The following is a 72,089-nucleotide window of genomic DNA, read 5'->3' on the forward strand; positions in this document are numbered from 1 at the left end:
GATAGATGGGAATGAGTCTTTTACATCGATGTGGAGGAATTCTTCTGCACAGAATTGTCTTAATTTGGCTACATTGGGGGGTTTTAGAGCATGAACTGCATTTTTTTGAGGTCACTCCACAGCATCTCAATCAGATTCAAGTCAGGCCTTTGACTAGGCCACCCCAAAACATTTATTTTGTTCCTTTTGAGCCATTCAGAGGTGGACTTGCCTGTGTGTTTGGATCATGGTCCCACTAAATAACCCAACTGCATTTGAGCTTTACGTTACAAACTGATGCCCGGACATTTTCTGGTAGAGGGCACAATTCATGGTACCGTCAATTATGAGGAGTCACCCAGGTCCTGAAGCAGCAATGCAGCCCCAAACCATTACACTACCACCAGCATGTTTGCCTGTTGGTATGATGTTATTTGCAATGCTGTGTTAGCTTTATGCCAGATGTAACTTTTGACTCCTCAGTTTTTTGGCCAGCAGTGGTTTTCACCTTGCAGCTCTCCCATAGAAGCCATTGTTGTGGAATTGTGAACCGTGACCTTAAGGCTAGGTTTCCACTTGGTTTTTTTTGCTAAAAACGCCCATAAAAACGCCAATTCAGCCACACGGCGATTTTTTTGTGAAAAAATGCTGCAGCCAGCTGTTAGCTGTTCTTCAATAGGAAATCGCACAATGCCATATCCACTTGGCGTTTTTCTGTTTGGCGTTTTTTCAGTCCTCTTTGGCGTTTTTCTGCTTTTTTGGGCTCTGTGGCAGTTTTTCAAAATCGCAGCATGTTGACACTCTGGCGTATTTTGCAAGGAAATCTTGGCGTTTTTCTCCAATAGAAGTCTATGGGAGAGAAAAAACGCCATGAGGCTAGGTTTCCACTTGGGTTTTTTTTTTTGCTAAAAACGCCCATAAAAACGCCAATAGCGCCACCTGGCGTTTTTTTAGTGAAAAAACGCAGCAGCCAGATGTTAGCTGTTCTTCAATAGGAAATCGCAGAATGCCATATCCACTTGGCGTTTTTCTGTTTGGCGTTTTTTTAGTCCTCTTTGGCGTTTTTCTGCTTTTTTGGGCTCTGTGGCAGTTTTTCAAAATCGCAGCATGTTGACACTCTAGCGTTTTTTGCAAGGAAATCTTGGCGTTTTTCTCCAATAGAAGTCTATGGGAGAGAAAAAAACGCCATGAAAAAGCCATGTGGGTTTATTGCCTTGGCGTTTTTTCCACAGTTACAATGCAGAGGATGGACCCAGTATCTGTGTGTCCTACGAGAAATAGGCTGGAAACAAACAGTTTCACACAAAACAAAGTTCATATTGAATTCTACACCATTTGGAACAAACATGCCATTACAAACAAACATACCCGACGCATCAACTGGATCCTGCGTGCCAAAAGCAACAGCAAACAATTTGCACCATCATTTGGGGCCAATCTTCCTAGAGGAGCAGACATTCGGAATAAAGCATGCTGTACAAACCACAGAAAAGAGACAAAAGGGTCCGCCGGGGCGTGTTTAAGTAGAACTCTACCAAGAAAATGACATCAGGAGAGGGCAGATACTTGCCATTTATCCTAATCCCTTTTAGCTGGGTGAAACTTCAAACTTGTAAAGGATGGAAAAACTGCCTAAGGTCAAAAAAAGCAATTTCCACAGAAAGGCTAAAACGCCAGAAAAAACTCCAGAAAGGCTAGGTTTCCACTTGTTTTTTTTTTGCTAAAAACGCCCATAAAAACGCCTTTAGCCCCACCTGGCGTTTTTTTAGTGAAAAAACGTTGCAGCCAGATGTTAGCTGTTCTTCAATAGGAAATCGCAGAATGCCATATCCACTTGGCGTTTTTCTGTTCGGCGTTTTTTTAGTCCTCTTTGGCGTTTTTCTGCTTTTTTGGGCTCTGTGGCAGTTTTTCAAAATCGCAGCATGTTGACACTCTAGCGTTTTTTGCAAGAAAATCTTGGCGTTTTTCTCCAATAGAAGTCTATGGGAGAGAAAAAACGCCATGAAAAAGCCATGTGGGTTTATTGCCTTGGCGTTTTTTCCACAGTTACAATGCAGAGGATGGACCCAGTATCTGTGTGTCCTACGAGAAATAGGCTGGAAACAAACAGTTTCACACAAAACAAAGTTCATATTGAATTCTACACCATTTGGAACAAACATGCCATTACAAACAAATTACGCGACGCATCAACTGGATCCTGCGTGCCAAAAGCAACAGCAAACAATTTGCACCATCATTTGGGGCCAATCTTCCTAGAGGAGCAGACATTCGGAATAAAGCATGCCTTACAAACCACAGAAAAGTGACAAAAGGGTCCGCTGGGGCGTTTAAGTAGAACTCTACCAAGTAAATGACATCAGGGGGCAGATACTTGCCATTTATCCTAATCCCTTTTTTAGCTGGGTGAAACTTCTAACTTGTAAAGGCTGGAAAAACTGCCTAAGGTCAAAAAAAGCAATTTCCACAGAAAGGCTAAAACGCCAGAAAAAACTCCAGAAAAAACGCCAAAACGCAGGAAAATGCAGTGGCAGTTTTCTTGGCGTTTTTTCATCAAGAAAAAAAACGCAGGACAAAAACCCAAGTGGAAACCTAGCCTTAAGCTCTTCTAATAATTTTGGGTATATCCCATCGAGTTCCATTTTGTCTGTTTTTACTTCGGAGAGTTAAAGTAGAACGTCTTCCTCTGTTAACACACCACAGTTTCTGCATGTAGTTTTGACAATATAGTAACTTGTAGTTTTGCAAACCCAGCTCTCAACAGATCCATGTTTCTGGAAAAACTGGACTACTGTCCCAGCCACTGTCCTGATTATCAGGTCTGCTAGCAGAGCCATATGGGAAATACCTACAATGCCATGGCATAAAAGAGGACATGACAGCACAGCATGATTCCCATGGATGATTGTTATTCGGAGGTTGAATGTTGGTACTTATGCCATAGGTGTTTTGGAGAGGAGAGGCACTCACCCACTCACTCTAATAAACATACACCTTGCCTGGAGCCTGTCTTCAGAGCTGCGCACACACGATGCAAGCTGTTTACTAGGGTCAATTAACATCGTACTATGTCACCCAACAGAGCACCCATCTCCATAAGTGTTGCTCCAATTCCCTGCCTTACTCCTGGCCCAAAACACCCCTGCAGGTGTAGTTGTTAAAGGAACCTCCAGCCATCATATGTATTTTAATAGCCTAATGATCCCTTTAAATAATGTTTTTCCGCCTTGGAGTCTACAAAATCCCTAGCTCCTTAGCCTGCAGGAGATGTGTCTGTCAGTACGCATCTCCTCCTGCCACTGCGCCCATGTGGTGTGCCAGCTAGCTGCAGCTTCTTAAGGCAAGGCATTTGTTGTAATTAACAGGATTTAGAATGCATATTAAAGTGCCCCTTAATATGGATGGAAGGAAAGATCTCCCACTGAAACATATCACTTCCCTTTCTATGCACAAGGTGGGTGTTCTACAACGTCCATGATGTTGACATAGGTTTGTTAAGTGACAGACTATCTTTAATTTGGGTTAAATTCCAAACTCTAACTTCTCCTCCTGCCACTGCGCCCATGTGGTGTGCCAGCTAGCTGCAGCTTCTTAAGGCAAGTCATTTGTTGTAATTAACAGGATTTAGAATGCATATTAACGTGCCCCTTAATATGGATGGAAGGAAAGATCTCCCACTGAAACATATCACTTCCCTTTCTATGCACAAGGTGGGTGTTCTACAACGTCCATGATGTTGACATAGGTTTGTTAAGTGACAGACTATCTTTAATTTGGGTTAAATTCCAATCTCTAACTTCTAGCATCATTGGGTTTTAAGCAGCAGATAATCCCTCTTGTGTTCCCTATAACAATGCCCACTAACTAGGTCTCTGATATCTCCCCTTCTGAGGCTTCTATAACAATCCATACAGCTGGGGCTAAAAAAAAGTATTAAAAAGTGACAAACAGTTGCATGATAGTGTGTCTCACCCTGTGTTACATAGATGGGCTACCATATAAATGGCTTACAGTCCTGCTCTACAGTCAGGTGGAGAGTTAGTGTCATTTGCATACCTGGGAACTCTCCGGGCGCTGCTCCTCCAGTTCTCCGGGTAAGGACCGGAATCCTCCGGGTCGCGGGAGCGGGGTCTTGACACGCCCCACCCATTTTTCCCTTTAAATGGGGGTGTTTCCCGCTACCGTCAGCGGGAACGCCCCCGCCATCAGCAGGACCACCCACCGACGTCAGTGTGCAGTCCTGGCCGCGTCCCACAAGGGAAGGCTCCGGGTAGCTGGAGCCGAGAAGTTCCCAGATATGGTCATTTGACCCAGGGGAAGCAAAGCCAAGTTGCCCCTTAACACAGCAAATCAGAACATATTTAGTATGTTCATCAAAAAGGGGCTACACAGAATTAAGTCCTATAACTGAGACACAAAAAAACCCAGAATTAAACCCTCTAGATAATCTTCTGTTGAAATACAAGTGAAATGCCAAGAAGCAACCCAGGGGACAAATGCCCTCCTGCCTTCCATGTCAGTCCTCCCCTGTCTACAGGGCCAGCTAATGTGGATGAAGGCAGGAATCTACTTAGATGTGGTACAACATATATTGCATCATTATAATATAAAACAGGCATGTGTTAAAATTATTTTTATATAATGTCTAACCTTACTGAAACCTTCCCATCAAGTCTTGACCTTGAACTATTTGACCTTTGGAGGAATGGTTAAGGCTAACAATGGCCTTCAGAATGTCCAATAAAGAACATGTTTTTTCCCATGCCCAGAGCTTTCCTGCAACAGGACATCAACAGTAACTTGATGAAGTGTTTTGCACTTGTGTGAAACCTCACTGACCTATGTCTCAGAAACTAAACACCACTTCAAGTTGAGTTAACATTCAGTTCAATTAAAAATAGAACTTGTTCTGCACTAGTTGGATGAAACTGTCTATAAATATATAAACGTATTGGTGGGTAAGGGTTCTCTTTCAAATGTGATACACAATCTGAATGAGGTGGATCCAGCACCAAGTGATGGGAACATACTCAAAATGTCAGAAGGAAGTTCACATGTTACATGAAACCAGCTCTCATAATTTCACTTAACTCATTCACGCATGTTACCGCGGTCCTGGATTTATACAGAGCTACGCTATTTCCATGCTCTTTGGCTGTAAGGGACAGAAATCAAAAGTTTTCTGAATGGTGGAATCTAGATTGTTCCCTTTCTTCTCCATTTCCCTATTGTGTCTGTGTAAAGTCTATCACGCAACAAACAGTGGTGTGATTTTCTGCTACAACACATAAAGGCTATGAATATTTTATGGACTAAAATAATGAGCAGAATAATTAATAGTAGTCATGGAATGAGATCGGGGGTTAATGCCCAAATGTATGACAGATACAGTTTTAAATGGTGCAGTGATTTGAAGTGGAGAGGGGTGTTGTGGTTTTGTTTTGCTTAATGGTACACACAGGGTACCTAGTTACAAAAAAAAAACCAATTAAAGATACGGTCTAGTGTCCAATGTAACCTTACCAACGAAGGATAGATATCAAAGTACTTTAATATGTATTCGTCAAAATGTTCAAAAATTACTAACTTTTACGAGAAGCTGCAGTGCCGTGCCTTCTCCATGGTCCTGTATTTGCGTTGCTGATTGGCTGCTTAAAGCTGTCAATCAGTGGCAGGAAAGTGCTCCCACCAGATTTCTGGGCAAACGCAAATGAGTTTCGCCATTTCTTGAAGCTGACCAGCAGTCGGTCTATCGTGTGGAAGCAGAAAGCTGGAGACGTGCCCAGCAAGCCAAGGAGTCAGAGGAGCTGAGAAAGATGCAATTGTGTGGTGGACGGTTCTGCACAATCCCTAAATGGATATGCAAGGGGGGGGGTAGTTGAAATGAAAAGGGGGCACTCGGCTATCATATACATTATATCAACTCATACCATGGTTGGAGTGTCCCTTTAATCAAGCAGTGATTGGTACGATTATACAAGTGCACAATTATCAACTGAAACTGATTGCATGACTGATGTCTTTCTATCAATGGATATAATATATTGCTGTTTAAAATGTATACATATTATAATACAAATTATTCTTATGCTGTTGAAAGCTGGGTCTTTAACATAGAAAAAGCTACATGTTAATATCAGTAAAATAACAAGAGAGATGCAAGTTTGGTGTAAAAATAGACAGCCTGAGAACATTTTAGAGGAACAGCATGACACAGCTGCTCCTTTATTAAAACCCTACTCCTGCTCATCAGAATGTTTCTACAGGACAGTATCTAGAAGGATAATTATTCTTGCAATTACCTACATTCAGTGCTATGTACCAATCGCTCATACAAGATTTAATTCCATCTACTGGAGATATTTTGTTCCTATCATGAAGGGTTCTGCATATCTGAATCCTGCAGTGTTCGAGCCCATTTTGACTAGCAGAAGTATTTTAACCAAACAAGGTTTCCAAAGTACCATCATAGAAACAAAACAAAAATCATTGTTTTTCTTCCTTGGATCCATGCAGCTGACTGAATGAAATATTCATAATCAAGTCAGCAGTGCCATAAAACATATGTGTGCGATGAATATGCTCTTTTTCTGAAGACACTGCATGGAAGAACGTAGGAACTCTGCAATTAAGATGATTATTCAGAATAATCTACTTTAACAGATGCATCAGTGGCCCTACTAAAAGCAAGTTGATGGGATAAAATGGCTTATCTTCTCTCTCCAGATGTGAAAAATCTACATGTAGTCTTCTGATTTTGTTGCTAAACTGAGAGCTTTTCTTCTCCAAATAAAGGATCCGTGTCAGAAGACAAAAAACATACTTCACAGTAGATTTCACAAAGAACACTGAGAACAGTGTCAATTGTAGGAAGTTCTGAATATCATCAAGTAGCTGTTTATTGAAATCTCACATTATATGCAAAAATCTCAGTTTCTATGGTTACGGTTTACATTTAAGGTATGCTTCTCTTAATGATAAATCTTTTCCATGTCAGGGTTACATTAACATTTACGTAGGCAGGGCCTGGAATACATGAAGTCCCAACTAGACAATGCAGGCCTCAAAGTGGTCACAAATGCGGGAGCTTGCCGACAAAGGATGTTCATCTGCTTAGTTCCTGCTTGAGACTTCTGTCAATTAGCCTGCTATTAGTAAAGCCTGTGGATTCTTTTAACTCTACTGTTGTGATAAAAAAAAACCCTCCTAAGGTCCCTTAAGTCATTTTTGTTTATGTAGATCACGTGCTATACCTCTGGTAGGCTCCACACGTATTGTCCTCCAAAGAGAACACACTGAGGTGATTCATTTACATCAAAGTACATATATGGGTTTGAGACATTTTCAAGATAATGTGGCAAATGTGGAAAAAAACAACACAAAATTATTCTATAAAAAGTGTCAAATCCGGTTTATGAATATTTGTTTTTGCACCAAAAAATAACTCACACAATCACATCCCCAACAGGTGTATGAATGAAGAATATTAATTCAATACATACATTGTAAATCTCCCCCAATAAGTGCATCAGTGGGAAATAGCAGAAAAAGTGCTAAAAGTACATTGAGGAGCCACCTCTTTTGCCCAGTGTTTAATCGACGCTTGATTATGACTAGTGGACTGGTTTAGAAGGGGTGGCTGATCACTGCTGTTCATGCTAGCACCATAAGGACAGAGACAGCTCTATGTATTGGTGGATCAGGTGCGGCCCATTAGGCGGTGGTGTAATATACTGTATGAAGGGATATTCTGATCTAGTGATCTTTACTTAGCTGTTTAGAGAAATGTACACAGAAAGCTTATTAAAGACAGGGGCAGAGTTGATGTTTACTCCATTATATCACATATGTGTCCCATTTTAACAGCTACAACTGTGCAGTAGGATCTCGGTATGTATTCCACATCTGCCTACAGCTAAAAATCTTTCTAAAACAAACTTTTTTTCAATCCAATCGGACATTCAATCCCTCACCATTAATGATGTCATTAATTCACTATGCATAATGCTTTTTGGGTGATATTGCATTCTCTCAAGATATATTTGAAATGTCTGTTGATCGAACCTGCATATTCACTACCTCACCAGGACCTGTCACTTCCAGTTAAGGACCTTAATGAGTTATGATTAAAGAGTAAAAGTTGTGAAAAGTGAGTCATTAGCAGGAAAATCCATGCTAATATACTGACTGTATCATTTTGCAGTTAAATTCTGCTTTTTACTTAATTCCATTTGGTGAAGTTTCCTACACAAGGCACAAAACAACCCCAATAAAACACAAACTCTAGTCAGGAATACTGCTTGGGCAAATGAAGGTTCCATATTAAGGATATACACTCGATGTCAACTTTATTAGGTACACCTGTTAAATAGCTTGTTAACACAAATAGCTAATCAGCCAATCACGTGGCAGAAACTCAATGCATTTAGGCATGTAGACGTGGTCAAGACAATTTGCTGAAGTTCAAACCGAGCATCAGAATGGGGAAGAAAGGGATTAAAGTGACTTTGAACATGACATGGTTGTTGGTGCCAGACAAGCTAGTCTGAGTATTTCAGAAACTGCTGATGTACTTCTAGACTGTAAACTCATTTGAGCAGGACCCTCCTCACCTGTTGTCTCTGTAAGTCAAATTGTTATATTACATACTATGTTTTAGTAGAGGACAACGGCTTTCAGATAAGAGAACCTTCAGGTTTCAGCCATGGACTCTGAGCAGGAAGATGTGATTCATGACGAAGAGCCGTGGCATTCACGGTAACATCAGCCATGGAAATAACTTGCATTTATAAAGCATAAAGGCAGCTGGCAGCTCGCCCAGGAACAATGATCTCAAGATTTATATGTATTTTAACATTAAAAGAGCGGTCAGGTGGAAACGGTTCAATAGCTTGACAGGTAGAAGGTGGTCAGATCAGCATTTGGTCTTTGGGGATCCTGGTTTTATTACACAGACAGTCATTTGATTGCGATACATTATGTCTCAGGCTGATGGGTGTGAATCATGAAGTGTAAAGTTCGCTAGTTCAAGAACACGACTTCACGAATAAGTGAACATTGTCACCTAAACGGACACCGGCGCATATGTTAGGATTGTAGGCAAAGCTGCTGTTCCACTTACGTACATTTATACTCGCTGGTGTGCTATCTTAATACACTTTAACACATCTACCAGTGCTTGCTTTTGTGTTAAATAACAAGTAAACTTACTAAGTAAAGCAGATGTTTACAGGATTAAAAAAAAAATCTGGATGCTTTTAGGTGTTCACTAGAAGTTAGGTTTCTAATGTTATATTTTATAACAAAAGCGTTAAATATAGCAGAGCAAGTGGAACAGCACCTTTAGGAATAAGTATAAGCCTTACGCTTTATATATTGTATATTGTCAGTTAGAGTACTACTTGTTTTGTCCTGTACACCCATTGCACTACTGAATTTGATGGCGTTATATAAAACAATAAATAACAATAATACTGGGATTTTCACGCACAACCATCTCTAGGGTTTACAGAGAATGGTCCAAAAAAGAGAAAATATCCAGTGAGCCGCAGTTGTGTGGATAAAAATGCCTGGCTGATGTCAGAGGTTAGATGAGAATGGGCAGACTGGTTCAAGATGAAAGAAAGGCGACATAACTCAGGGGCGTACCTAGAGTATTTGTCACCCGGGGCGGATACTGTAAGTGGCACCCCCCCCCACCAAATGTAAAGACATCTACAAAATTATGTTAAGAATATTTATTGCACCAATTTGTAAACTGTATGTCAACTGTAAACAACAAGAAATCTGAAAAAATAAATTAATAACTTATAAGTAAAATAAACACGTTTAAATAACATTTACTGAACATATAATAGTGCTTTCTTTAACCCCTTCGAGACAAAGGCTGATTTAACTTTTTGTACCCTTTGTGACAATGGCCTTTTTAACATTTCTGCGCTGCTTGTGTTTAGCTGTAATTTTCTTCTTTCCCGTTTACTGAACCCACACACATTAGATATTGTTTTTTTCAGGACAAGAAGGGCTTTCTTTAGATGACATTGTTTTGATTGTATCATATTATTTACTATTAAAAAAATTATAAAATATGGTGAAAAATTTAGAAAAAAATGACTGTTTCTAACTTTTAGTTGAAAAATCTTTTACTCATCTATATAAGGTAATGAAAAAACCTGCTAAATAGATTCTACTATTTGTCCTGAGTTTAGAAATACCCAATGTTTTTATGTTTTTTTGCTTTTTTCTACCCATTATGGGGCAATAAGTACAGGTAGCGTTTTGCTATTTCAAAGCCATTTTTTCCAAATCTGGTAATTCTTCCCCCCATGTGCCATTTCGGGTATCTTTGAACCCGGCCAATGCAATTTACCCCATCAAGTCATATATTTTTAAAAACTAGACAGCCCAGGGTATTCCAAATGCTAGTATTTTAACTCTTTCCATGCACCATATCTACCACCAGTCTTTGTCAAACTTTATGGTAGTCATTTTTTTGCATTTGTTTTGTCATACACATTTTACTTCAGGTATGAATTAAAATGTTCTAGTTTATGTCACTATCACAAAACACCCCAATATGTGTTCAGCAACATCTCCTGAGCGCAGCGATACCCCACATGAATGATTTTGCCTGGCTGTTTGGGGCCAAAAGGGCCACATTTGGGGCATGCGCATTTTTCAATGTTGAACTTTGGCATTTGGGGATCCACTGCCCATGCCCTATTTGGTACATCTTTGAGCCGGGCCATTTCAGTGTGCCCAATAAACCCATATATTTTTGAAAACTAGACACCCCAGGGTATTTCAAATGCTAGTATTTTAACTCTTTCCGTGCACCATATCTACCACCAGTCTTTGTCAAACTTTGTGGTAGTCATTTTTTTGCATTTGGTTTTCCACACACATTTTAATTCAGGTATGAATTAAAATGTTCTCGTATATGTCACTATCACAAAACACCCCAATATGTGTTCAGCAACATCTCCTGAGTACAGCGATACCTCACATGAATGATTTTGCCTGGCTGTTTTGGGGCAAAAGGGCCACATTTGGGGCATGCGCTTTTTTCAATGTTGAACTTTGGCATTTGGGATCCACTGCCCATGCCCTATTTGGTACATCTTTGAGCCGGGCCATTTCAGTGTGCCCAACAAAACCATATATTTTTCAAAACTAGACACCACAGGGTATTTTAAATGCTGGTATTTTAACTCTTTGCATGCACATATTTTACCACCAGCATTTTTTCAAAGTTTGCAGTAATATTTTTGTGTGTGTATTTTTCCCACACACACCTACTTTATGTATGAATTTACAGCTCCTGGTATATGCCGCTGTCACACGACACCCCATAATGTGTTCAGCAACATCTCCTGAGTGCAGTGATACCCCACATGCATGGGTGTGTCATTTTTTGGGGGAACTAAAAGGCCACATTTGGTACGTGTGCATTTTTCTAATTGGAAATTAGATGTGTGGCCATCCTCCCCCCCGTGTTAATTGGGACGTTGTTGAACCTGGCCCATTCAATTTACCCCATCAAATCATATATTTTTTAAAAGTAGACACCCCACGGGCATTTAATATGCCAGTATTTTAACTCTTTCCATGCGAGAATTGTTTTAAGCTAATATGCTAATTTTAGGACTTGCTCACAAAAATATATTTTTTATATATATATATATTTTTTTTTTATTTTTTTTTTTAAAAAATTTAACATTTTTTTTCAACTTGGAGGTTCCCCTGATAGTGACATCAGTGGGAAATGATTTTTACATTTTACTGTTTTTTTACTATTTTTTTCTAATTATTATTAATTTTATTTTATAATTTATTTTTACTAATCACACTGTGATTAGAAAGCTGGGCTCCATTGACTTGCATGGTGAATGCAGTACCTGTATTCAACCTGCAAGTGGAGCCAAAGTTCTCTAGATGGTCTGGACTATCTAGCGAACTTTTAAAATTTGTGGTTCCTGTTACAGGACGGCGGCCATCTTCCTTGATGGCGAAGATTGCCGGCAGCTGCGGCTGTGACCGCTCTCCGGAGCGGTCACAGCCCATCAAAAGGTTAGTGTTTGGTGTCGCTGGATGCCTCCTGATCGAGGCATTCCAGCGACACCATTTAAGTTTAGGAGGCGATCGTCGATCGCCTCCTAAACGCTTTTAAAACGGGCGTCCGCCGCCATACAAAGTATGGCGGATGTTGACGCCCCGTGGAGGGGCCAGAGATGGCCCCTTCGTGCCGATCGCGGCGTTGCTGAATGCCTCGAGGTCGAGGCATTCAGCAACGCTTTTTGGGTGCAGAAAGCGATAGTAGATCGCTTTCTGCACCCGTTTAAAGACGTGCCGGTCCTGGCACGTCAATTGTCGTAAAGCACATGCTTTTCCGTGCCGTGCCAGGACCGGCAATTGTCATTAAGGGGTTAATAACCCTCCAAAAAAAACAGCGTCCACATTGCCCACATAGAACCTGACCAGCACCCAAATTACACACACATAGGACGTGCCATCTTTGCCCCCAAACAGCAAAGCATGAGTCAGCATTGTTCCCAAACAGCCGAGTGTACGCCATCTTTGTCCCATGAACACGCTACCTGTGCCATCTTTGTCCCATAAACACCCTGCCTGTGCCATTTTTGTCCCATAAACACCCTGCATATACCATCTTTGCCTTTTTGACAAATCAACTATACACCTATGATTAACACAAACACTTTTACAGTCACTCACTAATTCACTTTCATTCACACAATTCATTCACACAATCATTTATTCTTTCACACAAATTATTTACACATATTCATTGATGCATTCTCACAAATTCATTAATTCTCTCACTCATTCAAACAATTCATCCACACATTAATCCATTCATTTTCGCTCTCTCATTCTGACTCTTTATTTCAATATTCTTGCTACTCTCCTTTCTCCCTATCTACCCATTCTCACCCCCTTCTGCCCTATCTACCCCTTCTCACTCCCTTCTCCCTATCTACCCCCTATCCCCCTGTCTCACTCCCTTCTCCCTATCTACCCCCTCCTAACTATCTACCCTCTCCCCCCTTTGAAGTTTACTTACCTTTCAGGAGTCCTGCGGTGGGGGTGCAAGGCCTCTGTCTCCCAGCTCTGCCACTGTATGGAACAGTATAAAGTGATGGGAGTTATGATGTACTTTAGAGCATAATTATGTAATGAAAGACATTGGAAATGGTACAGCATAACACCCATCACTCTCACACATTTACCAATCCACACTTACCAATCCACAGATTCCACACATACCAATCCACACATACCAATCCACAGATTCCACACATACCAATCCACAGATTCCACACTTACCAATCCATACTTACCAATCCACAGATTCCACGCATACCAATCCACACATACCAATCCACAGATTCCACGCATACCAATCCACAGATTCCACACATACCAATCCACATTTACCAATCCACATTTACCAATCCACAGATTCCACACATACCAATCCACAGATTCCACACATACCAATCCACATTTACCAATCCACAGATTCCACACATACCAATCCACACATACCAATCCACAGATTCCACACATACCAATCCACAGATTCCACACATACCAATCCACTCTCACTGAATGATTTCCTACCTTTCCTCTTTTCTTCTTACAGCAGTCAGCTCCTTTTCTTCCTCTTCGCTCCTCTTCTTTTGTCTTCTTCGCTCCTCTTCTTCTGGTTCAGAGGGCACGGACGGCGGTGGGCGCGGCTTCAGTGTTGTGCGCCAGGATCTGACAACAAACCCCGGCGCACAGCAGCAGTTGCCGCGTGGATCGCGAGGGAGCGGTATCGGAGGTCTATAACAGACCTCCGATACCGCTCCCTTGCGAGCCTTCTCCTCCAGCAGCGGACATTACTGTCCGTCTCTGGAGGGGTGCCGGCAAGTTGGCACCCCCCTGATGACCTCCACCCGGTGCGGACCGCCCCCCCCCGCTAGGTACTGACATAACTCAAACTCAAATAACCACTCGTTACAACCAAGGTATGCAGAATACCATCTTTGAATGCACAACACCTCTAACCTTGAAGCAGATGGACTACAGCAGCAGAAGACCACACCGGGTGCCACTCCTGTCAGCTAAGAACAGGAAAATGAGGCTACAATTTGCACAGGCTCACCAAAATTGGACAATGGAAGACTGGAAGAAGGTTGCCTGTTTGATGAGTCTCGATTCCAGCTGCAACATTCAGATGACATGCTCAGACTTTGGCATTAACCACATGAAAGCATGGATCCATCAACGGTTCAGGCTGGTGGTGTAATTGTGTGGGGGACATTTTCTTGGCACACTTTGGGCTCCTTAGTACCAATTGAGCATCGTTTAACCCCTTGATGACAATTGCCGTCTGGGCACGGCACGGAAAATCAAGTCGTTAACGAAAATTGACGTGCCAGGACCGGCACGTCTTTAAACGGGTACAGAAAGCAATCTATTTTCGCTTTCTGCACCTAAACGGCGTTGCTGTAATGCCTCAACCTCGAGGCATTCAGCAACGCCATGATCGGCACATCTCTGGCCCCTCCCCGGGGCGTCAACCTCCTAAACTTAAATGGTGTCGCTGGAATGCCTCGATCAGGAGGCATCCAGCGACACCAAACACTTACCTTGGGATGGACTGTGACCGCTCCGGAGAGCGATCACAGCCGCAGCTGCCAGTGATCTTCGCCATCAGCGAAAAAGTTCGCTAGATGGTCTCCAGACCCTCTAGAGAACTCTGGCTCCACTTGCAGGTTGAATACAGGTACTGCATTCAACCATGCAAGTCAATGGAGCCCAGCTTTCTAATCACAGTGTGATTAGTAAAAAATAAAAAAATAAAATTAATAATAATTAGAAAAAATAGTAAAAAAACAGTAAAATGTAAAAATAATTTCCCACTGATGTCACTATCAGGGGAACCTTCAAGTTGAAAAAAAATGTTAATTTAAAAAAAAAAAAAAAGGCAAAAATAAAATAAAATATATATATAGAAAAAATATATTTTTGTGAGCAAGTCCTAAAATTAGCATTAAAACAATTCTCGCATGGGTTCAACAATGTCCCAAATAACACGGGGGGAAGGATGGCCACACATCTAATTTCCAATTAGAAAAATGCACACGTACCAAATGTGGCCTTTTAGTTCCCCTAAAAAATGACAAACCCATGCATGTGGGGTATCACTGCGCTCAGGAGATGTTGCTGAACACATATTGGGGTGTCGTGTGACAGCGGCATAAACCAGGAGCTGTAAATTCATACATAAAGTAGGTGTGTGGGGGAAAAATACACACAAAAAAATACTACTGCAAACTTTGAAAAAATTCTGATGGTAAAATGTGTGCATGCAAAGAGTTAAAATACCAGCATTTAAAATACCCTGGGGTGTCTAGTTTTCAAAAATATATGGTTTTGTACAAAGATGTACCAAATAGGTCATGGGCAATGGATCCCCAAATGCCAAAGTTCAACATTGAAAAATGCGCATGCCCCATATGTGGCCCTTTTGCCCCCAAACAGCCAGGCAAAATCATTCATGTGAGGTATCGCTGTACTCAGGAGATGTTGCTGAACACATATTGGGGTGTTTTGTGACATATACGAGAACCTTTTAATTCATACCTGAAGTAAAATGTGTGTGAAAAAACAAATGCAAAAAAATTACTACCACAAAGTTTGACAAAGACTGGTGGTAGATATGGTGCATGGAAAGAGTTAAAATACTAGCATTTGAAATACCCTGGGGTGTCTAGTTTTCAAAAATATATGGCTTTATTGGGCATACTGAAATGGCCCAGCTCAAAGATGTACCAAACTAAAATATATGACTTGATGGGGTAAATTGCATTGGCCGGCTTCAGAGATACCCGAAATGGCACATGGGGGGAAGAATTACCAGATTTGGAAAAAATGGCTTTGAAATAGCAAAACGCTACCTGTACTTATTGCCCCATAATGTGTAGAAAAAAGCAAAAAAACATAAAAATATTGGGTATTTCTAAACTCAGGACAAATAGTAGAATCTATTTAGCAGGTTTTTTCATTACCTTTTATAGATGAGTAAAAGATTTTTCAACTAAAAGTTAGAAACAGTCATTTTTTTCTAAATTTTTCACCATATTTTATACTTTTTTTAATAGTAAATAATATAATACAATCAAAACAATGTCATCTAAAAAAGCCCTTCTTGTCCTGAAAAAAACAATATCTAATGTGTGTGGGTTCAGTAAACGGGAAAGAAGAAAATTACAGCTAAACACGAGCAGCCTTTGTCACGAAGGGGTTAAACGAGACAGCCGACCTGAGTGTTGTTGCTGACCATGTCCATCCCTTTATGACCACAGTGTACCCATCTTCTGATGGCTACTTCCAGCAGGATAATGCACCATGTCACAAAGCTCACATCATCTCAAACTGGTTTCTTGAACATGACAATGAATTCACTCTACTCCAATGGCCTCCACAGTAACCAGATCTCAATCCAATAGAGCATTAATTCGCATCATGGATGCGCAGCCGACAAATCAGCAGCAACTGTGTGATGCCATCATGTCCATATGGACCAAAATCACTGAGGAATGTTTCCAGCACCTTGTAGAAAGTATGCCATGAAGAATAAAGGCAGTTCTTAAGGCAAAAGGGATTCCAACCCTGTACTAGCTAGGTGTATCTAATAAAGTGCTAAAAACACTAAAAGGTCTCTTTTGGCAAAAAACCCACTAAGCCGAAACAAGGGCCCTTTGTGTTACTGTAGAAGTTGTGCAGCTCTGGCTGTTTTCCTCTTTTTGTATAGATATTGTAGGCTTCTAAATCTTGTTTGTTCCTTTTGATTATTGAAGGATTATTGGAAAAATAGCGGTACAGGAAGCTCCTAATATTTGAAATGTTTATGAAATTTCCACTTTTTATTTTTTTGTCCCTTTTTAATATGAATTAATCAAATCATTATTTCACCTTTGCTGGTGATCAAAAACATGTGAATAGAGGCCGGTTGCTGTTGGCACGTGTAATGCTGGGCTACAATTACAATTAGCACTGGAATTCTGCTGACATACTGATAACCCCTCTGCCCATCGTGCAAAATCAAAAGGAGGTGAGTTTACCACAGGGAACAATGTTGGCATGTCTTTTAGCTTTTATTAGGGACTTTTCTTTTAGTTATCTTCCGGTGGCAACCTTTGTCTCGTCATCAAATATTAGTTGCACAAAATGACGATCAATTATGAAAAGAAAAAAAACAGCTTGGCAATCTAGAAATTGTTTATTTTTGCATTTTTAGTTGTTGGGGAGTTTTACGCACCCTGTTGCCGTTGCGGGATACAAGGAATGCCTAATAAAAGCATTTAATCACAACGACAACATCTCAATTAATTTTATACTAAAGAAATGCTGTCAGGGTTCTACTAATACACTCTGGGGTCCGCTCTCTAAGGGAGAGCCAACACGTTTCCCCAGCAAGCAGGTGGGCCTGTATAATGCAGAATTCAATAGGCGAGGAGACTTTGGAGAAATATTACATTTAACTATACATTACACAGGGCCAGCCCAGCTGTTCCTGCAGCAGGAGCTCGCTGGGGCTTACCCTTCATAATGTATAGAGAACAACTATCAGGCAAACTGTCTTTTTAGCAAATAGCCCCCTTTGTGTCCAAGTAAACCTAAATATGAAATTCTGCAAAACACGGGAAGACTAAACATATCAAGTTCTGCAGCTTGTAAAGTTAAGATTATTAGAAATCAGTCTCGTTAACGCTGACTCCAATGATTCCTAGCCATCAAAGTGATGCATCTAATTCACGAAAGCCCTACGTCGCCGTGTTTACATCGCCTTTACGCCCCCCCAGCCTAAGACGCGCTCCCTATGACGACACCACAGTGCGCCACGACACGAGACGCTTTTTACAGAATCCATAGTAACATTATTCAACCCTGCCTCTATGGTGTGACTGGCTCCGCCTTGTAGGCGGGTCTTCCGTGCTGGAAGGGGCTGGGCAGAGTCTCGCTCTCTAGCGGTTGGTAGACTACGGGAGGCTAGAGGTTCACACACAAACAGGAAGCGAAGGGACAGCCCGCAAACACGGCGGACGGTTGAAGCTACGTATAGAGCGCAAGGGCTGAGGCTCTTACATAGGTAAACGCAGCCAGCTCGGGGCTTCCCCCATCAAGCCATGGATCACCAATACCTCCAAGCGGCCAATCGATACCAAGTGGTAAGAGCTGGGCTGACGTCACTGTTATGTGTCATGTATGGAGGCGGTGTTGGTTCAATACGCTTTATTTCTCGTTCGCTGCAGTGCGATTGTGTAGGCTCTTCATGCCTGCCCTTGTAGCTTGTAATATATGCGTCCAGCCTGCAGTTTTTAAGTCTCCATCTTGGAATGCAGACTAAACAGTGATTAGTCGCTGTCCAATTGTTCTCTCATTTTCCATTTGTAAGGCCTTGCGTTTCTGCTTATCTGTAAAGCTGCATAACTGTTTAGTGACATGTGTTACCTTATTACACGTCATAAGATCTAGAATTATTTATACAGCTGCGATAGGGATAGGATATTGTGTGTAAGTTCCTTTGTATGTTAACTGAATGAAGAAACCATGTAATCGATAGACTCCTCGTGCCAAAATACTCACAGATAACCCCAATGTGACAAATCCTGGGAAATGCCTTCTGTCTACATTGATTTATGTCATATAATGCGCTCATCGAGGCACTGCATTTAATCCCGTGTCTGTTTCGTCCCATAAGAACTATTCCAAAAAATATGATGTCATGTAAGGAAGCTGTGCTTTACCAGTATGGTGGTAGATAAATGGAATAGCCTGCCATCTGAAGAGGTAGAGGCTGATACAGCGAGGGAATTTAAGGATTAGTTGGATAGACATAAAGCTATCCTGAATCTAAAACGAGACCAAAGCCTGATTGAGAGCTCTACATCAGGAAAAATGGGCATACTAGATGAGCAAATGGTTCTTGTCTCCCTTCAATTTCTATGTTTCTATTCCAAATATAAATACAGAAAAAGTGAGTCAAGTATTTGGACTGCTTGTTATTGGCAACACATACTTGTCACATGTTGCCCTGCAGTACTTTGGGTGTATGAATTCACTTTAAGCGTGCTGCTCATTAACTGATGGCCAATGTGGTCATCCTACCTGATTCTTATTTCTATTGTCATTCTTTTAACTTTAATTGACTGTACATCTAGAGAACATCAGAGCGTGCCGTATTCCATGATGGGCAACCGCCCAAGTGAGCATGGCCTGAGTTACTGAGTTAAGGAATTGTTTGGCCATAATAATAATAATAGTGTGAGGTTAACAGTAAAAAAAAATACATACATCCTAGAACTTCACCAGAATTTGAAACATTTAATGTTACTTATTTATGCTCTTTTGTGTCTTGTTGGCTGCACGTCCGCACCGAGAACCTTGTATGTAGAAATGTCTTCTTTGAACCCAAAAGTGGGAGCCTGTTTTTCTGTACTAAATTCATGGCCGCACCACTTGTCAGAAACACAGAGGAGAGTAAGTGCCCCAAGCTACGTGTACATATTTAAGGAAACAAACTCTTTTTAAGAATTTTGGGGTAACATCATTGCGCAATCCTTGCGATAAGTTAATCAGCACATTATGCTTATTTGCTTCATAAAAGTAACTTTGGCAGTAAGCCCTAGAAGACGCGTCACTTATGTATTAGTAGAGGACAACCATTCGAATGGCTTTCGGATAAGAGAACCTTCAGGTTTCAGCCATGGACTCTGAGCAGGAAGATGTGATTCATGACGAAGAGCCGTGGCATTCACGGTAACATCAGCCATGGAAATAACTTGCATTTATAAAGCATAAAGGCAGCTGGCAGCTCGCCCAGGAACAATGATCTCAAGATTTATATGTATTTTAACATTAAAAGAGCGGTCAGGTGGAAACGGTTCAATAGCTTGACATGTAGAAGGTGGTCAGATCAGCATTTGGTCTTTGGGGATCCTGGTTTTATTACCCAGACAGAGTCATTTGATTGCGATACATTATGTCTCAGGCTGATGGGTGTGAATCATGAAGTGTAAAGTTCGCTAGTTCAAGAACACGACTTCACGAATAAGTGAACATTGTCACCTAAACGGACACCGGCGCATATGTTAGGATTGTAGGGAAAGCTGATGTTCTGCTTATGTACATTTATACTCGCTGGTGTGCTATCTTAATACACTTTAACACATCTACCAGTGCTTGCTTTTGTGTTAAATAACAAGTAAATGGGATCCAGCAAACTTAATAGGTGAAGCCGATGTTTACAGGATTAAAAAACAAGTCTGGATGGTTTTAGGTGTTCACTAGGAATGTGGTTTCTAATGTTATATTTTATAACAAAACGAATAAATATACCAGAGCAAGTGGGAACAGCACCTTTAGGAATAAGTATAAACCTTACGCTTTGGTATGGTATATTGTCAGTTAGCGTATCATGCTAAAATGTTTGGCCTTGCAGAATAAGTTCTCTATCCTAGCAGAACAAGTTCTCTGTTTGTTTCCCAGGGCAGCTTAACATTCTAAAAGGTTCTAAAGTATGATTTGCTTCCATAAGGCTAATATGGTGTTTGTATTATGCGCCTGGCAATATAATCGGTTTCTTCTAGACCTTTGCTTCAGTCTCGTGGATTGTCAACGCATTATTCTCTTGACCACCCTGGTTCTAAGCACCATTATTGTACCCAATATACTTTTTTATATTATACGTAGCATTTCAACAACATAAGTTAAAATTGTCATCATAAACTAGCATTCAGGTATAATAATTTGTACCCAGACATGTAGATTCTTCACTGATTTGGTTTATGAGCTGAACCCTCGCTGCTCCTGCTTTCTTCTTACATGCACTTTGGCTATAAAGCTGCTGTCTTGATTTCCCTGACTGGCAAGAGCTGACACCTTCTGTAAATGATCTCTTATTTATACATTCTTCTGTTATACACGCTCATGCATGAATCCTGTGGATGAGTAGCCTTATTACACATAGGGTTGCCAGATAAATCCTGACCACTTGTGATAGCAGTAATAGCAACTTCACTTTTTTTATTTATTAAAAAAGGGGGAAATATGCTATAACACGACCACAGTGTCGGACCCAGGCAGCCAGCACCATATAATCCAAAAAAAAAAAGTTCTTTGCTATTGGAGAACAGGAGAGTCCAACATAGAGAAGCAGCTTGGGGACATAAAATCATTGTGTTCGAAACTGCAGGAGCAACTGAGGCTTCTAGCTCAGCTGTAGGTCTGCGTCAAGAGTTCAGTAGATGGGTGTACCAGGGTCCCACTGTCTTCTTCTAATGTTGAGCTGATGGCATTGCTGGACATCTTCTGATTGCGAAGGGAAGCAAGCATGATGTGTCTTTCACCTGCTGTACTAAGTTTGTTTGGCTGACCACTGCGTCTTCAGTCCTCGACATTGCCCATTTCTTTGTGTTTCTTCAAAAAAAAACTTTGACATAAGATCTGAAAAAACCTTGTCTGCCTAGAAAGTTCTGCGTGGGAGAAACCTCACTGATAACTAGGGAAAAGAAAAATGTTGGTGCACTAAGCTAGGCCCAGGCTTAAAATTTAAACCTCAGACTAGCTTACACTGACATTTTTCTTTTCTCTGCTTGCACATATGTGAGGTTGTTGGCTTGTTATTTGTCTGGTTGTCCAGGGGTTAATTCGGAGGAGGTTTACGTGCACCTCCCCCAACACATTAATAAGGTTTTGGTAGCAGTATAAACTGCTTTGTGTGCCCACTATGTAGGAGGTGAGAGTAGTTTCTCACTTTATTGAGAGTGTGCCTTGACGTGGCGGGTGAGCTTAATTATGCTTTGGCCAATTCATAGAACCAAAACCATTCATATTATATAAACCATTTATATTATGTTTATATATTTGTTGCCAACTTTTTTTTTTGTATTACTACCATGTGTTTTGTTACTGCGCTCAGTCTTGCCATGATGTGTGACTTTTGACATTAAGCAACCTCATCTTGTTAGTGAGTTTGGCTGTTCCTCACCCAGCTTTATTCCTCCTATAGAACTGTAACCGTTTTAGTTAATTACTGTATATTAGGCTACATATTAAGTTGATCATTAGCATTTGTTTGTTATTGTTTATTCATTCGCGTAACTGTATGCCTACAAAATCCATGACTTTGTGCAAGTGTACCTAGAAGAATTGAATTGATGCTGTTTTGAAGGCCAAATATTGATTTTATTGAGATTGTTCTTCTGTTTACTCGCATTGCATTTTGATAAATGATAAAAATAAACTATTAACAACTTTTTTTTAGCATTTCTACATACCTGCCTAAGATATTTGCATAGTACTGTGTGTATATGTTTTGGTGTGATATATATTACATACATCCAACACACTACATAACTGGTACACATGCTATACATCAGAGGTAGTCAGATTGTAGCGTTCTTTGATTTTAGGTGAATTTCAGATCCTATGATGCTTATTTGCCCATGCTGGTGCTAGTGGATGGTTGTCGGGTAATACAGGTTATGTTGCATAATTAGAGCTTCCTAATTAGCTAATAGTTGAATACGGAATGGGCTGTCCACTTGGCCAGAATAAAATGCTTTTCCCAGAAAACTTCAGCTAAATGGCCAAGCTTCAGGCTCGTCTTCATCCACAAGTCTAATATAACTATATTGCTGTGTATATATACTCACTGGCCACTTTATTAGGTACACCTTGCTAGTACAGGGTTGGTTCCCCCTTTTGCCTTCAGAATTGCCTTCATTCTTCGTGGCATACTTTCTAAAAGGTGCTGGAAACATTCCTCGGAGATTTTGGTCCATATGGATATGATGGCATCACGCAATTGCTGCAGATTTATCGGCTGCACAACCATGCTGCGAATCTCCCGTTTCACCATATTCCAAAGGTGCTCTACTGAATTGAGATCTGGTGACCGTGGAGGCCATTGGAGTAGAGTGAACTCATTGTCATGTTCAAGAAACCAGTTTGAGATGATGTTAGCTTTGTGACATGGAGCATTATCCTGCTGGAAGTAGCCATCAGAAGATGGGTACACCGTGGTTATAAAGGGATGGACATGGTCAGCAACAATACTCAGGTAGGCTGTTGCACTTAAACAATGCTCAATTGGTACTAAGGGGCCCAAAGTGTGCCAAGAAAATGTCCCCCACACCATTACCGCCAGCCTGAACCGTTGATACAAGGCAGGATGGATCCATACTTTCATGTTGTTTACGCCAAAGTCTGACCATGCCGTCTGAATGGAGACTCATCATACCAGGCAACGTTCTTCCAGTCTTCCATTGTCCAATTTTGGCAAGCCTGTGTGAATTGTAGCTACAGTTTCCTGTTCTTAGCTGACAGGAGTAGCACCCGCTGTGGTCTTGGCCTCCTGCCTTCAGCCCTGCCCAGTGGGCCTCCTGCCTTCAGCCCTGCCCAGTGGGCCTCCTGCCTTCAGCCCTGCCCAGTGGGCCTCCTGCCTTCAGCCCTGCCCAGTGGGCCTCCTGCCTTCAGCCCTGCCCAGTGGCAGTCTTTACTTTTTGCACGCTTGGGAGCAGCTCCTTGGCGTGACAAAGTTTACAGTATGCAGTTTGGTACAAGTTAAACTGGATTATGCAAGTATTTTGTTTATAGAAAAATAATGAGATAAATGTGAAAAAGCAACATTGCGGTTTGTTTGAAAACATTGGCTTTTTGTGATGTTTCTTTCTCGCATTGCACAGTGGCTTATGTATCTAAATCCTATGTATTTTTAATCTTATTTCACCAACATGTATTTAATTTTCTGGTTGCTTATTTAAACTCTTAATTAGACGTGGGTAATCTGTTTTATAGCGGATTCAGAAAGAGAGAGGCTTACAAGTGCACATAGCTGTGATCTCTCACCATGGCAGGCAGGTTCAAATTAAGTAACAAAGTTCTTATTTTCAGAAGATATTTGTGAAAGGAGTAACCATTGTTCTGCAATGTTTCTGTGTGAGCCTCTTAGCTCACCCAGTACAGCTTGATGGCACATAAGCTTGTTGACGATAAACGGAACCTCCCAGCAGAGGCTAATACAGCGAGTGAATTTAATCCTGCATGGGGTAGCCATAAAGATATCCTGAATAATTATTAAGGTTTGAGTTTCTACATCAGGAAAAATTGATGTACTAGATATGACATACCTCCCAACTTTTCTGACGAGACAAGGGAGCTGTAAATTAGTTGGAGGTCTGTTCTTCTGCAGAATGGTCGGAGCTGCCACACTCTCCAACAAAAGCGACCTGGTTCGGACACCCAACATGTTGGCGAGTATGATGACAGCTACTGGCAGGGTTTGGTCTTGGACCCGGTCTCTAGGTGAGAATGTGTTGGAAGCACACCATCAGTTGTCTATGTATACAACTTTGGCCCACGCATTAGCAATGCCTGGCCGAAAGTGGATAGCAGCTGATTGTAAAGTAAACAAATGTTTTGAGTGACTTCCACTCTAATTTTACTAAAAGAAAGGAACCTGAGAGGCAAACATTATGAATCATAGTGCCTTGGTTCATTAGCACTGCATATGCCCACAGTCGGACACATACTCTCTCTCTCTCTCTCTCATAAATTGGGAAATGTCTAAAAATGCAACCTAGTGGCCCTGGCACAATAGCAACCCAAAGGTGTTTCCTTTTGATGAGACTATTCTATTTATTATTGTTCCAGTTGTCAAACTTTTCACCATGTTTTATATAACTGACACACTATGTGTAAGTAATATATTATGCCCACAAGGCATTATTGATTTATGATCAGTGACCAAAAGTATGTGGACACTTGACCGTCATATGACCTTGGGCATTAATATGGAGTTGTCCACACCTTTGCAGCTATGACAGCCTCCACCCCTCTAGGAAGTTTTTAGACAAAATTTTGGAGTGTGTCTGTGGCAAATTGTGTCCATTCAGCCAAAAAAGCATTTGTGATGTCAGGCACTGATGTTGGATGAGAAGGCCTGGCTAGCAATCGGCATTCAATTCCATAGGTGTTCAGTTAAGGTCAGGGCTCTCTGCAGGTCACTCTGGTTCACAACAAACTCTTACCATGTCCTCTTGCACCGATATTTTTGCATCCCTAATTCTACTGCCGATGTTTGTCTATGTGCTTGATTTTATACATCTGTTAGCAATGGGTGTAGTTGAAACACCTAAACTCTATAATTAGGACGGGTTCCCACATACTTATGGTTGTATAGTGTAAGCTATGCATGGACACTAGTCTGTCTGAAGTTCTGTGCAGCGGATGTAACTTTTCTCACCTTTTCCTTTTTTTTTTTTTTTTTTTTATAAGCTTCAAAATGAGGATGACCCTTCAGAAGCCGCAACCACGGAACAGCCTTCAACCTCTTCACAGCCTGCACAGTCATCAGCCTCCTCTACAGTGGATGTATCTCCTCCACCGTACAGCAGCATTGCCGTGGAAGGAACCACAGATGCAGGTGCGTCTGCTAGTTGTATCATCCTAGATAATGCAAATAACTTCACAGTACCAAAAGTTGAATGCCCTTGAAAAGACGTTACTGGAACTTGTACAAAAGTCAACAAAGTGTTCCGTTCTGTGCCCCAAGACAAGCATATAGGAGGTCAATTCATTGAAGAGAGTGCACTGATATTCTACATATGGGATGTTGTCTATGTTGGTGTGTTCCTTCATTTCTCTTGTATGCTCCTGCGTGTTGTGTGTTTAGATATGTTAATATCAGCTATGTTGGTGGTATGTAGTGGCACATATATACCATATAGTGATACCCGGGGTGAACCCTTAGCAATCGTTAAAACTAAGCTTTCTGAATTGTCGTAAAACATTATCACCTTAGTCTTACTATGACAAAACTTTAAAGAAAAGAAAAAAAAATCTCAACATGGTAAATAATTTTTAAAAAGTAACACAACATTTAATATTTACGTTACGTATTTTTCTTGTGGCAAATTCATCATAAAGGATTTTGCCAAACCCCACCTCTAGAAAGTAAAATGTCTTCCTTATTTTGTGTTGACGGTTTCCTTTTGTTTGTCAATAGAAACACACAATGAATTCTACCCTGTGCCACCTCCTTACAGTGTAGCAACCACCCTTCCAACCTATGACGAGGCTGAGAAGGCCAAGGCTGCTGCAATGGCCACAGCAGCCGCGCAAGCAGCACAGAGAGTAAGTAAGCAAACGCTTGTTTGAGTTTCATTTGTGGTCATTGAGTCAAGTGTTGCCGGTGACTGAAACTTTATACAGGATTGTTTTGTTTTTGTTTTTTCTTATCCTATTTTGCTTTTTCTGGTTGTGGCAATTAGACCAAATTCCAGACCAAAATCTCTCAATAGTTAGTTTTCCTAGAGATGTGTGGGATGTCATCATTTTATTAGGAAATCTGCCAAGCACTGTAACAAAAGTAAATTGAACTGTATACCATAGGGTGTTGCTTATTTCTCTTTCTGTTGACATTAAGGCATTGGTGAACATGGTTCTCACTGGCTCTAACTAGATTAATCTCTTTATGTTGCACATCCCCTGTTTTTTACAGTGATTTGCTTGACTAGTATATGCAATAACCACCCTTAAACCAGTTGTGATCTGCTGAGACTAAACTGATACAGTGTGAATGATGATTAAATACCCAGGCAGTTGTAAACCTAGAGAGAGCTCTAAGTTGAGAGCAAGAAATAACTGGCTGGGCCAAAATTAATAGGAAATAAAAAACTGCCCGAGACACGGCAGTACTGTAGCATGTGCACAATGTAATCTACAAATAAGTCAAAAGATAACACCTTCCGCAAGTCAAAAGCTCTTACAGCAAGACTTGTAGAGGTTCAGATTCGCAACACCTATGTGTTGGCTGAAATAGTAGATGTCTTCAGGAAGTATGCCTTCCCCTTAAGTCTGGGTCCTTGCATCAGCCATGTTTTACAACAAAGAAAACAGATTAATCATAGGCTGATTTATTGTCTGAATCTTTGCAGTGTTAATGGGAAAAAATATATACCTTAAAAGAATCAGTCCTAAAGGAACATAAGCTTAAAATACCAGGAACTATAGCTTTTGCATTCCACATACAGTGCTGTGAAAAAGTATTTGCTCCCTTTACAATTTTTTATTTTTCTTATTTGTCACATTTGAATGTTTCAGATCATCCAACGAATCTTTATATAAGACAGACTTGGGTAACTAAGTAACGCAGTATGTCATTGCATTGTTTTGAAACGGAAGAGGTCAGCAAAACGCCCTCTTACCTTCAAAGTAAAAAACACTGTTGAATATAATTGATAACCAGTGTCATGCCTTAGATGCAATGTAACTTGCATTTTGCCCTTACACCCTTGAGCCAATTTTACTGGCGTTATGCTGCAATTACCGTATTTCCCCATGTATAAGACGCACCCCTATTTTTGGGGGCCGGAATGAAAAAAAAAATATATATTACATAAAGTTATTGTACTGGCTGCCTGGCCATGATATGAGTGTGATTGATGGCTGTTAGCAATTGCACTCCTATCATGCTCAGGCAGCCAGTACATGCACATCACTTTCAGCCTCCCTGTGCCCCCTACACATGGATCGACACGTACACATGTACACACATACACACATTCATTTACTCCCCCACCTTACCTGAACTGCAGATCTTCTGCTGCCGCTTGCCCACTTCCGTGGGGGCTGCTGTTTCCCCTCTGCCTTGGTTGAACAGGAACTGTATAAGATGCACTACCACCAGTTAGTCGGGGTGAAACATTTGGAATATATATATATATATATATATATATATATATATATATATATATATATATATATATTCCAAACGTTTCACCCCGACTAACTATATATATATATATATATATATATATATATATATATATAATATAATGATTGGACATGATTATCATGGACAATTGTATGTCAGTTTTTTCTAGGACTACATAATTAAGGTGAAATTCTTTATACCCTCACTCAGGATTACTTGGTAAAGAGTTTATACACCAAATGTTGTTTACAATGATGTAACAAATATCATCCCGTCCACTGAGTACACCATACCACAAGCTTTATTATCTAGTTTTAATATAAGACAAAGATAACATGGGCAAAATGCTGCTTTTTAGCTTTGAATGATCATTTAATTTATTAAGGGTGAAGAGTTAATCAAAGATGTGGAGGATGTGAATTGGCAGAATTGTCTTAATTCGGCTACATTGGAGGGGGGGGGTGAGCAGAAACTGCATTTTTAAAATCATACCACAGCATCTCAATCGGATTCAAGTCAAGACTTTTAACTAGGCTGCTCCAAACCATTCATTTTGAGCCATTCAGAGGTGGACTTGCCTGTGTGTTTGGAGCATTATCCCCCTATATAACCCAACTGCGCGTGAGCTTTACTTTACAAACTGATGCCTGGATATTTTCTGGTAGAGAGCAGAATTAATGGTACCATTGATTATGGCGAGCCACCCCGGTCCTAAAGCAGCCCCAAGAAATCAGACTACTACCACCATGTTTTACTGTTGGTATGAAGTTCATATTGAGGAATGCTGTGTTAGTTTTATGCCAGATGTAACGGGACCATTTCTTCCAAAAAGTTCCACTTTTGATCGATTAGTCCACAGAATATTATCCTGAAAGTCTTTGGTCATCAAGATGTTTCTTGGCAAAGGTGAGCCATTGTGGTTTTGACTTTGCCGCTCTCCCATCGTTGCCATTAATGTGCAGTCATGAACACTGACCTTAACTGAGGCAAGTGAGGCCTACAGTTCTTTACATGTTAGTCTGGCTTTGTGACCTCCTGGATGAGTCACTGATGTTCTCTTGGAGGAAGTTTTGTAGGCAAAGCCACTCCTGGGAATGTTCACCACCACTTCAGGTCTTCTTCGTTTATAGATAATGGCTCTCAACGTCGTTCGCTGGAGTCCCAGAGCCGTAGAAATGCCTTTGTAACCCTTCCCAGACTGATAGATGTCAGTCATGACTTTGTCTCTCATCTGTTCTAGAATTTCTTTAGATCGTGGCATTGTGTGCATTGATCTGAAACATTTAAGTGTGACATATATGCAAAAATATAATAAATTGTGAAAAGGAAAAACACTTTTTGCTGATTACCGTTGATACATTTTTAAATCCCATCGAACCTCTGACTAAAATAAGTGCTTTTCCGAACGTGATTAGTTAAATATATGTCACAATGTATACTGAGTGTTCATTGCCCCATTAAAGAATACCAGTTAAAACTTTTGCTTCATTTCTAGGTATTTTTAGGAACGTTTGCCCTGAAACATTTTATTGGGCAAACAAAATAAAGCACCAATGACATAAAAGTGACAATGCCTCAAGAAATAATTGGGTTTCTCGGGAACAAAACAGTATTTTCCTCCCGTGGGTCCTAAACTCTGCCAGTCTTGGATCTGGTTTGTTATATTTCCCTAGCAGTGCACGGAACTAGAGGACTGAAATTTATGGCTTCAGATGTCTGATATAAAAGATTATTAGTGTTTTGGGCAATAACCACTTGTTATTCTTTTTCTACATAAGCTTTTAGAAAGCATTGGGACAGAAGAAGTAAATATGACTGTGTTATTTTCCCGGCCCAGACATAATAATTAAATATCCTGTAGCCTCTCCCATGATATATTGGAGCAGACTCAGTCTTATATTTTCCGCTTTCGTTTTTAATTGCGCTTTTGAGGGATTTATTAAGGGGCTGTGCATGTGTATGCAAAATATTAGTATTAATAATTTTGGAAAGTGTACCAGCTTTAAAACAACTGTTTGTCTTTGTATAAGAAGGCTTTACAAATAAGCATATTCCAACGGTAGATTATTTAAATATATGCATGGCAGATACAGATATAAAAGTCCCTTGACTCCGGGGAGAATAGTTTTTCTACAGTGAAGGGATCATATCTTTATGTCTGCATGTTGATTATTGCAATTTCTAGTCATGGGTATAGTGTTTAGTTGTATAGTCTCATCTATCCTTGGGCTGGAATTGGTGTCAGCAGGACACATGGTGGCCAAATGTTTGCGAAGCACATTAAAAGGCTTTAATATCACATGGTGTTCTGTGTAGCGTGAGAGGAAAGCACTTCACTTTATCTTGTTCTACAGGGCTATTTTAGCATCCACAAAATAACACACAATGAAGTGCCATCGTCTCTTGTGGAACTAGATAACACTAGTTGCTGAATACATACAGCTCAACACCTATTTAGCGCGTGTATATGTGTGTATTTCGCATCTTCGGTGACAGAGGCAATATGTAAAGAAGACTGTTCCAAACCAGTCTGACGCTGAAGGGATTAAGCAGAACCCTTAAAGAGGGACAGTCTAACGTCCCCCACACCTCTACTTTACAAGGATGCACATTAAAGTACTTCGTGCTAAAATATGGAAAACAAAGCATTTGCCTAACGCACAATTTGACGGTTGGCAGGAAAGTGCTCCTATTGGTTTTGATATGGATCGCTATAGCTTGATGTTCCATTGGTTAGCCATTATCGCATTAGATTAGAAGGTGGGTTAACATCCTAGCTAATGAAATTGTGGTTTTGTCCAGCTTATGCTGTGTATCTAGTGTTGCTAACTATATATTTTGGGTTTGAAAAGACATCGCTGCTCTTTGTTGGATAAAAAAGCATTTTGTTATTTTACTTAAAGCTGGAATGTAAAAAAATATATATACCGTATTTGCTCGATTATAAGACAAGGTTTTTTCCAGAGCAAATGCTCTGAAAAATACCCCTCGTCTTATAATCGAGGTCGTCTTCTGATCAGACCTCAAAAAAATGTCTGCTGCGGCCATGCTGCTTACCGGGCTTTGGTTGCGAGCAGCGTCTCTGCTACTAGCAGCAGGAGAACAGGAAGCTAGCACAGTCCTCGCATAACTCTACCTCCCCCCTCCTTCCTCTGGGGGCGGGGCCAGAGAAGTTGCCCGCACAGCCGGGCCCCTGCAGAAGTCTGCGAGTGGGAGATCTGCAGTTCAGGTAAGGGGGTGGGGGGTTTGATCAAGTATGTGTGATTAATGGAATGAATGATTATTTAAATGTTTGTGAATGAGTGTGTGTGTGATAGCATGGATGTGTAAGGGGGTAGCATGGAATAGGGAGGCTGTAATCACACTACTATCATCCTCAGGTTCCAGCATGTACTGGCTGCCTTGGCTTGATAGGAGTGTGATTGCTTTTAGCAGTATATATGCATTTTAACCCCCTATATGCCACTCAGCCCCATGATATGCCTTTTAACCCCCTATATGCCAGAGTGGCATATAGGGGTATAAGGCATATCATGGGGCAGAGGGGCATATAGGGGGGCACAGTGGCATATAGGAGCGTATAAGACATTTCTGGAGGCAGTGGCATATAGAGGGTTAAAAGGCACATCATGGGGCAGAGTGGCAAATGGGGGTATAAGGCATTTCTGGGGGCAGATGTGCATAACTGGGGGGGCAGGTTGGCAAATAAAAGGAAAGAAAAAAATATATATTTTTCTCAATCATAGCTTTTATTAAATATGAAAAAATAGTTTACATGAATTAATATTTACTAGTAAAACTTTTTTCCTATAGGGTAGTCTTATATTCAGGCTTTTTGGTTTTTTCCTAAATTAATATTTTGATTTTGGGGGGTCGTCTTATAATCAGGGTCGTCTTATAATTGAGCAAATACTAAAACCTGACCATTTCAAACAATGTATTGCTTTTTTTTTTTTTTTTTTTTTTTTTTTTTTTTTTTTATATAAAATACATTTCACTCCATAAGAAACATACTGTGTGTAAGCCTGGTCTTTGATTCATTGATTATATCCCAGCCATTGTTGTAGTGATGCTAAGGATATTAATCAATTTTTTTTCTGTGCACTTCAGTAGAATATTAAAAACCCCTTTATTTATCGTTGTGAAATCTGACGTGCTGAAGTACATTGTGATCCACTATATTTAATTTGCTATCTGAAGAATACTACAAATTTTGCAAAATAAATGTTGTTTTGTACAGTCGGTGGCTTAACATTCTGTATACCTGCTTCAAATTTATATATATGTCCATATTTTTGTCTTGTGTCTCTGTTTTACATGCTAAGCACGGCCAAATTAGAGAGTCTAGGAGTCTGTTTGATGAAATATTCCTCAGTCCTTCAGAGGTATGGAGCAATTTCACACTTTGATATAAAATGTATTTCTTGCTGTGCAGCGAACTCTAGTGCCGTTTTAACTCGGCGACTCTTACTAAGCTACCGTTTCATGAATTGATCAGTTATGGCTACACAAGAATGCTGGGTTTTATTTTATAGAAGTAATCAGTAATTCAGCACTCTTTTTTTTTTTTTAACATAAAATCTAACAGTCATTCAAAGCCAACTCAAGTGACATGCCCGAGAACAAAGACACTTTGCTTGAGAACTTGTTCCACCTTTGAAGCTCGAATCCCTGCCATCACCTGCTATTAAACATGAATTATTATGAAATTTTTTACTTACCCGCGTGTGGCGTTAATCATGAAACAGTTATTCCCAAAAAAGATTTTGCGATTAGTTCTACTAATGCGTGACAATGGACGAGTATGTCTGGTAACATTTGACCTTGGACTTCTAAATGAAAGAGTACTAAGCGACTCGCACAAAAACATCTAAAGAGCCCAGATGGGCAAAAAATACAATTCCCTGAGCATTTCTCATTGTATAAAATAAATGGAACACAGCGTACCGAGACTATTTCAGATCCAAATTTAGATTATTTTAAAGATTCCGTGGTTCTTTTTCCTGGATTTTTCTTATTATTTTTTCTATAGCAGGTTCTTTGCCATAAGAATTATATTCAATTCTCAAGAGCACTACCGCAAACCATCATGTTGCAAACTTTCGAGACTCTCTAGGTCTCTTCTTCTGGCATATTATGCCAATATTATTTTTATTTATTTTTATTAAAAAAGCTATTTTCTTCCAAAGTTCTAAATGTAGCTCGATCACAATAGTAGCGTGTAATATTTCTACTGCTGCACTAGAATTACTCTGCAATTAATATTGAGATTATTTCTGTCTGAGTCTATTCTGAAGGGTCATTCGTCTCCTGAAATAGATTGAAAATCAATGTATGTTCTACATGCATTCATTCTCCATTTTACCTTTTTTATTTTGTTTCTCCTTTTTTTTAACAGATATATTCTAGTTTTTTGTTCCTTTCAATGCAGGAAAAAAAACTGGATTAACCATTCCCTTTAAAACAATTATACCATTCTATCTCATATGCTTAACTCTGAAGGTGAAGTCTCCTGGGGGGAAAATGTTTTATCAAAAATAAAAGTGGATGGATCTGGCGCCCCCTTCTCACTACCCCCCCTGCCCCTTCTCACTACCTCTCCCCCCTCTGCCCCTTGAAGGATGTTAAATAAAGTTTTTTTTAAAAAAAACAATGTTTTAATTTAAGTCCCGGGCATGCGTCCCTGCTGCTATGGCACCCTGTGCGTGTTTTATATATATATATATATATATATATAATATATAATGTGTGTGTGTACATAGTTACACATGTGTATGCAGGCTTTGAATTGGGATTGTTAAATAACGTACAGAGAGACAGTGATTTTAAAACATAATGAAACTTGTGGAAGATGTTTGTTAAAATCATAAAAGATATTCATTATCATCAATCTCTAATGTGATAAAAGCTTCTGCTTATCCATGGAATAACTTAATGGTTTGCCGATAAGTGTAGTTATGACGCTAACGCAAACTATGCATCTTTCGCAATTTCCAGATGTTGTAATTTTAGTCGTCTGGCCTAAAAAAATGTATTCTTCTATTTCTTCAAAGAGAAAGCTAGGGGGAAAAAAATCTAAATACCAAGATCAACCTGTAACCTGAAGGTGGAACCTTTTCTTGCTAATATGAGTTAAGATTCTCATTTCGCTAAATTATGGTATTAGAAGGTTGATTGATACTCCACTTTTGAGCAATATGTTTGCTCTTCAGCTGGTCTAGCAACAAGATTTCTGTGTAATTACACTTGAATGGTAATTGAAGATGTTGCAATCCACATGGGATAAAACGGCAAACGCATTTACAAGACTGCCTGGGGATTTCTGTTTCATCTGAATTCTATAACCCTCTGCCAACTTCTCTCCAAAAATACAATGGGAGACAATGAACTAAACTGCAAGAAGATATTGTTGTTTTCTGAGCTGTCTATTAAGACGCTCGAGAAGTCAGAACATCTCTCCATATAGCTTTTTCATTTCAGTTTTTTAGTTTCCTTTGAACTATCTATATTTAAATAGGATTTGAATGTATGTTTGTCTATCCTTATAGACATATTAAAGCATATGTGACATTTGCCCACTTTGAAATATATTAAAACAGGAAGAAGAATATCCACCAAGGGATGACTTTAGTGATGCTGATCAGCTGAGAGTGGGAAATGATGGCATCTTCATGCTGGCCTTCTTCAGTAAGTAATTTGTATAGAACAGAAATATCACTTTGCCTTTATATAGCGTGTATGCGTATATATATACCGTATTGGCTCGAATATAGGCCGCACTTTTTTCCCCCACTTTAAGTCTTTAAAGTGGGGGTGCGGCCTATATTCGGGGTCTAGCGCCCGACGCCCGGGACATGCAGTTCCGGGCACCGGGCAGGCAGCGGGGTTAGGATACAGATCCCCCGCAGCGGTGCAGGGGACCCGTATCCTACTCTCTGATATGCTCAGACAGCCTCCCCTGCCGGCACTTCCCACAGGGGGAGTGCCGGCACTGGAGGTTGTCTAAGCGCATCGTGCAGACGTTCACTGGCAGCGGTGAACGTCCGCACGATACGTTTTACCTCTGCCCCCAAGACTTACCAGAGCAGACCCCCGGGTGTCTTGCGGAGCCGGCGGGGGACACCTATGCAATACGCGTATACAACTTCTGGTGCCGGCACATCCGCTGAGTCCCGGAACCGGAAGTTGTATACGCGTATTGCGTAGATGTCCCCCGCCGGCCCCGCAAGACACCCGGGAGTCTGCTCTGGTAAATCGGGGGGGGGGGGGGCCCGAGTGGCAGCATATCTCGGGGGGGGGTGGGGATAGTGGCAGCATATCTCGGGGGGGGGAGGACAGTGGCAGCATATCTTGGGGGGGGGGGAGGACAGTGGCAGCATATCTTGGGGGGGGGAGGACAGAGTGGCAGCATATCTCGGGTGGGGGAGAGTGGCAGCATATCTCGGGTGGGGGAGGGGGAGACAGTCTATTAAAAAAAAAAAAAATCTTTAAAAAAGCACCAAACTTTTAGGGTGCGGCCTATACACGGGGGCGGCCTATATCCGAGCCAATACGGTATTATGCGTCTCTGTGCAATATTTGATATATATATATATATACACATTATGCTTCCTTATGGTGTTAAAAGAAGCATTTATGAAGAAGTTACTCCTATATGTCCATGAACTTTGTTATAAAGATAGCTGTAACTGTAAAATGTTGTACTTTGTGCTCTCTAACATTAATACATACAACACTAAGAATGTAATAAAATGCTATATATTTGCTGATAACTTTGTATTGATTTTCTTAGCATATTAAAACAAACTCGTCCCCCGAGGTATATCACAAGTGACTGTCTGGCCGGTAGTTAGTATGCAGAGTATACACCGTACTGCGCTAGTGCATATTTATTCTGACACCTTATAAAATTAGATCAGGGCTTTCACAGTGATTGCTAGTATGCAGTTTAGCATTATCTTTGTAAAATGCATTCGTCTCAGCCTGTGCACCAGCATCGGGACACCTATTGTTTTGTTATTCGTACTCTGTAAATTTGAAATAAAGAAGTATCATAAAATGCTTGCTGATTTTTATAGGGGAATCCAGTGTGCACATTTAATGAGCAGTCGTTATACATGTTAATTCTTGTTTTAATTGGCTATAAAGCATACTCTGTCTAATGCATCTCCCTTAGAGTAACATACCGCCATCTAGTGGAGCATAGATGAGCTACAGGAACTTGTAGATAGGAACTTAATTCGGGTTTACAATAGGTGGGGAGATGTTAAGAGGAGAGAATTTTAAGGAATAAGAGGATATTTCATTGGAGGCCTCTTTTTATACGCTTAAAGGCAAAGACTCTCATCTGCACACATCCAAAATACTTTTAATATGACATTATGATCTCTGCATTATTAACCTTAGTGTAGGATATCTGTATTGTGCCGACACTCACATTTTTGGGATTGCTGATCTGTTCCCGAAACAGGGTATTCATTTAATTATTCTCATGAATAGAGTTCAGTGCTGTTTCTCTTCTCTTCTTACTGGACAGCCTATAGCAAATTTAAAGAATATGTTGCATTTTTGGAGGCGGCATGTTTCATAAATACCATACTTATTAAACTCATTTCTTGTTTTAGTGGCCTTTATTTTCAACTGGATTGGATTTTGTTTATCCTTCTGTATAACAAACACAATTGCGGGACGCTATGGAGCAATCTGCGGGTTTGGCCTGTCGCTTATCAAATGGATTCTTATTGTGAGGGTAAGTATGATGCAGTGCGCGTTTCTATACGGGATACGTTCTTTTTTCCACAGTACAAATCAGATGAGTATTTTCTGTGAATGTCGGATATAATGGTGTTATACAGCAGTGTAGGATACGCAATACAATTGTTATTGCAACCGTTCTAAAACTCGTAAGCCTTGATCAAATTTATTTTCCCCTTAGATCTTGTTTCGTTCTGTGTTCTTCTTGGGGACCTAAGATCTGAGCATTGCCTAGCAGAGCACAATGTTGAGAAATGAGGCATTCATAATTTTATCTAGCAGACTGAGATAAAATGAGAGCATTTATACTGAGACGCCAGCTTCGAGATCTGTTACCGCACTTGAGCAATTGACTTAAAAGTGCAATCATATCATGTTTTTGCATTCACATAATTTGTACAAAAGCGAAGTATCCTGAGATTTCCTGTTTTATGGAAGAAAAAAACCCCCCACTTCTGCTGCTAATCCTCTCCCTTCCCAGAATGCACAAGGACACTGAGTGCTGATGTGTGACTTGATGTCAGGTGGCAGCTACCGAGAAAATGAACAGGCAGCATTTGCTTGCGTTCTTGATAGACATAGAGGATCAAAGTAAGCCCTTTAATTCAGTGATTCCTGGGAAGGAAACAAATGGACGTTGCTGTCCCTTTAAATGTTCATGAGAGTTAAATGTCCCTTTTAATAGTTTTTTGTCAAATTCGTGTGTGGATTCATCGGTCTTGCTCTCTTTCCCCACCCACAGTTCCTTGGCTTGCATGAGTTGAACTGTTCCACCGTAGCGCACATGCACACTCTACCCCTGCCAGCCAGCTCCAGCACTGGGTTGTGTGAGAGTTCCAGTCTAACGAGACATCATGCACAGAAAGCTCTCGTGTATATATTTGAATGGGAATACTTTCCTGCCCGTGGTTGGCTTCTTTAAGCAGCAAACACTTGTGTGACAGTCTCACAACAGAGAGGGGGAGTTGCGCTGCTTTCTCCTAAAGATTATATATATATATATATATATATATATATATGTCTAAATATATGAGCAAAATAATGCATATGAAAGTACATCAATATGCATTCTTTGTTGGTGGGGCTGCATGGGGGACTAGAGTGTCCCTTGGAGTTACATCTCCCATCCTCCTCAGCCAGCCCCTTAGCTGGAAGAGCATTATGGGAGATGTAGTCCTGCAGCAGCTGGAGAGCCGCAGGTTGGCCGCCCCTGGTTTATAGCCTTCTGAGCTTTCATACTCTCATGTTGCCTCCAGTAATTATCCTGCAAAGTAAAAAACATTTTTGGAGCCGCAGGGTACAATAACGGGAAAAAAAAGTAAAAGCAAAGTAAAAACTATATATCGATTGTTTAAACGACATTATCAATGTGTTTCCAAATAGCTAACTTTTGCTCTTAACGTTCTCCTTTCGTTCTTGTTGTGTCTGTGTCTGGCCACTTGGTGGCACTGTTGGCACAGTTATTACTCCCATAGCTTTTTATTTATTTCTGGAAGCTTCTAATAACCAGGGATAGGATATACATAACACAGTAACAGGTTTATATCTGTTATTTATGCAGCTTCACATTAGCTCAAGACTTTGCATTCCTTGCAGCGTTTTTATTTTTGAAGCTCAAGGAAGATCACATCAATAGCTATTAGTAAATAATTTCATACACTCCAACCTAGTAATGTGGACGTAAAATTATATAGCCTGCCCCGTGACAGATGCTGTGCGTTATTGGGTTAGAGTGCGCAGGATATGTCTTCCATGGTCTAATGTCTGCATCCTGGCTGCATCTAGTGATCTTTCAGTGCAAACTGTGAGGACGGTATGGATCGGCAAAAGTGGGAACCTTGGCCGTTTTTATAAATATTGCAGATTGGACACAGATATGGTGACAGATACGGAAATCCAACCTGTTTCTCACATGGTTATTTGTTATAGACTATGAAACTGTTTGAATCATGTCAGCGATGCAGGAGCTTATCATACGCTAATCTTAAATGCTTAACAATTTATTATCTTGAATGATCCATCTGTGTGCCCTTCTTGGCACAGATACAGTTTGACTATGGGCTGGGTGGCGTATTCACTAACCCTGGAGTTTGCAGGAGAGTTGAACATTACACCATCTTGATATTCTGTGTCTATACTTCTTGAAGGCCATCCATGCAGGAGACGCTGACCAGGGATGGTCCTTTAGTGAGAACAGCTCCTTGGCCATTAGAATGTTTCACGCCTTTCTGTTTCAGAATCAGTCAATGTATAGCTAACTAATCTTATAAAACCAATAAAGATTTGTGTCTTTGAGCTCACATAGTAAAATGATGACAATGATATCCCAAAGAAACCTTTGATAATCTGTTTAGGGGGCATACATTACTGTATTGAATACAGGAATACATACCACGGTAGGTTTACACGGCTCAAATACCACTTCAAGGTTCATTTAGCCCCGTTCTGCTCTCTGCTGGGAACCAAATACGAGAGCATCTAGTTTGGAAATGAAAAGACTTTAATGACTGGGAGCCTTTTGAGGTTGGTATCCTTGGCAGCATTTAGCTATAGGGGTTACTGAAGGTCAAAAGCTGCTTTTTTTGTTTTGAAGGGTCAGTAGCATATCCCATTCTGCTAAGATTAAAGTACACATTGTCTTTGGTGCTAATATCCAAAAAGAGTAGTGTTAGGCTAGGTTTCCACTTTCAGCCAATTTCACTTTAAAAATGCTGCGGCCAGATGTTAGCTGTTCAATAGGAAATCGCACAATGCCATATCCACTTGGCGTTTTTTCAGTCCTCTTTGGCGTTTTTCTGCTTTTTTGGGCTCTGTGGCAGTTTTTCAAAATCGCAGCATGTTGACACTGCCGTTTTTTACATGGAAATCTTGGCGTTTTTCTCCAATAGAAGTCTATGGGAGAGAAAAAAACGCCATGAAAAAGCCATGTGGGTTTTGCCTTGGCGTTTTTTATGGTGTTTTTTTCCACAGTTACAATACAGAGGATGGACCCAGTATCTGTGTGTCCTACGAGAAATAGGCTGGAAACAAACAGTTTCACACAAAACAAAGTTCATATTGAATTTTACACCATTTGGAACAAACATGCCATTACAAACAAACATACACAACTGGATCCTGCGTGCCAAAAGCAACAGCAAACAATTTACACCATCATTTGGGGCCAATCTTCCTAGAGGAGCAGACATTCGGAATAAAGCATGCCTTACAAACCACAGGAAAGAGACAAAAGGGTCCGCCGGGGCGTTTAAGTAGAACTCTACCAAGGAAATGACATCAGGAGGGGGCAGATACTTGCCATTTATCCTAATCCCTTTTAGCTGGGTGAAAATTCCAACGTGTAAAGGCTGGAAAAACTGCCTAAGGTCAAAAAAGCAATTTCCACAGAAAGGCCAAAACGCAGGAGAATGCAGTGGCAGTTTTCTTCGCGTTTTTCATCAAGAAAAAAACGCAGGACAAAAACCCAAGTGGAAACCTAGCCTTGGCCTTGGAGGATGGGTTGTATGAAGTCCAAGTCGGTGTTAAGCGATTGATTCTGCTGGGAGCAAATAAACCATCCTAATGCCCTCCACCTGATCTCTGATGTGGAAAGATTAAAGCGTTAACGTTGTATAATCTTACACCGCATGCCTGTGGATGATGAATTTTAATGTAATGGTTATTTTTTTTTTAAGAAATCTGAAGGAATACTGCATCTTTTTTTTTTTTTAAATTATACTTTTATATTTATTTAGCATCAGTCATGCAATAAATCATACTGTCAAATGAAATTGTTTTGTCTTTCTACAAATCTGGGGGAAAAAAGTATTATGTTGCAGTTCCAACAATTATACAATACTTATAATAATATTATAATATTTTTGAATATACATTTCAGTCAAACTACAATTTAGAAAAAAATATAGACTGTAATATAGTGATCAGGCTCCCTGTACTAATCTATAACCAATGAACTTAACAATATGTACCTAAATAACCTATTTAAGAAGAAGAATCAGATCCCTGAAATGGTTGCTTCAATGCTATACCTTTTTATTATATATTTCTTATTGTAACTGGTAAACACCATTACCTTGTTTTCTTTTTATTATTTTTGTAAGTTTACTGAACTGCAAAATGTAGAAACATGACAGGTCTCCTTGAACCTTATAACCACGTTGATGTGTTTTGGTAGAAAACTACAATATAAGAGTCGACAAAAACTAAATCGTTTATGGAATCCGTGAAATTTCTAGTGACATTTCATCTGTATTATTATTAAGCTTTTAGTGATCCTTAATAATTCAATTAACACAATGTAGCATTGGTTGCCTGTCGTATTAATGCATTTAATTAAAATGTTTAATGAATGTATATACAAACAATGTGATAAAGGTCTTTGTAAAATCTGTTGATCCATTTAGTAATTTGAAGACAGACTGCTTTATTTATGAGCACCTACGCTCCCTTTCAAGGTCAAGGTTGAGAATTTTCCTGTTTTGTTTTTTCCTTAGTTTTCAGACTATTTCACTGGATATTTCAATGGACAGTACTGGCTGTGGTGGATATTCCTGGTGCTCGGTAAGTTTGTGCACATCCGTTTTAATATACCAGTTCTTTTTGTTCTGATTTGTAAAACATTCCGTGTAATGTCCTAAGTGAAATACATAATATTGCTTTTATCTGTGCATCTATGACCTTCCTGTTTTCTGTAAAGTACAGAGCTGATAATCAATTGTTACATTCTTGGAATAATAACAAAAGTCTTGGAGCGAAATGTATAATTCCTAAGGCCTCTTCGGTACATAGAGTACAGAACATCTGATGTTCTTGACCCGCATGTGTCATCACCAAGCAATAAAACTATTGTGCTTTTGTGATGGTGGTGATTCACGTATTCATTTTTTTGAAACAACCTTGCCCTTCTGAAAGCAGAACTTTACATAACTTCTAAATAAGCTGCTGTTAGCTCCTATACTTTCTGTTTATGCATGTTCTTAGGACCTGCGTACAGGCCAAGGCTAGAGGCAGATAGCACTGTTGGGTGATCAGGCTCCCTCATGTGTTGCTGGCCAGTGAGCTGGTTACAATCTCAGATCTCCTAAACTTGCCCATTTTACACTGAGGACTGTAAGGACAGCCTCCGTGGCATGCTTTACCCTGCACTGACCTAAAATACCGGCGTATTGACGGCTTCCTTGGATGCTATAGTGGGAACTAAACTATTTTTGCAAGACTTCACCGAGATATGACTTCGCATCTTGGTGCTTAATAGAAAAGATGGCAGTCATGGAGGCAGATTCTCTGGGTGCATCCCTAGGGCAGCTCCTAAACCTTAATGCATCTTAGATGGACATCTTTTTCCAGGTTTAGAAGAAAGTCAGATTGGATTCCTCCGAAGTCCCATTCAAAATGTCCAACCCCAAAAGTCTTAAGGGGGGCAGTAATGCTCAAGCATTGTATTTCAGGACAATGTGAGAAGTGTTTCATTGAGGAATACTCCTTACTGCATTACTTGGTAGCTTGGAATTATTATGTACACATAGGCAGGACATATGAGAGACATATGTGGTCCATGTGCACTATTTGGGTTTAGCCACAAACACACAAATACTCCTTACATGACACTGTCATACAATGAAAAAACTAATAGTCACCACTTTGGTAAAATAGACCATTTTTTGTCTGTGTAACTCAATGCGCAGCACTGCAGAATCTATTGGTGATGTATGTATAACTAAAATATTCACAAAAATCAGTTCTATTTGTTTTGCTTCTTGTTGCAAAAAAGAAAAAAACAAAGAACAAAAAAAAAAAGTCAGCACACCAGTAATGCTAATAAAGTATGTTATCCCCAGTCAATAGTATAAATTAACATAAGTCATAAATTACATTGTTAGCATACCAGCATACATATATCAAAATATATATGATAGTGTGTATGATAAAAAAATGTGAAAATATTTAGATGCACTCACAAACAGTGCCAGTACAAGAGGCTCTTCAGAAGTAAAGTCTGTTCTTTATTCTTAAAAATTCTATAGATATAAAACAGAGAACGACCATATGGTGCAGTAACTTCCTATGCTGTATATAAGCAAGTAGAAATGCACTTACAAGATGGTTGAGTTCAAATAAGTGATATATTTAAACTTCAAAGTCCGGGGTCTGGTAAAGTTGATCAGGAAATGCAGATTGATTTCTTCTGTATCTCGACGCGTTTCGCCGCTATCTGGGCTTCCTCAGGAGAATAAAAAGAAGTTGGAGTAATCCGCAATAGTAATCAGCAATCGTACATGCTACTTCTGACACGTGATTGGGTGTTAAAGGCTTTGTATTTCGGTACATATATCAAAATGCACATATTTATCATAAAGGGCAAAATGGCCGGGCTGTACCAGTGAGATGTACCAGAGGTACTCTGTGTGGTCATTCTATGTCCGGTGGAAAAAACATTATTGTCCTTAAATGATGAACAGCATTATACATTGTGCTATTACGGTGTTTTTCATTTCCCCCTAATCTTGGGCTCCAACACAATGGCTTTGAAATGATGATTGTGAAAGCAATCACCAAACATTTGCTATTTTTCGTTGTGTTCTGGAAGAGAGACACCTAATGTATAGCTCATTTTTACATTGAGCAGAGAAATCGCCATGTGCATTATAGAAAGTGCCGCAGGCTACGTAGAGGCAATATCCGCTTTAAATTAATTTCTATCCTGTTATTTTTCAGCTTCACAAGTAACGCTTGCAGCGTCCCCTCATTTAAAGCATAGATTATTTCAACTCTTACATAGCTGGTTTCCAAAAACGGCATTCATGGGAATGCATGAGTGTTACAAAACCCGGGGGCCGTGTGGTGTGTCTGCGAGTCGAGAGACTACTCTTTGAAATGCATAGTACATTATGCCGTGCTCAGCCAGGCATGCGAAAAGCCTTCATGCTTCCAGATCACAGGACTTCCGTTCTATCCGCTCGATTCCAGAAATATATCTTTAAATATTTACTTAGCGATCATAGTTTTCTATCCTTTTGCACTTAACAAGATTACCTTTGGGGCTTTCCCTGCCCCGCATGATGATGAGCTTGGAAATGTTAGATTAGTCTCCTTAATCAGTTGTTTGGTCAACACCTGTTTCTAATCTGTTGAATGCTTATTGAAAATGAATAGGAAGGCTCCATTTGTAATGTTTGCATTTCTAACCAGTTCTGCCTTTCAACTAAGAACCTCATTCCACCATGTCTGTTGTTATGGTAATCTCCAAGAAAGCGATGATCCAAAGCCAAGGGTCTCCTTGCCTTACCATCTAAAGCAAAATAATGATGCCTCCAAGTCAGGATAATGCTGCTTAAGTTACTAGTTAATGGAAGTCTCTACGTGTAAAAACATCAATGTATTGATGCCAAAGTACATGCTAGTGTCTTTCCCTTGTGGTCATAGATTGATCGATGTCATTTTTGTGTTGCAAGTACTCAAGGCCTCCATTGTGTGCGGTCATGTGATTTGGATGGCTTTCCCTGCTCCAACACCACACTGAGCTGATACTTTATGGCTATGCTAATGAAGCCCCATTTATTTCACAAAGTCTTTTCCCCCCATAGCCTTTCATGGGTCAGTGGGCCCCTGAGACAGTATTTTTTTTTACCGCAAGGCATTATGTAAAAATAGAATTATTCAAAAACTAAAAACAATATTTTCAAATATTTGTTTTTAATGTGATCAATTTAATAAAACGTTAATGGGATTTTCTTGTTAAATAGCATAGCAAACAAGAAGTAACAGAGAAACATGAAATTTGTTAGGAAGCTTTAGGGGAACTAAACGTTTTCTATGAGACTTCACCAGGGAGGTAGAGCTTTGGTTGCTAGAATCCAATGGGACCAAGGATGTTAAACTATTGCTAGTTGAGCTAAGGGTTTTCTGTTGGAGCTTATGATTCCAAGGTGTTCGTTCGGGAGCTCCATTTGGCTGGCACTGAGCGTATTTTGCATGGTGTTAAGCTCCATCTGGGTAGCATTGAGCCGTGTAATTCACTCAACAAAAACCGACAACTTTTTTCTTCTATGAGTTCCGTTTTCAAGAAATATATCTGCTTTAAATCAAATGACCATACAACGTTTATATATATATATATATATATATATATATATATATATATATATATATATACATATATATATATATATATATAACTAGCCACAGCTCTATGATATTTCCTCTATGGATGTAGAATGGCTGCTAGAACATAAATTCTTATTTTGTTAGGAATTCAAAAAGTGCAGCAGTGTTTAACATTTATATAATAAACAAATATAGAAAGTCATTAAAGTCTTCTACAAATGATGCATTTAATTATGTAGACAGTCATATCACGTCCAATGACAAAAAAATATGTGCAGCTCCTGTTATTTAAAAAGCTTTACATAATCTTTTTATTTTGGGAGAAAAGCTATCCCCAGATCCACCCTGCTGCTTGATTGGACTTCAACTCATGAGTCCACTCTAGTTAGAATCTATGTGGCTGGGTGCCATGACTATACCCGAATGGCTGTTTTTTTAATCTAATGCATGTCAAGGGAGGGATGACAATACAATGTCACAACACGTCTTGCTAAAATGTCATGTACTGTATAGTCTTTTGAAGAAAAAAAAGTTATATATTTACATGATACATATAATGCATGTTAAAAAATATATATATATATATATACAATTTATATTTTATAATAATATGGATTAACAATCAACTAGATTGAAGCAAAAGTCCGGAACCAACGCACATTGCCAGGAGACGCTGGATAAAACCCAGTAGCCAGGAAGCCATGGCTCCTACCTATTTACGGCTGACTTAATATTCTTTTATCTTCCCTCATGGCACATAAAAACATGAACTTGGCTCATGAAATTCTCTGTCTAGTTCTAAATGCGTGTGAGTCTGTTATATGGCTTAACAAATACTGCTCAATACAATAATAAAAAACACTGTCTACTCAAAAAGTTTTATAATAGCCATAATGGAAGCAAATCGTTTAGAATCTTTTGGAATGTCAAGATATCTTTGCATACAATAAAACTTGGAGGCCAACAAAACAGTTTTAACAAATCTGTATTATATATTATAATATTGGCGTGAGAGTCTAAATTATAATAATCCACACGAGAGCATTGTTCCTTATTAATGTGCCTCTTAAAGATTGGTATCTTATTATGTTTATCTTTTAGGCTTGCTGCTATTCTTTAGGGGCTTTGTGAATTACTTGAAGGTACGAAACATGTCTGAAAGTATGGCTGCTGCCCACAGAACAAGATTTTTCTACTTGTATTAGCGGTAAGTGTTCTAAATTATTCCAGAGTGAATGAATGTAAGTCGGCACGCTGGAACAGACGCCGCCTATCACAGCCCTGATGTTCACAGTCCTACTTGGAGTGTACTTAGTCCTTTCTGTAATTTTACAGAGAAAAGCTACACGTTCATTTTAATTTGAAACACACTCCTTCAATGAGAACGTCGGTTCTTTCGGTTTAAATCCAAACACATAAGACATCTTTCGTCTACTTTTAATTTAAGGGGAAACGGATTATAGAAACACCGTTTATATCAAGATATATATGTGGATACCTACTGAGCAGCAAAAGTCAACCGTGTCAAAAGTGATTTGTCTACTTATTAGCTTGAAAATCCTCATTCTTAGGGTAACGTAACATCAAGTCTTAATACAGATAATTCATATAGCATTCTTGGCCCAGGAGAGGATGGAGGCTTTACGTGATGGTGATACTTTTTATTGGACCGACATAAAATGTGTCACATTAGCTTTTGGGACCTCCGAGATCTTGTTCTGTTGAATGGAGCCCTGAGGTCCCCAAATCGTATGTGACTGTACATTTTTTTATATGTTGTCTCAGTTAAAGTTGTCCTTTTTTTTTTTTTTTTTTTTTTTTTTTTTTTTGTATTTAGTTATTTCTCCTTGCTCAACTTTTTTCCAAGTGGTTTAGCTGTCCACATGGTTACTGAGCGGTAAACACGCATCTGGAAACCCACACGTTGCTGTCATTTTACAAATATGTAATAGCTGTTAGGAGAGCATACATATACACGCACGCACGCACGCCCTTTCCAGCAAATGTCTCTGTATTTGTAACTGCTCCCAATATATTACCAATATGGATATAATGCTATGTAAGTTTTAAAGTATTTAAGATTCCTTAAACTATATGCTGCAGGCGGACCAGTAGACTGAGCTTCTGCACACATTCGACTACTGGGTTCTGGTGTTGAGTGGTTTTAAATCTCACGATATTCACAGACTAGTGCTTTGTTCAATTTGCAAATGACTGTGTTTCTTCTTTCAGACAGACACTGGCGGACATTCCTTTCCATTTTCCAATGTGAACCGACTAGGTCTCCAATCCTCCAGATTAATAGATTAGAAGACTACTATACAAGCAGATGAAAGAGAACAAGAGTTAATACTTTTATAGGGCTTTGGACATTCTGTTAAATATGCGTGTAAATATTGTCTTTAAGTTTGCACATTGGTTTGTGCTACATTTGTTGAAAGAACTCGTTCCCAAGTTTGAAGGTTAAAAAAAAAAATGAAAAAAAAAAATACTTGTTTCAGCATGTTAGATTTAACACTAGGACTAGCTTTTCTTCCTTTCATAAAGCACCAGTCAGTATGTACAAAAAACAAAACGGGGCGACCCCCACATTTTTTGATTTATCATTAAAATGGGGAATCAAAATATTAACATATTGATTCTGGCATAATTATCAAAAAAAAAAACTATTTTAGTGGTTTCGAAACTAGGATGCATGATTAGTTTTTTTTTTCTAAAGCAAATTTCAAATATTTTAAACAAAACTAGACCTGTATGCAGTTTATTGTTAATGTGCATCTTCATATAAACACTATTGGTTAAATTAAATAATATGTTATCAATTCAAAATGAAATGTAGGTTTTTTTTGGGGGGGGGGGTTCCCATTTTTTTTGCAGACAGTATACGTTATCACTCTTTCTGTAACATATCACTGCAGTTTCATTCCGTGTAATGTCAGTCTATTAATTGCAGTAACTTCTGTGTGGACAAAAATTGAAAATGTTTTTTATATTTAACCCAGGCTTAATATGTTTTGCCAGACGGACCTCTTTATTTTAGCACCATATGAAGATTGCTGTAGAGGAATGGTTTTTCATCCCAGGCAGTTGTATGACCGACTCACATATAGTATGTTCAAGGATAGTTATAAGACGTATACATTTATGGGTGCACATGGCGGCAGTGTACTCTGGCCATGTTGTCTTATTTTGTCATATGACCAGGTATGAGTACTGTACCTGGGTGTCCCTAAATTTACTCCATCTACCACTCATATATCCCTAGGGGTTCAGTTCCATTATAAAGAATAGCTTGGTAGAGAATACAAAAGTATACCACAGCTCTCTGTATTATTAATGTGCTGTAAAGGAGATATGTTCTGGACCCTCTGTGGGTATTTAGAATATTTATTTTAGTTCAAGAAACAATTTTCCTATTAATCATTACCTGTAATTGCTTTTATTAACCTGCTTTTTTCATATGCAACAAAAAAAAGCATTTTAGCATATTTTAGATTTTAAACCTGGAACATGTAGTATCATCTCTTATTCCCTGCAGCCTGGGAGCTACTTTTGCTTGGTTTGAGTTATTGTGACAATTGCAAATGGAGAACACTGTTAAGAATCAGAATCATAGCAATTCTAACTGGGCTTAATGTGCCAATGACAAAGATGAGTTCAGATGTGAGGAGGCTAACGGCGTGTGAGAACGAGAGTAATGTTTGGCAGTTGATAAGTATTTAAGGCTTATATATTGTTATGACTGGAACAGATCTTTTTATTTCGGGAAGTACCTATTAGATCCCAACTTCATCACTATGGCGGATATATTAAGATGATCTCATTGAAGCATTCCTCATTATAACCATCTAGTGTGCAATACCTACTGACCACTAGAAATGGTCTTTACTGGAATATGTTTTACAGCTAGTCCACATTCACACACTAATATGTTGAGGATGCTGCTTCCCCTCACACTTTGGTGTCCTCATTTTAAAAGCCCAAGTACAAGCCTCAGAGATTAGTCTATACCCAGAAACAAGAGCACTAAAGTGTAAGGCATCTGATTTTATGGTACGTTTCCTTTTGTATAAATAATATGAATAAGAATTTGTGTAACTTCCCATGGTGAAACCCGGTACGTCTTAATTAATGGATTCCCTATAGTTAATTGTGTCCTTACTGTTTTACTTTTTTTGCCAGTGTTTCTGGATTTACTGGATGTGTGAAAGGTTGACAGGATAGGGCAAGAGGTGCTTTTGTCCTTCCTTGGAATCTTGCCTTCCCCAATTCTATAAGGCCCAAGGTATTGGTGGTGTGGTTGGAGTGTTTCATAAGACCCAGGGGAAGGTGGTGTCAAACATTTCTGTGGGCATTTATGGTCTAAAAGGTTAATGAAAGGGTTCTTCCAAGGTAATCTTATAAGAACCGCTTTATTGGCAGGATGTTAGCAAAACATTAACCAACACAAATTCTGCTAGCTATGTCCACACTCTTATACAAAGCCAAATTTAAAAGTCAGCTTGCTGCTCAAGAAACCGGCGTATCCATGGGTCTGTAGAAATGCCATAGGAGCTTATGTACACCAACACAAGTATCTTGTTAAATGTGGCTACCTTCGGGTTTGCACGGTTTTAATATAGAACCTTTTTCGCTTGTATGTTAGTTGTTATCCATGTGTATAGATTAGGTTTGTAAAGTTCACATTTAGGGAACATTGCAATTGAGTTTTACCTTGCCTGCTGTGTCTCGTTATTACAGGTATACAAAAGTACCTGGGAACTTCCCAGGGTTTTTTGTCCGGAGTGGTGGGAAGTGGGTGCTACGAAGCACCGCTCCCCTGCCCAAACATAGAAGACACCAGAGAAGTGCTTCATATGGAAACTCTGGGTGAAACCCAGCAAGTTCCAAGTTATGATGAGAAGCGCATCACGTAAACACAAAAAAGTCTCCTCGCGCTACAAATGGCCAATATTGAGAATTAGCATTGGAAAGCTCTGGTGCTTAACGCATATGGCTGTGACGTAATGCGGACTTACCGCTTTGGGAGACAGTTGATTTGAATCAGTCTTCCCGTTACTCAAGTTGGACTTACACTAACTGTCCTATAACTAGAAACTGTATGTTATAGTTTGTAATATTGTAAATAAGGCAACAAAAGTTGAGTTACTGTTTTTTTGTTTTTTTTGTGTGGAATCAACATATTTATTTAAAAATGGGAAAACTGGCTTGGGAAGAAACGTATATAAATTTCCCAGTGGGGGGGTGGTGGGTCATAATAAGACATGAGAGGAACAGAAATGGTGTATACAAACTGACTTTTTTCAGTTATTCAGCCTTATGTTTTTTCTTTTTCTTGCCTTTCAAATAGTGAAAAATCTTGTAGATTAAATAAGTTATTGACTAATGCAAACAAGCTAATAAGTAGGTAATTTTGCAGTCAAAATGTAAAATTACTTGGGGTGTAAATTTGTCAATCATTTGGAATGCAAACATGTTTAATTATAGATTTTCCACATTCTGGAATTCATCTGCATTTTTATTTTTCTATTTTTGGTATGTGCAGAGTTTAAAAAGACAATAAAGCATTGTTTTGTTGCTCCATTGCTTGTATGTTAATTCTTTATGGTGTTTTGTCATGGCCCTTGCTAGTAATATTACATCATAATAAACATGTCCAAAAAGACTAAGATGACATAGTAGTAGGTTTTACAGGAGACAAGTGGAGTTTGAATGACACCTTTATTGGCTATAGATTGCAAGCTTTCAAGACCTCTCAGGTCCCTTCATCAGGCATGTTATCAAGTTATATAGTAGGTTTTTGCACTGGTGTGGGGACATTTCTCTTCCAGTAAACAAAAGATCAGTCTGCTTTATGGCGGTTTAGATATTATTCTGTAAGCAGTTCCTAGCAGTGTGAGTGCCGGTTACACTTAAAGTGTGGACATTAAACTTCATTTAATTTAATAGAGCATTATACTGCCCCCCTTGATTTCTGCTGGCAAAATTACCCAAATATGTTTTTTTAAGTTATCAAAGTTGTTAAGATGACTCCTCCTCTAGGCTTAGTTTGCTTGGAGAGCCCCTTTTCTAGGCAGTTCTGATTCCCTCATCAAGCCCTCTGTCTGGAGAGCATACACACTGGAAGAAGATGGTGCAGTTGGCCTTGTTTGTTTGCAGTCTCTTCATTAAAGGATGAGTTGCCATTAGAGTCTGCAGGAGAGTGTTGTGGCTTCAATGCCTTGACTTAATATTTTTAACATTATGAAGCTCCAACATCAGTGATTGTCTTCTGCAGGAAGAGCTTGGCTTGTCCTGTATAACGTATAGTTAAATCACAGCTATTTCAGGTATCTCCATGCCCATTGAATTATACATTATACAGTGACGGTTTGATGGAGAAACCTTGCTGCTGGCCCTTTGAATGAACAGTGAAGTGGGAGAGTTGAAACCAGATCTCTTTTACCAACTCTTGTTTCTGCATAAACCCCACTGTGTTAATTTTAAATGATTGTGAGAAGTGATTGTGCCCAGAGTTACACTTCACCTCCTGCAGTGCCAGACATAAGACTTATAAAGCTACCTGCACAATACACACATACACAATCACATTTATGTCTGACACATAAATGCATCAATAGAGTCCTCTGGTTGTATACCCATTTTGAGCTTCATATTCAAGGCTAAGAATGAGGTTAAAAGGTCAATTTAATGCAAGGTGGCTGCTCTCATTAGACAAACAAGAAAACGTTGGTTGCTTTAATAAACCATCTTTCCTTCCGTTTTCAAATACATTTCTTGGATTGTTATATAGCGGTATATGGGGACTTTAGAAATTGATATACGGTGTGGCAGGTCTGCGTTTAATACAGTATGAGTGCCCAAACCTAAATGGTGACCATACTGGGATCGCCAATTACCCTCTCCTGCTGGCAGGCCACAGGTACTGCAATAAAAATGGGAGAGCTTAATGGAGCAGATCTTATGGAAAGCATTCCTTTCCCTATGGTATACACATGGGTGGATTTTAATACCTATATATAGAACATATTAATTTGTAAAATTGGTTATACATGTTTATGAAGTGCATAGGATTTGGGTAAAGTGACAGATCTGTTTCCATGTTTGTGTAAAAAAAAAAAATAATAAAAAAAAATGCACCCTTCCTATAAGATCATGTGCTGTTAACAGTACCCTGTTATGCCAAATCTCCTAATAGCTTAATATCGTAAGCTAGAGCCAAACTACATCAAATATATAGATATTTAGAATATAATTACCTTGTTCTACTTCTTTTGGGTGTCATGTGATCGCCCCTATAATACAGTACCTGGTATTATTGGTTTAAAATGTCCTGTATGAAATTGGTCAACATTTGGCATTCATGTTGCGTGTACTTTAACAATAATCGGGGGGAAAAATGAATAACGCAAATTTGTAAAGAGGTATTAAGAAACACAAACCTGTGTATAAGAAAAAGTTGAAGGCACAATTTGCAGTTCAATGAACTGCTGTAGGACATAAAATAATAAAAGTATGTTTGCTTTTTGGTAGAGATAGTAAGTACATTTGATGACAGGGTGGTCCATCTGTGCTATATTTGTCTGTACACAGACATTATTGGCTTTTAAGCTGATTGTAAACCATGCAAAGCAGGCTTTGACTTATGAGTGTTTGATCCATGCAGCAGACTAAAAAGGTACATACATTTCCTGACATGGTTTTCCGTGTGTGTAGGCAATAGGCACATGTCAGTGCCCTGTAAATAGGGGTAGTAAACCTGAAGCTTGCCATCTGTTTGATCTCTGTATCACCATCACGGGGGTATTGTTGTCCAACCAAAATTAAAGTGGAGCGTTGTGGACACTTCTACTTTAAGCTCCTTTCACCTTGTAGTAATGCGCTGGATAAAAAAAAAAGTCTTGCATCGGCCGAATCAAATTTAACTAAAATAAAGTAGAAACAAAATTGTATTCAGAATGAAAATAAGAAAATCTATTATACATCAGCATCCACACATTAATTTTAAACTGAAAGTCCTTTATTCCAAGCAAAATCAAGATACTCTACTCTTAATTAAAGGTGAACCCTCCATACTTTTACATATATATTACATACAACCATAGCACATGGGAGAGAATTTTTTTTTTAATTTTTTTTTTAATTTTTTTTCCCTCCACGCATGGTTCCTGTTGCTGCAATTTTGGCCCTGGCTTCAGTAACATGGTGCATAGCAAACAATTCTGCTATTCTGTAATTTTATGAACGACGCCTACTTTTGTATCCACAGTGAAGGTGGCATTGAAACTTTGGTTAAGATGTAAGATACATAGAGCAGCGTATACACATAATGATGAGTAATAAGCGCTTAATCCCATTCTTCCAGTTTCGTATAACTAATTACCAGCTAGTGTTAATTCTAAACATAGTAAGACTATCTGCAACAGTAGCACGTACATAGTCAATTATACAAAAAACATATCAGTCAGTTAAGCACAGTGTATGTGGCAGCCGTAGCCAGAGGAAAACATCAGGAGACCAATTAGTATACAGCCTGCTAGTATCAGCAGAAAAAGAACAGGGGAAAAATTACACTTGAATAAATCAGGAAGAGTGACTGAGTCTAGTATTAAACAGTAAATAAATCAATAGGTAAATAGACGGGAACTCGTACAGCATGCCAGTTGATCATATTCAAATTCTATGTCTTAAACCACTAATTGAGTCTATTGTAAAATTTACCTTGAATGATCTAACGTTTTGAGAATAAACGCTGAACACATGAATACGTTCAAGATTGCAGTGACCAATGTGTGCAAATGAAATGAAATCATAATGTCAAAGAGAGTTTGTGTATGATAAATCAGAAGCATGAAACATGACCTTCTTACTTTAAACTTATGCATACCTCCCAACCAGATGTAACTGAAGGTAGGGACCGTCAGCCAGTTCACGAGGTCCTCTGATCTCCCCTGGCCAGCAAAGAGCTTTGTAAAATCCATGGAGGTCTGTGCTGTAGCCCACATGCCTACCTCACAATGCTCTGCAGCCGAGCACCACAAAGAGGTGCTTCTTGTATGGTGGGTGGTCAGCTGGCCTTCCACTACACTATACTGGTATTGATACATGACCTTCAGCTTGTTACCACACCTTGTGGTCATTTGCAGTTACTGTATAGTAGCATGAAAATGGCAGACCATGAATCTAATAAAGCTTACCACACACAATAATAATATATAATATAATACTTTCTTAGCTTGTGTGATAGGTAGTTTGTCGACATGTTGAGTTTTTACTGGATTGTTTGAATATGGGTTTGTGGTATACACATTATGCAGGTTTCTAGGTCCCTGCCTGAGGTGCTGACCTTTTATGAAGTCCTCATCTGAAGTATTCATGTTGACTTTGATACAGTGGTCAGTGTCAGGAGCATTCAGAACTGCTATATGCAGCTTTACAAATATTACACATAACATCTAAAGCAGAGGACCAAAAGGTAGATCATGGTACCATACACTTTCTGTGCTAACATGCCAAACCAGGGGCTAGGCTACTTGATTCATGTTGTCCAATTGATTTTATAACGTTGGACACATTCTCAGTGAGAATAAAAATAGACATTAGTATTCTGTGTCAAGGAAAGGTGTCTATTCCAGTACATCAGTGCCTGTAATATACTGTATGGGTAACTTACTGAAAAGTCCATCAAAAAGCCTACCATTGGCTGTGGTATCAATGCTAATGCTAGCTAAGAAACTAAAACATTCTATACATTACTATAATGAGATGTCTCTTTGAGTGTTTTATCTGTCAGATGGAAAAAGCAGTCATGAGCGATGGCCAAGGTAATTAGTAGTTGGCTACCCATAGGAGTGTATTCACGAAACCCCCAAGTGTGACCTGTGATACACTGTGAGGTTAACTGACTGCAGCTCAACAAGCCACTCAAAGGCTAGTATTTTTCTATAGGATTTGCCAGGGTCTGAGGTTGGCGGGGTTTTCCTAAGAAAAGGGACAATGTTCAACCTTCAAGTATTCTAGTAAATACCTCCAGACAAAAATACTAATTTCTGGGATAGTCTTGTCAACACAGCCCTTAGTACATTCCACCCTTGAATTCACCACCATGCAATGGACATTAATAGACATTATCTTGTTTGTATGTGTAGACTTGTCCATATACTTTCATAAGAAATTCAGATTTTTGGTCTGCCATTTGTGTTACAATATTCTCCCAAAGAGAAAAGCTGCACACAGTCTACAAAGTTTGATGTCTCTTTTGGTGCATGCCACATGCAGATGTATTGGAAACCACTCTGATGTGGTGAGTTCAGAGACATTTTGACCTCATTTCAGAAAACAACCAGTCTTTGGCTATTCAGAATAATTTTGGATCGACCTCTGCAACAAGGAAAAGAAAAAATAAAAAAGAGAGAAAATTAGCTCATTTTGTACTCTGATTCACTGATGAGAAGAAAAGAATTCCGTGTTTTCCTGCTTACAGTCCTTTCATGTACAGCTTGGTATCCTTGCTAACTAGTCAAGAAAGAGAAAAAAAACCCCATAATGTGTTAGGCAGCGTCATTCATAATAAGCAGCAAGCAGCCCAACTCAGAAATCCTTTCTCACGCTATTTCCTGCAGAGTGAGATTCTATGGATGCCGAGAAATATCTAAACTCGGCGCAGCGTTTGAACATCCCTTTTACCTTTAAAAGCCTCCGAACGAGCCCTTTGATTTGTTCTTTGAAGCCGCTTAAAACTTTTCTACTTTAGTATACAGGAGAAACAGATGAATATGTCCTCGTTTCCAACACAGTAATATAAAATATTCCTGCCATGTGCACACCATGAAAGCACAAGGCATAGAATTCTTTTAAAATCTGCTCTTCACAAACATTGTGTTTGTCTTATTCATATCATTTGGATGACCTTATTCTTCTGGAAAGAAAGGCCTTTCCTTTTATCATTCTTTATAGTTGTGCCTGCTGAGGAGGGTTTTTGTCCAGTAGTACAACTGATCTTTTGTAAACCCAAAAGACATTCAGCGATTGCACTGTCCTGTCTGCTTCTTCATATGCGTTTGTATATTAGAATTTATCTCATGCACGTAGAGTTAAAGGTACTAGTCGGGCCTAAGTCTACTTATTTTTGTTACCGAATAAACATACCATAAAAATATTATCCCTATTATTTATCAAACCTTTCCCAAAAAATCCTAGCAGTAGCGTGCGTTATAGCAAAAACCAGGAAAGGCACGTTTTATAGTAAAACAAGTTTCAAATATTTAAAAATGTATAAAATGAAGAGACCAATTAACAAGTAGGTCGGGTACACCGTGGGGAATGTAGCATTGTAAATCTTCTTTTATTATTACTATTTTTATTTCTAGAGCACCTTCTTCTTCTGCAACGGTGTACAATGGCTAAACCGGACACAAGTTGTACATCACATAACAAGCTGGACTGAAACAAAAAGTGAGAAGGGCCCTGCTCAAATACGTTTACTTTACAGTATCTTGAAATTATTCTAAACATGGTGATCCTGTTCACGTTGTTATCATGGGCACCTCAAGACTTTTTAAACAGGACACTTTTTTGATTGATCTTACCTCCTAAATAATACAAGATATTAAGCCTTTATATACCGCTACTATCAGCAGAACCTGATTAAAACCTCATGGGGCCCTAAGCACTCTTTCAAATTGGGCTCCCAATCACTTTTCATACAGGGCAATGTATCCCTATCACACAAGGCCCTAGTCTTTAAGCTTCTTTTCCTAAGCTGGAGTCTGTGGCCAGTGCTTTCAATGTAAGAGGTCCACACAGAAACTGCTTAAATGATCTAGGGGGGTGTCTTACACATACGATAGCGGTGCAGACTACGGAGCTGCCATTAAAAAACATATGTCCCCCCACCACTCGCCCGGAGCTCCTCAGGTCCTAGATACATATTGATTGGTTCAGGCAGCCTGTTATGATGGGGAGAGATGACAGTTGACTTCATGATGGGAAATTAATTAGTTCACAGGCATGATTCTGCCTGTCTTCTCTCCCACACACATTAGATGGTTTTTTTTTCTAGCCACTTATGAATTTATTCATCTTTGAACCGAGAACAATTTACTCAAGGTCATCCTCATATTTGGTTCCGTTTCTTCTAGAGCACCCGGTGATCTCTGCTTTATGAAAATATTAATACACAAAATATCTGACACACAGTGCCTGTAAGTTCAGCTCCTACCATGGCAAAATATCCCACTTTGAGGCTAGGTTTCCACTTGGGTTTTTTTTTGCTAAAAACGCCCATAATAACGCCAATTCAGCCACACGGCGTTTTTTTTGTGAAAAAACGCTGCGGCCAGATGTTAGGAAATCTTGGCGTTTTTTCTCCAATAGAAGTCTATGGGAGAGAAAAAACGCCATGAAAAAGCCATGTGGGTTTTGCCTTGGCGTTTTTTATGGCGTTTTTTTTCCACAGTTACAATGCAGAGGATGGACCCAGTATCTGCGTGTCCTACGAGAAATAGGCTGGAAACAAACAGTTTCACACAAAACAAAGTTCATATTGAATTTTACACCATTTGGAACAAACATGCCATTACAAACAAACATACCCGACGCATCAACTGGATCCTGCGTGCCAAAAGCAACAGCAAACAATTTGCACCATCATTTGGGGCCAATCTTCCTAGAGGAGCAGACATTCGGAATAAAGCATGCCTTACAAACCACAGAAAAGAGACAAAAGGGTCCGCCGGGGCGTTTAAGTAGAACTCTACCAAGTAAATGGCATCAGGAGGGGGCAGATACTTGCCATTTATCCTAATCCCTTTTAGCTGGGTGAAAATTCCAACGTGTAAAGGCTGGAAAAACTGCCTAAGGTCAAAAAAGCAATTTCCACAGAAAGGCTAAAACGCCAGAAAAAAACTCCAGAAAAAACGCCAAAACGCAGGTAAATGCAGTAGCAGTTTTCTTGGCGTTTTTCCTGGCGTTTTTCATCAAGAAAATAACGCAGGACAAAAACCCAAGTGGAAACCTAGCCTAAAGCTTAATACATTCTTGACGTTTCCTCCTGTACAGAACCTATTGACAATGCAAAACCTCTTTACAAACCAATCGCAAATGGTAAGATCTTAATTCATAAGCGCGACACGTCGGGAAAAACACCAAGATGTCTTATTGCTTCATAAAATGTAATTCCTATTTATTATCATGTTGCTTTTTTTCCATAATTCATGGGGTCTCTGACATATAAGTTCAGATATCCATAAAATCATCTTTTTTTTTATAGAAGTGGTTCTTCTGCTCCCCCTTAAACTCAGGCAATTATATACGCTCAAATATTTTATGATTTGGTTTGCAAAAAAAAATGTTTTATCCCCAGAATGAAGCCACAAAGCCATCTGTGTAGTAACACAAATAACTCCCTTCTACTAGTGCTGGGTTTTGTTAGCTACACAATAGAAGCTAGTTCCTTAGAAGAAGCCTTTTCGAAAATAGTAGGGGGCTGAGACTGAAAATCTATGAAAAAATAATTTATTGAGCTGCATGGCTCAAAGAAGGAAAACTCAAAATCACTTTCCTTGTACCTCAATCCACTACTATAATTCAGTTAACTAAAGCCAACAGCCTACCCACTTATTTAACCACAGCAGGAATTATGGCTTTCAGAAGCTAATCTCTAATACACAGTTAATAACTTCAAAGGTTCACATGTTGAATAACTCCTGCTTTTTATAGTTCAGTTCTTGAAGCATCCACAATAGGAGAAACAGGTGGCATATGAGACTGTAACTCGCAAAGTTCCCATAAAAAGGTTCGAACTGCCTTTTCCTATGATGTATCAGTTTATCGCCCTACTTCTGTCCCTCCTAGAACATGCATTGACTTTTTTTTGTTATTAAAATTTTAAAAAATAAATTATATATTTATATATAATTTAGATATAATATATAATAAGCCCCAAACATGCTGTGCCCATTGGGTACAGTATTGGGCTTATCAAATGTAATACAAGAATCACAATTAATGTGTTCCTTGCCTTCGTTTATGTATAAGTAATCCATGGTTTACATCTTTTTGCTTGAGGTCTCAGAATCTGTAATATTTTTACATCTCAAATAAATCTAATTTCATAAAAAATTATTTTAGGCATACATTGTATTAAAGTTCATTGATTTTTACTTAGTATAGTATAAATGAGCAGTAAATACTTAATTAGCGAAAACATTTTGAATGGAAACACACAAAATGAATATTGTAATATTTGTAAGATATCTTTTCTAACATATTGTAATCTAATATTCATTTTCCTATATATAGGCAATGTAATTGCCTTGATATTTTATTTCAAAGCCACTAATGATTAGCAGTTTTATATAACTTAAATTTTAATATGTTGTCTGTAAATGAAACATGAGCCCCAAAGTATGTACTAAAAGCGTAATATAGAGGACTATGTTCTAATTGTTCTTTGGATATAATGTTATGCCCATATAGAAATATTAAAAAGCTAAAAAAAGTTGTGTCGTAGATGTATTGGAAGATGTGCTTTTTTGTGTATGCATTACTGAACTTTGTGGTAGATGAAAATACATTCTAACAACAGTAGTAGTTATGTATAAAGAGCAAAGCCAGTCCAAAGAAATGTAATATTTGTACCAGCTGTTACTTCATTAGATTGTATGGTATCCTACCTGTTTGAAAAAGCAAAACAGGAAAAGTGTAGTGAATTTACGCCAGAGGAACAGTCTGAAGAGTGATGTCACATTCATTCTACATATGTTATGTGGTGGCACCCACACATTTGCAGGAGCAAACCCGGTTTTGTAGCACATAAGGCATTGCACATTTGTTAGGGTGCTTGTCATAACAGCTGTTCAGGGGACAAAGTTCCAGTGTTGGGACTGTACTCAAGAAACCTGGAGATTGATTATGCTGTCTTCTTCTAGGATTTTACCTTTTATTTCTAAGCAGAGGGTAACACCTCATTCGTATATATTGTAGGTCTCTCTTAACCAAGAACCACAACTAAACAGGGTACTTGCTAATGCTCTAACAAAATGTGCTCTAAATTGATTTAGCTGGAAAAAAGAAATGTTGGTGTTCCTCTTTCTACCATAAAGATGACAATCAATGGTGTATTTCATAACTCCTAACACTTCGGTCCACTTCAAGACATCCTTCAAACCTATTCTTTTTAATATATTTATTTATTAATGACCTTGTAGAGGGATTGCATAGTAAAGTATCAATCTTTGCAGACGATACTAAGCTCTGTAACGTGGTTAACACAATAGAGGACAGCGCACGATTACAAATGGATCTGCATAGATTGGAGGCTTGGGCTGGGATGTGGCAGATGAGGTTCAACACAGATAAATGTAAGGTTATGCACATGGGGAAGAAAAATCCAGGCTGGGAATATGTATTAAATGGGAAAACACTGGGGACAACTGACATGGAAAAGGACTTAGGAGTTTTAGTTAACAGTAAATTTACCTGTAGCGACCAGTGTCAGGCAGCTGCTGCTAAGGCAAATAAAATCATGGGGTGCATCAAAAGGGGCATAGATGCCCACGACAAGGAAATAATTCTACCCCTGTACAAGTCACTAGTCAGACCACACATGGAATACTGTGTACAGTACTGGGCACCAGTGTACAAGAAAGATATAGTGGAGCTGGAGAGGGTTCAAAGACGGGCAACCAGAGTAATAAGGGGAATGGGAGGACTACAGTACCCAGAAAGATTATCAGAATTGGGGTTATTTAGTTTGGAAAAAAGACGGCTTAGGGGGGACTTAATAACTATGTATAAATATATAAGGGGACAGTACAGAGATCACTCCCAGGACCTATTTATACCCAGGACTGTATCTATAACAAGGGGACATCCTCTACGGCTGGAGGAAAGAAGGTTTCTACACCAGCACAGACGGGGGTTCTTTACAGTAAGAGCGGTGAGATTATGGAACTCTCTGCCAGAGGAAGTGGTGATGGTAAACTCAATAAAAGAGTTCAAAAGGCGCCTGGACGTGTTTCTTGAAAGCAATAATATTACAAGTTATCGATATTAGATTAATAGGGACAGAACGTTGATCCAGGGATTTATTCTGATTGCCATATTTGGAGTCGGGAAGGAATTTTCCCCCTGGTATGGGGCAATTGGCATCTGCTTCATAAGGGTTTTTTGCCTTCCTCTGGATCAACACAGTAGGGACACAATATGTATATAGGTTGAACTTGATGGACTTTGGTCTTTTTTCAACCTTATGAACTATGTTACTATGTTACTAAACAGCAGGAAGCTTCAAGCTTCAAATTACTTTCCAAATCACAAATGTCTTTAAAGTAAACCACACATTTATACAGTCAAGCTACCTTAAGATACCTTAAACATGATTCTTAGTAAACATTAACTGGTTAACGATGAGGGTTTACAGGATTACCCTTGGGTTTAATCTAGTGAGAGAATTCTCTTAAACACCCATGAGATTATCAGGTTATTTGCAGGTCCTTAGTTTTTGGGGGACACTGCAGAGGACCATATCTCCAACTTTCCAAATACTCCTGATTATTATTCTGGAATCATGGATAAGTGTCATGTTTAGAGCAACTTGCCCTACCTCAAGTTTTCCATATAACATCTTTTGGTCTTCATGTGACAATTACTGTGAACTATCTACCTTGCCATACATGACTGACTGGCAGTTATCGGTCACCCACACTTTCTGGTGGCAGATCTACTCATGTTTCCCATGAAGAATGCAAAATACTTAAACATAGGTTGTGGATTTGGCTAGCCTCACCTACTGTTCTTTGCGTAACCTAATGTTCTTTCGTTAAACAAAAACTAGAGATTTATATAAATACCGTATTGGCTCGGATATAGGCCGCCCCCAAATATAGGCCGCCCCCTAAAAGTTGGGTGCTTTTTTAAAGAAAAAGTTTTTTTAATAGACATGCTGCCACTCTGTCCTCCCCCCCCGGGATATGCTGCCACTCTGTCCCCCCCGATATATGCTGCCACTGTCGTCCCCCCGAGATATGCTGCCACTCTGGCCCCCCCCCGACTTACCAGAGCAGACTCCCGGGTGTCTTGCGGGGCCGGCGGGGGACATCTACGCGATACGCGTATACAACTTCCGGATGTGCCGGCACCGGAAGTTGTATACGCGTATTGCGTAGATGTCCCCCGCCGGCCCCGCAAGACACCCGGGAGTCTGCTCTGGTAAGTCTTGGGGGCAGAGGTAGAACGCATCGTGTGGACGCTCACCGGCTGTGGCGATGCGTGTAAACAGCCTCCGCTGCCAGCATGTCTGCACGATGTGCTTTAACAATCTCCCTTGCTGGGACTCCTCCCGTGGGAATTCTCGGCAAGGGAGATTGTTAAAGCACATCGTGCAGACGTGCCGGCAGCGGAGGCTGTTTACGCGCATCGCTGCTGCCGGTGAACGTCTGCACGATGCGCTTAGACAACCTCCCGTGCCGGCACTCCCCCCGTGGGAAGTGCTGGCAGGGGAGGCTGTCTCAGCATATCAGAGAGTAGGATGCAGGTCCCCTGCACCGCTGCGGGGGATCTGTATCCTAACCCTGCTGCCTGCCCGGTGCCCGGAACTGCATGTCCCGGGCGTCGGGCGCTAGACCCCGAATATAGGCCGCACCCCCACTTTAAAGACTTAAAGTGGGGGGAAAAGTGCGGCCTATATTCGAGCCAATACGTTATTTATATCTGGATCCATAAATACCAAGAGACTTGGCAGACCATAATATCAACATATTTTCATAGTAATAATTAAATGACGTAGAGAAGTATTTTTTTTTTACCTGTTTTCCAATTAAGTAGCACTGGTAACAGATCTGTACAACCAAATACTACCAATACTAACCTTTTACCCAATAAGTACACTGAACAAAAATGCTTTCCTAATAGATACCATAAACTTTCAAAAACCACCCCATAGATATTTTGTTGTACAATCTCAGGAGAAAGGTGGACAGTACTATCTAGACCAGGGGTTCTCAAACTGCGGCCCTCCAGCTGCTGCAGGACTAAATCTCCCATACTCCTCAGCCAGCCCCTTAGCTGAAGGAGCATTATGGGAGATGTAGTCCTGCAGCAGCTGGAGGGCCGCAGTTTGAGAACCCCTGATCTAGACAGTAACGCTGCAGGTAGAGTTACTTCTCAGCATGTTGGGGCAAGTAAGAATGGGTGTGTTTCGTGCCACCATATAGCATCTACATACCATATTAACACCCTGTTGTTTCTCTGCACAGAGGTGATTGAAATATAATTTTAGCATCTCAAATAAACGTTATTAATCTTATGCCTATTATGCGAGTAGTCTCCAATTTAAAAGTCAGTCTACATTAAGTAAAATTGAAATGAATGGCTTAACTCATCTGGAACAGCAGATTAATGAAACCGTACCATCTCCTGTGTCACAATCAGTAAAAAGATATATAAAAAAATAAAACTCAATGTCAAGCAGTGCATGTTGTTATCATGCATATGATTCAAGTTGTTAACTGGGATCTTTTAATCTTTCCTGTCAGTGTCCCACTTGACTGAGCTGCTAACATTGGAATAATGTATGTTTAATAAATCAAAATTAGAAAAAATATTTTACAACAATGTCAAGCTTTTATTGTTTCTCATAATACAGGAAGATATGCATATTAATAATTATTTATGCAGCTCAGTCAAAACATGTTTATGCCTGTAGGAAAGACGACTGAATGATGAATTTGGGCATCTGCCCTCTGGCTACCAAAAGGCTTTTAATCATTCGCAAACATTTATATGCATATGTATGACATCGCAAAATAACAACGCCAAGGTGATCCAGGGAGTACTGTAATATTCCATAACTGTGTACATCAATCATAATCAGACCCCTTAAAGGTACAGATGTGTCAGTATTTTTTTTATTTATCTTTAATAAAATACTGTAATATTGGGGGTCTATTCACTAAGGGGAGAGTTTACAGTTGTGGTTTTAGCTCTCTCACTACACTATACATTATGAAGGCCCGATGCTGGCAAGTTCGTCCAGCAAGATGGGCTGAAGTGGCGGTGCACAATACATTATTCAATGGGTGATTAGACTTTGAAGAAATCTCACTAATTTAACCATACATAGTTAACAAACACAATCTGTTTTAATTAACAACATACAAATTATTCTATTATGCTTGTCTGTATAGAATACACCATTAAAACATTAACAGTGTAGGTTGGGGAAAGTATATGAACCCCTAGGCTAATCCTTTCAACAAAAGTTAATTGGAGTCAGGAGTTAGCAAACCTGGAGTCCAATCAGTGAAATGGGATAAGAGGTGTATTTTAGAGCTACTTTGACATAAAAAAAACACTCAAACATTTTGCGTTTGCTATTCTCAAGAAACATCTGCTGATATGAACCACACTTCGCACAAAAAGAAATCTCAGAAGACCTACAATCAAGAATTGTTTATTTGCACATATAAATATATATAAACACTGACCACAATAAAAGATGCACCCTAACCCACCCTCATTGTTCCACTTATGACCCCTGCGAGTATAAAAAAAATGCAAACATTAACTAGAAACAAACACACCAGTGTATAAAGAATTAAAAAATTTGTGACAATAGAAACAGGACATTTCCTTTACGGATCATTGGTTAAGGTAACCCAGCATACAATAGGTGACACAATAACTTTAATATTGTATTAAATTTCATCTTTTTAATCTTACTAAATCTTCATGCATTTCTATTAACGCCTACTGTTTAATTCTGATTAAATCAACGCCTAATCTAGGAGCCTAAGTGAAATTTTTAAGAAGTGCTACACTTTGGGTACTAACTGAGCAGGTGGCTGTTTTGCACTGCTCTGGCACCCCAATGGTTAACAAAGTGACTGTAACTCTTTGACCTAAATATCCCGAGAATACAATATAAATACTTCTCAATGATAGAGCTTTCTCAAAAGCATTATATCATTAGCTAAAGGACACTCTAAATGCCTTTCAGAGAAGGTTGTAGGATTATGTCACGCAAATTAATGTTCTCATTTGCATTATTTTCCAGCAAAATTAGTCTAATTTTAGCCCCTTTGGAGAAACAAATTAAAGTCTCTATTAGTGACAAACATGACAAATGCCACTGGCAAAGTACATCCAGTACATTTTTTTTTAACAAGAATGCGTGGAATCCATGTGATAAACCATAAACATCTACCTTAACAATGTATTTTGCAGAAATTATTTTTAATTTCATCCAAATTCTGAGTGATTATTTTGATTTATAGGAGTAATAAAGTTCTTGATTCATTAATTTACAGGATGTCTTACATTGCTGAGCTGCATATTGACATCTTTGCTATGTAAGATTAAAGGTCCCTTACATTTTTGAGTAGAAAAATGTAGCCCTTGGTACATAATGGTACATAAAAATATCTATTAATTAAAATATTGTATACTTAGTGACCTCAAATGTTTTACATACCTGACAATAATTCAGAAACATTTTCAAAGCTAATCACAGGAATCACAGGCCATTTAAAGTTGAGTGGATGGTTAGATGTTATTATGAATATAAATCACACCTCCCAACTGTCCTGTTTTCAGGACTGTCCTGCTGTTGCACCGAGTGCCCCCTCTACCCTGGTTGTATGGGCAGTGGGGCTCATGGGTCAATCGATGGAACAGCACAGACCATGACAGATTGAAGTTGAGCACCAAGAGGCAGACTTTTTAGGTAAGGTAGACTGGAGGTCCCATCCCAGCCACTTATCTAGATCCTCTCTGATCGCACATATAGTTGCTCTGTTGAGTGTATGTGGCAATAGCAGGGAGGGGCAAGGCATGTGCCACCCACCCTCTATACCAGAATAGTCTTATTCAGTTGGAGCTACAATGGGAATTTCTGCTGCAACAGCACAGACCTCCATTTATTTTTTCAGCTTCCTGGCCCAGTCAGGGTAAGTCATAAGCGATATGGTAGGCCATCTACCTGGAACAGCAAGATAGTGCCCCAAAAATATTGGGGGGGGTATGCTGTAGAGAGACAATGGGCTGAACAACTATATATAAGTGAACCTGTTCTTCCATTGCAGCCCATAGAAGAATAAATGATCAATTATCTATAGGTATTCTGTTCAATCCAGCCTAATAGCTTCAAATCATTGCCCCCCTGTCTCTTCTGCTGTGTTGTACCTTCAAGCTTTACGTCTGTATTATTAATTTCTCCAAATCAGCAGATTTTTTGTATTCTCCTAATACATTTATCATACCTAAGTGCTTTCTAACTGCCACTGGCAGAATTGATCCATAGATTCATTACTTGAACCACAAAATGTGGGATTTCCTGATGCATTGTGGAATACATTCCTTTGTGCAAGGCACTTTAAACCTTAAAAAAACAGAGAATAACTAAATAAGAATAAACCGATTCCAGGAATAAAGCAGATGAACACACAGTTTTGTTTGTTAGCTGGCTTCTCGTGTGGAAGAAGTGTTAAATATGACATGCCTGCACTTACATGTGTTGTATATGCATGTACCTTGCGGGTGCTTCATATATACGTACAGGGTGCTAAGGAAATTAATTGTCAGATTGATAGGCTCTTCACAGACAGCTCCCCCACTAAATTCAGAGTCCTTCCATCACCGCTGAATTCCAACAATGATATTGAGGGACACCACAGAGGGGCATGTAGACCCTTAGGAGCTCATAGGCTGAATTACACAGATGGTGGTGTCAAAGGATTACAATAACGGTGCACTTTAGAACAAACATGTGACAATATAAGAATGTCATCTATTTAAGACCTCAGAGTCTACTCCAAAGACCCTGTAATGATTGTTCAAATGGGCCATCCTGTAGAGGTTCATCTATGGCTCACATACCATTTGACATGGTCCTACCCTCTGGAAAAGTTGCGAATGGGTCACGCATGTCACTGCACAGATTTTGTTTCCCATGTCCTGCTAAAAATGTTGTACTCTATAATGGTAGTGAGGAGGCATGATATAGCCATGGGACGCAGTGCCCTTGTTTATCATATTATCCAATATTTTCAATTAAACTCACATACAATTGTTATTTTTCAGCCCGGTTTAATACACAAGAGAATACTGTATTGTTCCTGTCACAAATCATATTTGGTATGTTAGCTGCAAAATGTACAGGTTGATACGCTCTGCTACATACTTCGTTTCCTTTCCTGCTTTTCCAGCCTGCGGTTTCTAACAAAGGACGCCAGTATGTGTTGTGCTGTCTGAATGCTTGCCATTTTAAACTGCTTGTTAGTCAAAGCCATTCACATCCGCATTGACTCTTGCTTGGGAATTTATTTTCAATCATTGTTGATGTACTGCTTGCTAGTACCCGGTAAGAAAAAGTAAATGTGATTCTAAGTATTTAAATTCTCTCTTTCTTCTGATGGTGATTAAATAGTTTTTGCAATGTTGCTCACTCTACTAAGCATTATTGGCTGTGGTTTGTGTTTAAAATCACCCTTAAGCATGGACGTTTTAATCATCTATTCCTACCAAAAGGTTATTGCTTAACAATAAAGTCAAGGATTTTTTTAGTGTAAATGTAGAGATAAACAGACAGTCACCCGTGACTAAAAAAAGGGAATTGAAGGAAGCTTAGAAGACTAGTATACATATTTTATATAAATACTAAGAACCAGCTACCTGTCACTGTAGGGTAGAAGGCTTGTAGTTGGTAACAGTGGGTGTTAGAGGGGGTATGTCACTGAGAAGGGTTGTGTGCACCCATACAAAGATCTTGATCCAAAGTTAGAAATATAATCACTATAGGAAGCAATTTAATAGTTTTGCTGTTTTTACCATTTGTTTGGTTGCTATAGTGAAAAACATTTTTAAACTTTGCTCAAGTTTATACATAACCATGTTTTATTGTACGTCTTAATTAAAACGTTTAGATTGCTCCTTAGCCAGGATTAGAGGCATGTTCTGGCCTAGGGTGGCTGACTAGGCCCAGATAGGCAGGTCCATAGGAAGAGACCCGTCTGTCACGCAACAGGGAGCCAGGGAAGCTCTACCTTCTTCACTGACCGCTTCTGTGTTCCTGTCTTCATTCCGTATCTCGGCTTAGTCTCTTGCCCCTTTTTCTTTTGACTTTTGTATCAGCTCTGTTGACCAGGCCTCTCGGAGTATGTCCTCATAGGGGCGGAGCCACAACGCACGTAGAGACCTTTTTCCCCATTCAGTGCAGCTGATAACGGAGAGAAGCAAATGAAGAAAAACAGAAGAAAGAAGAGGTAAGAGAAGAAAAAGAGCTGCGATCAGCGGAGACGTTGAGATAGAGTGTAAGAGAGTGTGAGTAAGAAGGTGTGAGAGAATGAGTGAAAGAGGAAATGAGAGTGTGTGAGTAAGGGTGAGTTGAAAGGGGGGTGGGGGAACAAACATAGGAGCCAGCCCTGGTGCCAAATACTCTAGGTACACCCCTGCACATCCATATCATATGACGTATGTGATACTAACCATTTCAATTTGTCAGTAAGGAAGAGAACCGCATCACATCATTTCATTCTTTTCAGTTTCTGGGAATTTGCAGGAGAGGTTAACATTTTAACTTTTTGCATCATTATGCATTCAGAAGGATCACTTGCCAGAAGGGTTGATTTTGTATAATGCATAGATCAAGTAGGAAGTTGAGCCTAGAAGAAAGCTCCCATACTTATGGATAATGCAGTGCCAGCTAAGCTCTTTTTTCTCTTCGTAAAGCTCAGTGATGTTCAGCTCTACTGAAAACTCCCTTTTCTGGTAATACATGAATAGACTCTATTGATTAATATTTTTTCACCAAATACAAAATCATTCAAATATATGTAATGTGTTAATAGAGGCCAGTGTATGAGTTTTAGTGGTGTGTGGTAATGATTATGAACGAAAGCAAAAATATGTTATTCCGGAAATTATGGTTTTAAGCGTTTGGAAACTGTAGTTGCTTTGAAGTGGTCTTGCAACATTTGATGATGAAGACATTGTAACATAACTGTTTAAATACTTAAGTAGTATAGAAAAACTGTTGATGTATCTATTCCACCTTCTACAGCAGACTCTACAGAAACTATACATAATTAATGTTGCAGTATTAAGAATACCAGCAATAAAGAGCACACTGTGGTTGAAATATAGCAAAACTGTATTATTACAAAATAACACTTGGCCATCAAAACTTCATAATAACCAAAATGGCCAACAAACAGCGGTCTGCACAAGTATGTTTATGGTCTTCTCCAACATAACATTGATTTTTGTTTATTTTTGCTTTTCGCCGTCATGGGCTGTGATTAACATGTAGTCTGGAGTGCAAGCAGTCAAACACAGAGCAGAGCAGTATTTTTGGTTTCCAGTTTAGTTGCATGTGGAGTCTTGCCTACCTTGCAATATATCAACATGCACATACATAAGGCTATGGGTGTTAATTGGCATTTATGCATTTCACTTAAAATGTAATCCTAATATTAACAGAAGCGTGTGTGGGGTAGCCACCTATAGCAGTATATTGATCTACTGATTTTCTAATCCCATAAATGTTGCAGGTACCAGGTGGTGGCAGTCTTTCCCCAAAAAAACACCACATCATTAAATTACAGGCATGAAATTGGTATGCATAGCGATGTGTGCAATTGTCTCTCTTATACCCTTAAACAACCATATTTATGATAGATTCAAAAATAGATCATACACTGCTTTTAATTTAACGTTATTATACTTTAATCAACACAGAGAAAATTACTGTTTTGTAAATTCCTTTATTTTATGAGTTGATCAAAGCTGTAGCTGTACAGTCATTTGCAGTGGTTCTCAAATGTGTTCTACTTCTTCTTCAACTTTGTTTATAAAAGTTCTTTCATATCCATAATTGCTCCTATAGCCACTGAAACAATAATGAAGTTGTGAAGATAGTGATTTTATTATATTTTACCTAGCATTGGCATTTTGTTCTCATGTTGCGTTTCTGCCTTGGTTTCGAATTTGTTTAATTTTTCTATTTTTATTTTAATCAGAAAATATCTCCAAAGTGTTTTGCACAAGGCACGGTTTACTGAACTCAGTGTGCTATTACGTTTGTCAACTTCCTTTACCAATTACAAAGACAAAAGATTTTGTTTGTTTTCCTATTTCAGCACTAGCTCACAAAATGTACTTGCCAGTATTGTTTGAGGTCATTATCCCGTACCCATGAATAATGGGATGATGCATTTGCTTTCTTTCCTTTTCTACAGACGAGTAAAATATTTTGTTTCAATTAAAACTTACCGCGTTCCCATGGGGACTGTGCTACATGTCTCCAAGTGGTATCCTAATATTCTGCAAAGGCTGTTGTAATACGTAATACTGTACATCGGGGTTTCTCAGCATGGGGTTTATGCACAATAAAAGGTAATCCCAACAGTTCTAGGCTAGCTTAGTACCCGTTTCATTGGTATTTTGCAGTGAAAACTATTATTAGGGGTACTTCATTAAATGTGCTATTGGACAATGTCAGTTTCTCTCTCTAGCATGTTAAGCAAATGAACCGTAGCAGTTTGTAATGTTATTCTTTCCTCTAAAGGTTATGTGTATTATTATTATTATTATTGGTATTATGTTATTTTTTTAATTATTATGATTATATAGCACCAACAATTTAACCGTACATACATTCAAAGGGTATGACAAAACTAGTACTGACAGACGAAAGACAAGCCAATACATTTGGTAAAGGCAGCCCTGTGCGCAAGCTCACAAATAATCTCTCAAAAACAACACAGAAGACTTTTTCGTTTCTATAGCAACAATCTATACGTGTCTCTTTTTGTGTCACTTGACCAGTAAGCATTCCCAGGTTGGTCATCCAACAGTATTATGAATGATATATCTAATGCTACATGTAGTTATAAGAAAAGTCAATTTTAAGAGCACTTGTTCCTAAAAATGTGTTAAAATGGAGGCTCGTTGCATATATCATATAGTGATTCTGAACTTGTTCGTATTTAAACAAAATAAAACCAATACAGCTCAGCCTCTGCATCTTTTTAAGCCCTGAGCCACATTTGGGGGTTAGCATTAGTTTACTTGCAAAATCTGGTGGGATGTAAGATCTGTTGAAGAACAGATAATATGAATTAGTGCGTTAAAGAGGAAGACTTTAGTTGTTGAAGCTCAGAGATAACTATTTGTCTATTTGTGTTAGATGTAATCTAATCTAAGTAGGGCACATTATCTTGAATCTGGGCCACACCAAAGATTTGATGACCAATATTCAAGTCACTCATTTTTATCTCATAGATATTTTCCTGTTATATGCACTTTATTGAATATATCTATCAATTATTTAGATTTAGGGTAGTTAATTGTGATACGAATGGTGTTTTGCATAAATAATGGAATGTCTTCTTTTTTCATCAGCTTTCTATAAATACCTAATGTGCATCATTTTGGTCCCTTCTACCAGGAGGTAAAAATCACTGTGGCTAGTATGACTTTGGTGATTATACATTTTGTTACATTGTAAAATGTATTAAGTAAAATACAGATCTGCTTAGGCTTGTTTGCTTAGAATGTTGGTTTGTTTTTTTGGAGGACTTCTCGTTTACAATGTTGCTTCGTCTAGGTGCACCTTAAATCTACTAGTCTCAGTATTGAACCTCAATTCTTGAATTAATATTTAATTAAAAAATAGGAGATAGTGATATTTATCACATAAATTAAAATAAAAACAAAAAAATAGTATTTTTAGTCCATTTATTTGTCAGACATTATATACTGTAATCCCATATTAACCCTTTGAATTTTACAAAATTATGCAAAACCATGCAGAACTATCTTATTTTACTTAGAGTTCTTCTTATACCTGCCAAACATCTGCCTGATATAGATCTTCGACCTTCCCTTGCCAGTAATAGTAATTAATGGCTAAAATGTACAGGATGGACAGGCATGGAATTCTCAAAATCGGCATAATACAAAGCCATTTTAGGATGCATCACTGAAAAAACAGCAATTTGGTGCCTAAGGTGGCACTTAGTCATACAATGCATATACAATAGGACACCAGGGCTAGAGTCACAGTTGCAGAGACCCTTCATCCTAAGGAAATGGAAAGCAGGGTTCCCCACTCTCTCACACTAGTGCTCTCTGAATCCCTGAGCAAAGTGGAATACTGGGATATGACTTCATATTTAAAAGAAAAGACTGATAAGCAGTACGATTTGGGGCCTGGACTGGAGCCCTGCTTCTCCTCCTGAGCGGAGGTACCGGGCGCAACAATACCATGCCTGAAAGCTAATATTTTACCTGAAAATAATTAACAACTTTTGTTTCATGAGTTTTCCTAGGCCATCAATAACATCTACCTTGTATCCATCCAAAATGATGCTTTGTCACGACCTTTTGCTTTGGGCATCATTGACCGGATATCTCGCTTCATTTGTGGGTCTGTCCTCTGAAGCTAAGTATAAGTAGAAAAAGA

The 72,089-nt window shown here is 39.2% G+C and overlaps 1 protein-coding gene across 2 annotated transcripts; it reads left to right on the plus strand.

Annotated features, from left to right (window-relative positions):
- The first annotated feature begins 18,176 nt into the window (after window positions 1-18,176).
- LOC149299886 (NEDD4 family-interacting protein 2-like) lies at window positions 18,177-45,831 on the plus strand. 2 transcript variants are annotated; one of them, XM_089485923.1, is made up of 8 exons: window positions 18,177-18,218; window positions 25,330-25,477; window positions 26,060-26,187; window positions 32,095-32,154; window positions 34,369-34,456; window positions 36,394-36,518; window positions 41,017-41,083; window positions 45,728-45,831. In XM_089485923.1, exons 1-8 carry the CDS (start codon window positions 18,177-18,179, stop codon window positions 45,829-45,831), a joined length of 762 nt encoding a protein of 253 aa, XP_089342049.1. The 2 variants fall into 2 exon arrangements, with proteins under 2 accessions (XP_089342049.1, XP_089342050.1); XM_089485924.1 differs by lacking the exon at window positions 32,095-32,154.
- Window positions 45,832-72,089: the final 26,258 nt, after the last annotated feature.

Source organism: Sceloporus occidentalis, unplaced genomic scaffold (assembly GCF_023333645.1).
Source record: "Sceloporus occidentalis isolate IW3139 unplaced genomic scaffold, rSceOcc1.0.p SCAF_27, whole genome shotgun sequence".
NCBI classification, from domain to species: domain Eukaryota; kingdom Metazoa; phylum Chordata; class Lepidosauria; order Squamata; family Phrynosomatidae; genus Sceloporus; species Sceloporus occidentalis.

What these genes read in the sequence shown, in the direction of transcription:
- LOC149299886 (XM_089485923.1), top strand. Translation starts at nt 18,177, where the DNA reads ATGGATCACCAATACCTCCAAGCGGCCAATCGATACCAAGTG. An exon ending in GGAAGGAACCACAGATGCAG is followed by an intron (nt 25,478 to 26,059) that starts GTGCGTCTGCTA and finishes GTTTGTCAATAG; the next exon opens with AAACACACAATGAATTCTAC. An exon ending in TATTCCTCAGTCCTTCAGAG is followed by an intron (nt 32,155 to 34,368) that starts GTATGGAGCAAT and finishes ATATTAAAACAG; the next exon opens with GAAGAAGAATATCCACCAAG.